Source organism: Gasterosteus aculeatus, chromosome 1, assembly GCF_964276395.1.
Source record: "Gasterosteus aculeatus chromosome 1, fGasAcu3.hap1.1, whole genome shotgun sequence".
Classification (NCBI taxonomy): domain Eukaryota; kingdom Metazoa; phylum Chordata; class Actinopteri; order Perciformes; family Gasterosteidae; genus Gasterosteus; species Gasterosteus aculeatus.
In genome coordinates this window covers 8,998,376-9,054,725 of record NC_135688.1, presented here as the reverse complement: position 1 = coordinate 9,054,725, position 56,350 = coordinate 8,998,376, and the positions used below count along the sequence as shown (strand labels likewise).

At 43.8% G+C, this 56,350-nt stretch overlaps 2 protein-coding genes across 6 annotated transcripts; one reads left to right on the top strand and one right to left on the bottom strand.

Annotated features, from left to right (window-relative positions):
* Positions 1–762: 762 nt before the first annotated feature.
* cbl (Cbl proto-oncogene, E3 ubiquitin protein ligase) lies at positions 763–28,259 on the top strand. Of its 2 annotated transcripts, XM_040170753.2 has the most exons (17): positions 781–1,282; positions 1,381–1,723; positions 5,089–5,336; positions 14,657–14,803; positions 15,534–15,690; positions 17,037–17,158; positions 18,465–18,602; positions 19,326–19,413; positions 20,010–20,141; positions 20,300–20,518; positions 21,107–21,238; positions 21,547–21,996; positions 22,213–22,301; positions 23,738–23,938; positions 24,037–24,125; positions 24,300–24,563; positions 25,413–28,259. In XM_040170753.2, exons 2-17 carry the CDS (start codon positions 1,574–1,576, stop codon positions 25,700–25,702), a joined length of 2,916 nt encoding a protein of 971 aa, XP_040026687.2. In that variant the 5' UTR covers positions 781–1,282; positions 1,381–1,573; the 3' UTR covers positions 25,703–28,259. The 2 variants fall into 2 exon arrangements, with proteins under 2 accessions (XP_040026680.2, XP_040026687.2); XM_040170746.2 differs by having other exon boundaries at positions 763–1,723.
* A 3,178-nt stretch (positions 28,260–31,437) lies between these two features.
* mcamb (melanoma cell adhesion molecule b) lies at positions 31,438–55,995 on the bottom strand. Of its 4 annotated transcripts, XM_040170767.2 has the most exons (17): positions 55,587–55,995; positions 37,592–37,716; positions 37,268–37,499; positions 36,599–36,669; positions 36,420–36,507; positions 36,153–36,332; positions 35,814–35,944; positions 35,556–35,691; positions 35,348–35,463; positions 34,876–35,008; positions 34,543–34,670; positions 34,163–34,304; positions 33,804–33,854; positions 33,016–33,045; positions 32,492–32,615; positions 31,830–31,941; positions 31,438–31,721 (listed from the first exon to the last, which is right to left on the bottom strand). In XM_040170767.2, the coding sequence occupies exons 1-17, from the start codon at positions 55,648–55,650 to the stop codon at positions 31,719–31,721; spliced, it is 1,866 nt and encodes a 621-aa protein (XP_040026701.2). In that variant the 5' UTR covers positions 55,651–55,995; the 3' UTR covers positions 31,438–31,718. The 4 variants fall into 4 exon arrangements, with proteins under 4 accessions (XP_040026701.2, XP_040026709.2, XP_040026717.2 ...); XM_040170775.2 differs by lacking the exon at positions 33,016–33,045 and having other exon boundaries at positions 55,587–55,984; XM_040170783.2 differs by lacking the exon at positions 33,804–33,854 and having other exon boundaries at positions 55,587–55,984.
* Positions 55,996–56,350: the final 355 nt, after the last annotated feature.

Sequence of the window (56,350 nt, the reverse complement as noted above, 5' to 3'; positions counted from 1 at the left end):
AGACATAAATTGCATTTCTATAAAAGTCACAGCTATTCCTTAAAAGCTTGAAAATGACATTGAGCGTTCTGACATCAAAACTAAATGAGGATATCGTCAATGGAGAAAATAGAGAGTATGGCCCGGAAGTCTTAAAACACTAATAGGGTTGTTGTTGTTATTTTTATACGAGACAGACAGAATTTTGCCAGATACGTGTGTAGTTTGACCCTAACAAAACCGACATAAGTGACTCAACATAACATTGCTGCTCACCAATCCAGAACACTGTGCCATTTTCAACTGCAACCAGGAAAAAATGTGTACACTTTCATTAGAAAGTTCTTTCCGGGATCTTCACCTCTCTCCTTTTGTTTTTTTTCTTTGTAAGGCATGTTAGCTTTCTGCAAGGCTGTGTGTTCAGACCATCCAGAACCCTCACCAACGACCTACGGGGATGATTCTTTGTTGCTGGGCCTTGGTTGCTGAGTGAGTTGCCATGGCACTCGCCGTCCAGCTTGATTGATAGTTGATCAACTTTAATAAAAGCCAATACTTGACTCGGGGCACTGTTGGGTTTTGAGCTCAAGTACACGAGCCGTGCAACTGGACCCTTACATTTCGTCAGACATGTCAAAGCGTCCTCCGTTGTCAGGGGCGACCAAGGCCCACACTAGCGGAATCCAGGGCTGCATTCAGCATTCCTTTAACACTTTATGAATGCTGTACAGGCAGAGGCGCGCACCAGACTACATTCATGCCTCGTGAACGCGCACGGGGGAAGGCGTGGAGTATGAGTGAGGGGGGGGGGGGCGCGCGCGCGCGACACGGGCGACACGAACGGAAGGGGACGTACAGGAAAGGAAAGGGCCGCGCATGCACGTCACTGGAGTAAACAGAAAAAGACTGGGACGTATTTAATTGCAACAGTTATTTATTCAACCCCGGTTCTCGTGTGTGTGTGTCAGCGAAGCGCTTGCGGTTTAAAGCGCAACTTCCTCTCCTCCCCGTCAACGGCTCTCTGTCGTCAGCGCGCACAGGGCTGACGCTGTCACACCGCCGCTGAACTTCCCGTCAAGACGCGGCGCGACACCTCTGGCGCGGTCAAAAAGAGGAACCAACATCGGGTGCTGTCGAGAGGAGAGGACACACTCACGTCCACACGGACCCCGGGTAAAGATACGGTGGTGGTGCTCGGCTAATTAGCCTGCGCGGGTCCCCGCAGAGAGAGCGAGGGAGAGGGAGAGCGACACAGAGACAGAGCAGCGCGGCTAGCTGCAGCACCGAGCCGCTCGCACAGAGTGTGAGTGACTGAGGTGCTTGTTTTTAGCCCCAATCGGGACATTTGTCTGACAAACAAACAAAATGCTAGGTTTACTGATGGGAGCATTTTTCCGATAGCCACCCCTTCCCCCACCCCGGTTGGACCCCAGCACGGATTCACCAATCGGGCGCTGTCCTCGTCGGGGGTGGGGGGGGGAGGTTCCGCCGGATCCCCATCGCCCGGTCCAGCCTAACTCCAGGCGCCGGTTCGGTCCCCCTGACCCCTGCCGCGGCTTGCGGTCGCTCTGGCCGACCCTAGCCGAGACCGAACATGGCAGGGAACCTGAAGAAAAGCGGGGGGCTCATCGGGAGGATGATGAAGGATGCCTTCCAGCCGCACCACCACCACCTCCACTCCCATCACCAGCCCGGGGTAGTGGACAAAAAGACCGTGGAGAAATGCTGGAAACTAATGGACAAGGTTCGTAACGTTAAGTTTGCCTCGCACGTTAATTAGCGGTTGACGTTCGCTCGCGCGTTTGTTGCCACGGGGATGCTAGCTGACCGCGGCTAACCAGTGGCAAGCTAGCTAGTGTTAGGCGTCGCTATCGTTAAAGAGGCTATCGTCCCCTGGTGAGTGTGAGTCGGGGGGGGGGGGGGACGTGGTTAGCTACCCGTTAGCTAATTTGGCAACAACCTAATATAACTGTATTGTTTGGGACCGTGGGCGTGCCAGGCTCCGTTGTACCACAGTAGAAGACATTCACATTAACGCTGACCCAGGGACACAGCGAGGGGTCTGTTTGCTCGTGCAGTGCCACTCTCTGGTGTTGTTAATTAGTTAACGTTAGTTGTTTAGTAAACGCGGGTATTGACACAGAAAGAAAGCGTGGGCTCAAAGACTTTTGCCTGTATGTGAATCATTCTAAGCAAACCGATTCCCCTGCTATCACAGGGGCTGCTAGCACAGCAACAGTTCTCTTGTACGATTGTTTGCTGAAAAAGCGGCCAGTCGAATGTCTGTCAGCAGCTGGGAACTAGCGAAGCGTATAAGACGGAAAGAAAGGTGTCCATTTAACTACACCAATTGTTCTCTTTCACAGGGGACACACATTTCACAGCTTCTCTTCTCAGGAAGAAAAAAAGAAGCGTGTAGCAGTTTGACCCCCAGTTTCCTGTGAGATTCACACAGCACTATTTGAGTGCATAGGAAGACAAGACACTCTTTTGTGTCTCCTCTTCCTCTTTGAGGCCTTAGCTTGGAGCTCTGATGTTAAGACACAAAATCCTTTTTGCGAAGCTATTATTAACAAACCGCATTCCAGTTTATTTTCCTCCTCTGTGGTAGATGGTCCTGCCGGACAGTTCTACACAGTTGAGGCTCTAACTTAATACTTAAAAACGTATAAACCGAAGTGATGTTGTAACTCCACTGAGTCTTATTTTGTTCCTCAGTCGATGTTCAACAGGTTAATAGACCGGTTTTATTTGTGTATGTTTTGTCAAAGATTCAGAGAAGAAGACTGGACAGTTGACATTCTACTTAAACTACCCTCCACAGCCGGGTTAATTTAATCATTTATCATACTTATGACTTCTGATTCAGCAGCTCCAACAATGTGGGGAGAAAAAACAGCAGCTTACCTTTTTTTGAAAAGACTTTATGAGCCGATGTATTTTTATTCCACAAGATTTAAGAAGTTTAAAATAGCAGCAGAGATATGGTTTGGCTTGGTCTAAAGGAAAACCACAGCCCAGAATATACTTTAGCACAACTCTCCAGAATGACGATGCACTTGCTCTTAGAAACCCCCCACTGCCCAGGACTTTGTTAAATTCTATCAAAAGCACAATAATCATTTTCTTTCAGGAGTTGCCCTCAGACATTAACCCAGTTCTTAAAGTCTGAAGCATAACAAACTGTACAAACCCGTAATGCTTAGTGTCTCCTCTGCCTCCCCAATTCCTTTAAGCTGGTTAATCTTTCTATGACTTAAACTTGAAATAAATACTGTAGTAATATTTATTATTCAGTTGAGGATCCAGCCAGAATGCACAGATATAAATGGGGAAGACTGATGAAGATGAGTGGATTGCAGTTCAGCTTGTAGGCAGTCAACATTTTACTTCAAACCAGTACCCTTGAATGTCATTGGGCGCACATTTGTTGTGGCCTTGTACGAGTGCATGTACGCATGTCTGTTTGGCTGAGTTATGGGTACAAGTTTGCATGGTCGATGATGATGTTAGTGTTATTACCTTGGCAACAGTCTTATCTGGTCCGAGACATTACAGACTAGACCTCATTCTTTTCGAGGCCTAGACAAGATTTAAAGGAATGAGGGCGCAGTGTTTGCAAAGATACTGAAAATCGCTTTCAATTCAGTTGCCCACAGAATCCAAAAATGTATAGGAATCTAGTCAGTTGAAGAAAATCATCAGTCGAGTGCAAAATGTAATATATGAATAATTCACATGACAAATTCTGATAAGAGCCTTGTGATCGATGCATTTCCTAGTGCTGAAAAAGCATTCTAACTTTCAGTGTCCTACTTAGCCTCAATCTGCCTGATGATCATCAATGTCCGTTGGATTTGTAATGTCGTCCGTAGCTGAGCTGAAGGGGAATGACAAGGCCCTTTCACCTGTGATCCATTTACACTATGAATCGAGAAGTGACCTTTTGATTTTCAGACACCAATGAACACCCACACATTAAAAGCATTTAGCATACTGTGAAATCGGTACTGCTTAAAGTCTGCGTTTTGATAACGTGGGAAATTTGGGCTGACGATTCAACACTTTTTGAGTCGGAATTTAACAAACTTTGACAAAGATGACAATTTTTCAGTAATGGAAAGGGATATTCCAGCCGACATGAGGCTATTCCTGCCGTACTCATTTCTTCGTCTTCCTTAGTCTGCTTTCTCAGTACGCAATAATCTGGCCTGCTTCTACAAAAGAAGGAGCCGTGTCCCGTTGACATGCAATTGTTTCGGTCACCAATAACAGACATGAGACCGTGGCTCTTTCAATAGAATGGCTGTTTGATCATGCTAATAAGTTGGACATAAATGCACTGACAGTTCTGATATTAACGATACAGAGCTTAATGTCAGAGCGGGTGAGGGAGGGGGGCTAGGCGGTCCGCCAGTGTCTCTTGTAATGGCCAACGAAGCGAGTCAGACAAAGTTTAGCAGTACAGTGAGATAAGTAAGGAAGCTTGAATATTACTGAGGATGTAACACGTAGTCCGGCATATAAGCACGTTGACTGACCATCAAACAGGAAGTTCTGAATTTCCAACGTTCCATTAAGCGGTCTGTTATTGCTCTGTCCACTCATTATAGGATTCGCCTTCTTTTGGTTCAATGATTGTTAGTTGAAAAAGTTTTAACTTTTTGTCCCTAAATAATAACTTCTCTAAAATCTAAGGAAATGGAAAATCACACATTGTGTCTTTATGATAAAGAGAAATACCTCACGATGCCATAAGTGACTAAATCCATGCTTTGTTCCAGCATATAATGAGCAAAGTGCCACGGTTGACTGGAACAGGGCTTTTAAGGGCCTTCCTCGCAGTATTTGACTTTTTGGCATCTTCATTCAGCATACACTGTGCTTTGGCTCCATAATGATATTCTGCCCTTAAGATAAGTGCACTAATATACAAAAAAGAGAGTGTCTTCCTGAGAATGAAACTGCTTGGTTGCATTAAGACCTCCTCTCCCACCCTTTTTCTAACACTTACTCTTACTTTCCTCTCATCTACCTTGCTTCCTGCCCCCACTCCTTGTCTCTAACTTTTTTCCTGTCTCCCCCCTGTCACATCCTCCCCCTTTGCAGGTGGTGCGCCTCTGCCAAAACCCCAAATTGGCTCTAAAGAACAGCCCCCCTTACATCCTGGACTTGCTGCCAGACACCTACCAGCACCTGCGCACCATCTTGTCTCGCTACGAGGGCAAAATGGAGATGCTGGGGGACAACGAGTACTTCCGGGTCTTCATGGAGAACCTCACCAAGAAGACCAAGCAGACCATCAGCTTGTTCAAGGAGGGCAAGGAACGCATGTACGAGGAGAACTCCCAACCCAGGTAAAGTATTGATGTTAATTCTCTGCTCTCTTCACAAACCGCGTTGCTGAGTGCATCTGAAATGGGGAACTTTGAGGTGTGAAGGTCGCGATAGCTGGTGTTTCATGGTGACGTCACTCCTCAAATTCATTTATTCATTCATTCGGTTTGAATATTTTCGACCGCTCGAGCATAGAGTGAACGATTGCACCCACACCCAGCTCGCACTGTAGCTCAAGATGTACCAAAACAAGAGGAGAGAGGTGTTGTGGTTTTATCATGTGAGCATCTGTGGTCAGAGTGACGCTTAATCTACAGCTGCCTGCCTGTCACTTCGTTTTGGGGCCTTGCCATCTCAACCACTTTCATGAACATTTTCTCTTGATGTAGTTTTCTTACAGAAATGCTCCTTTTATGAAATCGCACAGCGGCAACGTCTTTGTCTTTCTCCCACTTTGCAATACAACAAATCTGTCTCCTTCTTCCCGAAAGCAGACACGCAAGAGCACCAGATATACTGCATTAATGTGCCGAGGAACTTGTGTATGTGTAATCAATGAGACATGCATCTTGTTTCCCTTGTTTGGGAAAAAAAAGCATTGTTTTGGAGATAAAATGTGAAAATGAAGTGTGTTTTAAGCACAAAGTAGTTGTTGTGTTACTCTGGGTATCTGCTGCTAAGAGCTGTTCTTACCTGCTCGCTCGTATTGCTGCAGATGCCGTTTGGTTTACTGCATGCTTTGGATAAATGCTGCCGGGCATGATATTAACCAGCATTAGGGTTAGGGTAGGATAGCCCTCATTAAGTCATCTGTGACATTCATGCATATCGCAGGACAATATCAAACATTATCCCCGTAAGGTTTCTCTGGGCCGGCGACTTCCCGCAGGCTTGAGGAAAGGCAAAGCGAGCGGAGAGCTGTAGCTGACAATATTTGAACATTTATCAAAAACAGTTCATTTATATCCTAGACGGCATATCGTTTGAATAATTAATTTAGTGTTTTATTGCTAGATTACTCCCTGCATACGAGAAAATAGACCAGATGCCCCCAACAAGATTGGACTGTCGTCTGCGTCGCGTTGAGTGTGACAAAAGAGGCTGTGCAGAGGCCTGTAAAGCTGCTGGGGAATGAGGGAAACAGAAGTCTCTTGTTTGAGCGGTTTCTTGGTCGTTTTTTTTTTTCATGTGTTCATAGCTTTTAGTTAGTTTAAAGTTATACATCCTCTTCTTGTTTCTGAGTTCCTCAGTGAGATAGTTTGGTCGGCTGCTGTGACGGGGAAGCCGTTTTAACCATGACCTGGTGGTTGAGGTTTTTTTCCTTTGGCCATTTTTAACTTGACACTCATTGCACAAAGAGGCTGCCTTGAAAGAAATTCCTGGTTTAAGCAAAGGAAACACACTCACACACAGTAGCTATGCGTTACGCACAAAGACTGCTATTGTCTGTGTGCAGAGGTCAGCGGCAGCGACACTAACCAATAGGTATGAAGGCCATAGAATAAATCCAATGACGTGGAGCTTCTACACAAAGTATAAAATTGTTATGGTTTTTTTTTTTTTGCATCTGTTTAAAAAGAGCTGAGTAATCAAAACGGATGTGAAAGCGTCTCATTCTGATGTAGCAAATATTTATTTCACATGCATCAGCAGAATTAATACAAATTTTCCCAATTTCTAAATTCCTTGTACTCTGGTTAAACACCCGAGCCCACTTCTCCCGGTCTCGGGTTCAAAACCCGTTATGCTTCTGTTCTGTGAACCAACAGATTTTGTCAAGTCCGAGTGAGGGACACAAGAGTTTCATCAGGGCTCCGATGTCTGTGTGGGTGGATGTGGTGTGATAGCGTGCGGACGTTTCGATTATGGCTTCTCTAGAGGTCTAGAGCCTTTTCTTGTCTTGTTGTTTTTTTGTTTTTTAGAGTTAAGTAAATGCCTCGTTTCACTGTACATGTGAGTGAGGATGAAAGAGAGTCTGCTGTCAGAGAGACTTAAGTATTTACTGTGACGGCCCGTCTTCAGTCATAATCAATACATCCTTGTCATCACTTCCTCCTCGTTTGCTTCACTTCCGCTTTGTGTTTCACAATGCACAGTCAAGACATATTTGGGTCTCGGACATGAGTGGGTTTTATCTATATGTATTGGTAGTCGATGCCTTGACGGGACAGCGTGTAACATTTATGGTTTGTTGTTTATTTGCAGATAGTAAATTGTATATTTAAAAAAATGTCCAGTCAAGAAAAGAATCTTACTCCCCCAAGAGCCTTTTGCATTTTACGTGAACTTAAGATTCTAAGACGCGGTATTAAACAGACCCCGGTGGTAAATAGTTACAGATTGTAGTATTGATAAGCCCAGGTGCTTTTTATTAGTACTTTTTAATCTTTTGAATTGTCTCCCTGTAGCCGAAATTATCTCTGCTCTCGTTGTCAGGCTGAGCTTCACACACAAAGTCCAAGCTGGTAGGCTGATGTGGTAAAGTGAACCAGGTGAACTGAAGAATACTTGAGTTGACAGTATTTGAGAGTAAAAAGACAATACTTTTATCACCTCTTTGTTTACACTTAGATTAAGCCGCCAGGAGGACAGAAGAAAAGGGGAACACTGATACTGAACTGACGCTCCACTCAAATGTGGTTGTTTTTTGTTGCTTTTTCCATTTGTTTCCAGTGAGATACAAAGACCTTTTGTAGAGGGACTTTTGCCTTCGTAACAATGACTCTTGATTCTCTGAATCATATTTAGATATACCTTAATTATAAATAACTTGTGCTTCTGTTCTGTATTTGTTAGTCTTAAAAATGGTATACATCTTTTTATGTACTTTTAATACTTTGTCATGTAGAATATCAAAGTATCGCTAAGAGTACAAGAATCTTGTGAATAGTGGGGCTGAGCTGAGTTTTAATTAATTACTGCCACTAAAAGATACAATATAAGTTGGATAGGCCTACCTGTTAATTCTAATATTAGCTTTTTCCGATTGAACACCACATCAGAATGCCACTAGTGTTTAGCTGACTTCGTTCACATTTATTCATGTGTGTTTACAAATATATATATCTATAATCTATGCGTGAATGTGCGCCTGTGCTTTGAGTCCCGTGGTGCACAACGTCTTTAAGCTTTTCACCAAGTCCACGATTCAAATATACGTTTGTCATCATATGACAAAGACAAACTTTAGATCCTAATTTTTTTAAGCCTGCAACGAGGCCCTCCCTCACTTTGGTTGTAGAAAAAAAATACACCAAAAGGCTTAATTCATTTTCATTTTATTTTCGGAAGACACATTTCACTTCAAGACATTTATGAATTAACAATTTTGCTTCCCTACTGCACAAGCCACCGAGTAGGGTAGGTGTGAAAAGCGTGTTAGTCTAGTGCTGCCAGCTACTTCTGCACCACTGGACTTCTGCCTTTTTAGCAATGACTTTGAATAATTGTTTGAGTTGAGTAATTCACGTGTTCTGCAATTTTTACCACAGTTTTAACACAGCTCCTTGTCTACAGTCGACTTTGGCAACTTTATATATTTTTTTTTAGCAGACTAATTCCCTGGACGGGTCGATCAGTGTTCTAACCCTCCTCCGTTGGTTGAACCGGAGGCTGCTTTGACCTTTCCGTGAGGCTATCTGTCTTCCTGGGCCGAGCTGCAATGCGTCCAGTCGATCACGGGAAGTGGCGGCTTCGTAGGCTGCAGAAAGTGAGCAGTGGGCCGATAAAACCAGGCATTTAGATGCATCACTATTGACTGGAAATTGTGAGGAATATTTTAAAGGCTAAGACGTATGAATAATTACCAGTTAAATCCACACTTCTTTTAGCTCTGAACTGCCACCTCCGGTTTCTTTACTAACAAAGTCAAATACGTTCCTGCCACATTTTAGCAATATAATGACAGCAGTCGGTTGGAACACCGACCTCAATCGTCTACTCATCCTGCCTCCCATGCAGCTGAACTACGGCTTAGGCTGCAGTGGCCACGAAGAGCCTTTCACTCAACAATATATTAGATCCATTTGTCTTTCCTCATCACGGCAACATTCAGTGGCTTTATAAATCCTTAGTAAGTCACTGCTGTAAATATGCATACATGCAACAGTTAAGGGATTGTGTGCACAGTAGAAAATAAAAGATAAAGGCTGCCAAAGATCTCTTGAAACGTGCACTGCACACCTCGCACGAGTCCTTCCTTTCAGCCTGTCGGAACAGGTGCTTGCCATGTTGTGACTAATCATTCCAAACGCTTATGACTGTTTCCTTTTGGCACCTGGTTGTCTGTACATTTGTGTTTTGGATATAATTCCAAATGTTATTTTGTTGAACTAGCGCGGGACATGGGTTGCTAATGCTGTCAATCATAGATGAATCATACATGGAAATTCCTCACGCGGCTGTTTATGGGAAAGTGCTCCGGTTTCGTTAATGGTTTATGTAGTCAAGATTTTGTGAAAAGAGAAAAACACAACATTGCATGGTGCAGTACCTCTGGTATGTCATTTTCCGCCGTTCCTATTTTTGGTTCATCAAGAGAGCGCTGTCTTCAAATACGACTTCCTATTTTGTGCTCACGAACGTCCATGCGTAACTAAGGTCTACCTCTACGAGCACGGCACTACACTTTCACCATATAAACCCACTTTCTGACTGCAGCTATGATGCTGCGTTAAGGGTCTACGTTCCAACAGTTGCATTGTTCAAGTTGGTCCGTTGTGGATTTTGTCCTGAACCGTCATATTTCCCCACTAATTGGATCCCTCATATCAAACTGTCAAAGTAAAAATATGTTGTTTATTTGTGCTCTTTGCCAGTAATGCAATTTGGGAATCTTTGGCCCTATTTAACACAGGTTGACTTGAACACGGTTTGTAACTCCTACTCATCATTCCAAACTGAGCATTACGCTCATTCTCAAGTTGATTTACGGTAGTGTATAGCTGAGTTGACTTTTTTTGCCTGGCAGCCAAAAGGCCTCCGGTGCTGGCAAAGGAAAACACCTTTTTTCCTCAGAGGTTGCGGATGTTTCAGCTTCAATTAAATGTGCTTAGCTTGGGGCGTTTAAGTGTAGATATTCTCTCTCACACACACACACACACACACAAATAGCAGAGCCTCATGGTTATTTATGTCACAATGGTATCAGTGAGCAGCCAGCTCATGTAGTCCCCACAGTATTAGATTATGGTGATTAGCATGATGCAACCCACTAGCTTCTCTGTCCCTAAGCGTACAAGTACTTGCTGTTTATGCAGAGCGAGATAAGCAAAGATAAGAAGTGAGCAAAGATATGTACTAAGAAATGACTAGTTGACCCGTGTTAAGAAAGGTCTGTTTTCTGGTTTACAATCCTTATTTTTTTCTTTCACAATAAGCTGAGCTAATCAAATTGACGAGGGTCTTTGAAAGATCTCGGCACTGTCTTAAAGGCACGGTTGGTGATAATCTTCAAAAACGTTTGTCATATTTTTGTTGAAATTCTCATTACATCCTGACTGCAATCAATAATTCAAATACATAAGAAAATAACCTCGTAGCTGACGCAGGACCACCCAATAATGTTATTCGACCCAAATGTAATTATTAGACATGCCTGTCCTCCCCCACATTTTCACATGTGTTCACTTGTTGCTCGTCACTGGAGCCTTCAACAAGAGGCCAGCTGGACAGCTGTGCGTGTGTGCTGTCAAGGCTGCGTCTCGATGAAGATGTATGGCACTATGATATGGATATGATGATCCTGAGAGTTCAATTTATGATGACTGGAGCAAAATGTTAAAGACATAATTAATTCAGTGCGTTTTCTTGTAGAGCAATTGCCTTTATTTTTACTTTCTGTGTTTCTTTTATGTAACATTGTTGAATTCACACTTCGATAAGCGTAGCCCCATTTTAATGTAACCTATGATTGCATTTTACTCCAAGTGTAGTTGTCTTGGTTGGGAATCCTGATTTAGCTTAGTTAGCTCTATATATTGTTGAAAATCCCTCTTGGTAGCTTTGGTACGGCGCTCAGTTGATGTTTGATCTACATTTCCCTTTTTGCCTGGAGCGCAAAACATAATACAGCTGCATGATGATGTGACAGCTACTTGTGACTCTGCCAATCCAGACAGACTCTCATTCTGTGGGCTTGACCCTTGCTTGCTGGGCTGCGGCGCTTTAGCGCAGTGCGGGGCTGGCTGTGCTACTTTATCAGAGCCGGCAGGAAACAGGAAGGGAGCAGCCAGCTGCCAGGTCGGAGGTCAATCTATAGCATGAGGTGGGGGGGGGGGGGGGGGGGGATTCTGAAACAAACTGTTTGGCCTGTTGACGTGGTTGGGATTTAGAAATGAGTGAGAGACTGAAAAAAGAGAAAAAAAACGCCACGACTTCTGACGGTCCGAATACACGAGGAGGCCAGCGCCCCGTTCTATGTGGCTGTAGCCCGCTGACTCGGCTCTGTCCCTGTCCGTCCCACACCGGCGTAAAGAACAGAAGTAACAGTTGTAGGTGCGCTGGCTGCTGCCCAGTACACACATACAGAGTACAGAGCGAGTATTGTAGGATGGAGAGGGACACCGACTAGGGGAGACACAAGAGATGCTAAAACAGATATGGGCTTGTCCTGCTACATGGGAGATTAGATGCAGACCTGTATCTCACTTGGAATGTCAGATTAATATTCAGCCCGCCTTCTGTAAAGCTCTTTCCATCGAGCAGACAAAATGAAACGCAACAAAGCCCTTCATTCACTGCTCAAATCTTGTGCCAGAGACAGCTGTGCCACCCTGTAGCCATAATGCCAGTCAAACCAGGGTTCACTTCCAAATGCATTCTTTCTTACAACGGCAAACATCTATATATGGCATGTAAGACTTTGTGCCCAAAGAAACTGACCCCCCCCCTAGTGAGAATCTTCAAACGTATCATTGGTGTGTGTGTGGTTGATTTGTAAATATCATTTTAATGTATCAAGTTCAACGAGAGGAGTGAATGGTTGATTCAAAAGACGCCGAACCCCCCTAAATGTTGAAATGAGATTCCATGTAGACCCTCGATGGAGAGGATGCCCGTCCTCATCTGAGCAGGAGGCTTCATTGTAACCGAGAGAAAAGCGCAGGGTAGAGGGAGGTCGACAGGAGGATGAATGAGACTGCAGCTTTAAGGCTCAATAGGTCACAGGGGTTAGGAGGAAGAAGAAACCGAGGAAGACCTCCTGCTGAGATGATAGCTGTTGGAAAGAAGGAAAAAAACACACACACAGACGTGCAATGTCACAATCTGTGGTGACACTGGAAAGGGAAGTATGACGTCAACAGCTCCCGTTCCTCCGGGAACGAGCCAGGAGGAGTTAAAAGTCTTATTTTCCACCGTGGTGGAACGGTGTCACTGATGAGGGTTGCCCTGCCTTCAAAGACATTTGCTGTGGAGTGTTTGAAACCATAGATCTACAGCTGCAAGAACCTTCCCTGTTTCATCATTTACTGCTGAGAGGTCGTAAACGCGATTTGCTGTTTTTTTTTTTTTTTTTTTTTTTTTCCGGTTTGCAAGCATTGCATTTTCTCATTCAATCTGCTGCTCTGACGGTAAATTAGGTACATTTTGGCAGGTTATCAACCGACCGTAATCTTATTTATTCATCTTGTCTCCGTCGTCCTTCCTCATTGACTTTTCCGCTCCACTCATTGGGAGCACAGCGCGGCGGAGGGCAGCTGCAGCGTAGCCGCGCTTTCATCGCTGTCTCTCTCGTGCATGTCAATTCACCCTGCCCGACAGCCAAGCACAGTCCCTCTCTGTGCTGCCTCATAAATCATGTCATCCGCACCCACAACACTTCTAATGCTGTAAAGAGAGAGGGGAGGGGGGGGGGCATATTGGGCAGCTGTGTGGTCTCCTTTCCCTGGTCTCCTTTTTTCGTGCCCTGCCCTCTCGCCGATGTCTTTCTGAGTAATGCGCTTCTCATCTTCCTTATTATGTCATCCCCCCCCTCCTGGCCTTCGGTCCTTTACTGTCCTCTGTGCTTGTCGGCCAGTCCTTTGCAGCTGTACACTAGCATGTGCTGGCTGCTCTCCCTCAGTCCATCTGTGATGGCATTGCACGCCTGTAGACCCTGCTGTGTCCCTGGACGTCGGACTAATTTGGAAATGCGTAAGCAGCTACGGATAATTCACCATGCAGAGACCTAGCCTTGAGTTAATTTTTTATTTTTTTTATTGCATATTTTAGAAACTATATTTGAATAAAGTTGTTTAAGCATTCACATGTTCTCTCGTGTCTGGCACGAAACCCAACCACTACCACCTAAAAGATCACATCTTTCACACGCATCATTTTAACCAGCAACAGTAGATATTTACATGCAATTTTCTAAGGTGTTATATTTCCACCATATATCAGGAAACCGATTTGGTGTATGAATGTATTTTGTTGTCGGTGGTGGTCAATGGTTAACTATCATCAAGCCTGACAGTGTTGATGACTTTCAGTAGAGGGATATTATTAGAAATCAGTATGCGCAAACAGACATAAGGATTCCACTTCTTGACTCGCTGTTGTGTTCCTGCTGTGGAATATAATTTCCTTTTTTATCATCGCGCTGGTGTTTGTTTCCTGTCATCGGGAAAGCAGAGCAGGTTACTATTTATAGTTGGCTGAGGAAATCATGTAATTTTGCTAACGCCTCGATCTCTAATTCCAAAATAAGTAATTATCACTTAATTCCTTGTCAGTTTTGTGGATGGAGTTTTCGAGGATTCCCAATGAGTTTTTGTGGAGTCGGTAGTCAAAGACCAGTTTACCCTCACTAGACGTTGGTTTACCAAGTCTGTCCGACAGCCTCCCGCACCACCAGGTGGTGATCAATAGGCCGCTCTACCCCCCCTCTTTACCCGAGCGTCCAAGACATACGGTCGCAGATCTAATCAAACGACCACAAAGTCGACCACTGAGCTCTGCCCAGGGCCTTCTGGTGCCGTGTACACCCATGCACCGCCCTTTGCACGAACACAATTCTTTGTGGTCCATCCACGATTAGCACAGCTGTCCAACAACAAAGCACCACTTTGGTTCACATTGTGCAGCCCGGACCCGGTGATTCATTAGAGCCCATTGTTTTATCCTAATGCCAATCTTGGTAGTTAATGAGAAAACTACATTGTGAACCTCATCATCATTCATACAACCCATCAGTAATTCCGCATATGCTGTACCATCTGATCAAAACATGTCAGGCTAATAAAATACCAACATTGCTCTGCATTTCTCTCTCAAAGCTGTTATACTGGCTGATGACAATGTGAACCTCAATGCAATGATAGCAAGGTGTAATCTCACACCCTACTTTTGATTTCCACAGGCGGAACCTCACCAAGCTGTCGTTGATCTTCAGCCACATGCTGGCTGAGCTGAAGGCCATCTTCCCCAACGGTCTGTTTCAGGGCGACAACTTCCGCATCACCAAGGCAGACGCTGCAGAGTTCTGGAGACGCGCCTTCGGGGATAAGTAAGCCCCATTCTATATCACTTACACACTTGTGTGTGTGTATATATATATATATATATATATATATATATATATATATATATATATATTGCCACGGTGTTTCCAAACTGGCTTTCTGGAACCACTATGAATTGACCCTTACAGGTTGTTCCGAAGAAAAGAAGCCTAGCGACCGGTTGCTAGGCTAAGAGAGTACACATAACTGACCTGAGAGCAATAGTTCCCCTCTCCTTGCTCGTCTCATAGCCTCACATATTCTCTCTGCAACAGAGTTCTGGTAACTGACTAAAAAGCTCTGTTGAGATGTGTTTTTTTGGGGGGGCATCCTTGACATTTTAAACTGGGATACCCATGGTTTCTTCAACCGGACACATTTTAGTTCATTTCCAGCTTTAACTGATTTCTTTTTTTTTTTTTTTTTCTGTGAGTGCTGTTTTACAAAAATAAGTCCATTTACCATTGGTTTGGATATCTGCTGTCTTTTTAAAGATTGCATCAGGTTAGCATTCATGGCCAATGACCGTCAAAGCTCTATTTGGATATAGTAAAATATCACTTACACAAAATAGCTTTTCCTTTTTTGTCAATTCATTGCACGTAGACTATGCTGCGGGGCAAATGAAGGTAGTCTGCGTTTAACATTTAGTACATTTTTATTAATGATGTTTTGACATTCAATTTCACGTTTTTCAAGGGGATGTCGTCATGCATTTTGTTTTGTGCGTCACAGGACAATTGTGCCTTGGAAGGTGTTCCGTCAGTCTCTCCATGAGTTTCATCCCATCAGCTCAGGACTAGAGGCCATGGCCCTCAAGTCCACCATAGACCTCACCTGCAACGATTACATCTCTGTCTTTGAGTTTGACATCTTCACGAGGCTATTCCAGGTAGTGACACTCACTCACACACACTCTCTGCATCGCTTTACCAGTGTTATTGTTTGCATTGGGAGATAAATATAGGAGAGAAGTGCAAAGGATGAGGGTGCGTAGCAGCCTTCCATCCTTTGGGGAATACAACTCAAAATGAACCTGAAACAATCTGCTACCTTTTTTTTCCACTTCACTTTTATCAACTCGTTGGCAGGATGTCTGCTGCTTTATTCAGTCAGATGGGACTAAAGTAAAAAAAAAAATCCTCTACAGGTTTACAGCTGTATGGGGGAGGGGGGGGGGGTTGCGTACGAGGAAATGGAAATGTCGGTGTTGCATACGCACCCCCTCTGACATATGCAGGTATAAAAGAATCAGCAGAAGGAAGGAAGAAAGGATTTGGAAAAAAAAGTGTCTGAGGGGGGGCGCTGAGGGCGGGTTTATCAGGCTTATTCATAGTAGTCAGTGTAAGCATTTCATATAGACATTTTAATGGGGTCGTCGTGGCGCAGGGGGTAGAGAAGGTGTGCTGGGAAGCACGAGGTTGGTGGTTCAATTCCAGGCTGCCCCATGTTCCATGTCGAAGTGTCCCTGAGCAAGACACCTAACCCCTAATGATAAAAGCGTCTGCTAAATGACCTGTAATGTAATGTAATTAACACACGACGATATGAAAATCATAAATGTTTCATACCAAATAGTTTTTAAGCCGTACTCAGTGTGTCAATTGCGATTTTCTAAAACCTCTTGCATCAGAATACCGACAGGCTTAACGAACCCTAAGCAGACTTCAGACATTTCCTAAGACACTCCCTCACACAGAGGAAGAGGAAGTCTTCCTCTAAATGTCCTCAAATTTAGAATAGGAAGTGAGGGTGTGGCCTTTATATGCATTAGAGTACTAGCAACTTCAAATGTTTCACGCCGTATCTTTTAGGCTGAATAATGTTCAGACTCACGCACCAATAAACATGATTGTGTATTAAGTTCAGTTCAATCAAGTGAACCAAGCAGGTTTATTGATGTCCAAAAGCGATATTCAAAAATATACAAAAAAAAGTACAATTTTCTCTGGTGTGGGAACCAGTCTGCCTTTGTCTCTCTAACCTTCCCCTTTCTGTGGCTCCAGATTGCATCAAAAGAGTCGTGTTTTTGTGATTTCTGCTTTAAGGACCTTTTTACTCTGTTCCAGCCAGATTGAAGTCGTTGTATATCCCACTGAAGTTCAGCAAATGGTTGTTGTCAGTTTCCTCCCTGATGCGATATATTCCTGCTTTTCTTTGCTCATGCTGCTAGATTGCTGTGCCCGAGCACTCGCACATCCGATGAGTCACTCGTTCTGTTTGGTTTTGTATGTGTAGCCTTGGTCGTCCCTGCTGCGCAACTGGAACAGCTTGGCAGTGACTCACCCTGGCTACATGGCCTTCCTCACCTACGATGAGGTCAAAGCGCGGCTACAGAAGTTCATCCACAAGCCTGGCAGGTGAGAAACTTGTTTGCCTACACCTGCACACACCTTGTTATTCAGTCCAAATGAATATGCGGTGTGCTTTGATGCAACAGAACAACATGCTACTGGTACCTAGCATTACTGGCCTGATTGTACACTGGGGGCTGATGTCTTGCCTTGTGTACGACCTCACTGACATCCGAGGCTTGTCAGTTTAGTGCTTAGAGTGAGAATTGTGTAAGTGTAAATGACAGCCTGCTGTCAGTGGGGATCAGTTTCCAGTCACACCAGTGGTCTCCACCCTAAATACCACAGCTAGTGTTCTAAAGAAAGACAGGCTTCTTTGCACGAGTTCATTCAACACACTTGATTTTAATAAAGCAATTTCCTGATGAACTATTCTACGTTGAAACAAGAAGGGAGCCAATGTTTATTGGTGGGAAGAGAGGCTACATCTTTCTGAGAATGGTGCTTCCTCTTGTAGCTACAGTTGCAGTTCCACTTTAGATTACGTTGAAGCAAATCTATTTGTACCCATGAGGAACAAATAGACCTCACCTACAGCCTGGGAAAACACGGTCGTCCCATGTGTTGAGCGCATTTCCTCCCACAATTCAAAAGGTAAAGGTCATTCAAATCCAGCAGTTTTTACATCCATATTTACCTGCTAGCAGTTTTGATCGGGGAAACTTTGCATATCTGAATGTATTAATGCTTCCTGTTGATCAGTACAATAGTTGGAAACCAATTGTATGACCACGTACACATGTGCACCCTTTATGTGCAGGTAGCATTTTTGTTGTTGTTGATCATGCACAATAGATAAATAAAAAAATTAAAATTGTATTTTGTTATATTGCCACGGGGATGTGCACCTGCATATCTCAGCCTACGTATTTGCATATTGACTTTATTTCATGAATAGGTATATGCATACTTGACTAACCGGTCCACTAGTGTACATCATGTGGGACACAACCTCCTCCCTTTGATCACGTATCAGGAACATGTATTACCAAAATATGTTCGACATACAAGGAATTTGACTTTGCAGTTGGTGCATAACATCAGACCGTAAGACAATGGACAACGAGACACATATGATAGAGATAGTGAAAGAACAGCATAGTGCAAGAGGAATTTAAATTGAAAGAAAAAGTTAAAAATAAAGTGCACCAGCATACAAAGTGACATGTGTGTGTGTGTGTGTGTGTGTGTGTGTGTGTGTACATGTGGAGTGTGACGGCAGTGACCGGTGGAGAGATCACACATTGTCTGTGTGGAACAAAGTGTGACACAATTCCAGTTTGTCCCTAATTTCTCACATCTCTCTCCGCAGTTACATCTTCCGATTAAGCTGCACGCGGCTGGGCCAGTGGGCAATCGGCTACGTCACAGCAGACGGAAACATACTGCAGACTATTCCCCACAATAAGCCCCTCTTCCAGGCCCTCATAGATGGCTTCAGGGAAGGATTGTGAGTCTACTCGCATTTTGTTCGGCAGGCTCTTATCTGTCATTTTCTCAGGGACTTACATCTTGACCTCTGCGTCTGGGTGTTGGTCTTCATTTTTACAGAGTTTTAATAAATGATCAAGTCGAGCTTCCTTTCATATTTAGGGCTTTGCCTTTTCTGCCATTTCCCTTAATTGCTTTTCTTTTCTCTTCCCGCAAGTCATGCCTGTCTGTACTAACTGTGCAGCTCTGCTTTGCCTCCCTGAGTTGAATCTGCCCTTCAGCTCTAAACCAATCCAGCTATATCCTATTGCCTGTCCCCATCATTTCAGTGTTATCGTAACCAGGATAAAACTGCTGGTTTCTAATGTCCAGATCAGTTCATGGCTTAGCTGGCCTGCATGAAACTCATCTTTTTATGTTGATTGGTTGGTTTAATGAAAGCTATATTCGGCCTGCTCCAACATGTAACCAAATCCTGATTTTCAACCAAGGAAGCCAGTATATATCGCCTGTATCTACAAAATGATTATACGTTAGTAATTACACCAAGTCACTCATTTGGAAGTCACGTACTGTACATGAGTCATCTTGGTGATAATATCAAAACAAGTTTCCAGATTGAACAAATGCACTGCACAGATGTCTTTTATTACCTCAGTGCAGCCTGTTGGTTAGAACATGAGTATAATTAACTAATTATAATGAGAACTTTTCTTTTTGTCTTTTCTTTCTTTTTTGTCAGCTATTTATTTCCTGATGGACGAACCCAAAATCCAGATCTGACCGGACTGTGTGAGCCTTCGCCTCAAGACCACATCAAAGTCACACAGGTCAGAGCAGAAGCTCCTCATACTGCACCCTCGGTCTTTATCTGGTATATTCTTCAGCATTTTATTGTAAATGTCAAATGTTTTTTTTGTAGTCAGGTTCTCAGTTAAGAAAAAAAATTTGTATGCAACAGTTTTCTAGTGCGTTACCAAGAAAGCAGAAGTGGAAGATATGATGAAACACCACACAAGAACTGGGTTTGGAAAATGTTAAGTTGCTGTGAATATAAATATTAATATACTAAATATATTTCTTTACTAGGTGAAATAAACTGGATCAAAATGTTTTTTTTCTCTGTAATGAAAAATATGCAACCTGGGCTGCTGTAAATGTAGTGAAGGTGGCAGAAGCAGAAATGATTCATTGTAACCGTTTGTCTTTTTTTGTCCGGCATGCATAACTTTTGCCAAAGTGTTTACGAACATTCTCAATTTGCTTGAGCACAGGACTGAAACTAAAAATCCACCCCCGCGTTTTAACTTTGCTTCCGATCCTTCGGGGCTCTTTCCGAATGATCTCAGATGGTGTTCGTACCGTCTTATGTCTTACTGTTCTTTGGGCACTGAAAGCTCATATGTGTCTCTCTTCTGTGCCTCAGGAGCAATACGAGCTGTACTGTGAGATGGGCTCCACTTTCCAGCTGTGTAAGATCTGTGCCGAGAACGACAAAGATGTGAAGATTGAGCCCTGTGGTCATCTCATGTGCACCTCCTGTCTCACTGCCTGGCAGGTAAGCGCGTGGGTGGATGCAGTAGGTTTAGTTAAATCGCATGACTCATACCTGCAGAGAGGCGAACTCACCGCTCAAGTGTTCTCTCTGGGGACGTGGAGCACATGAGCTCATTTCATCTCGGTGTGGTGTCGTATCTGCCTCTCCTTCTGTTACAGGAATCAGAGGGTCAGGGAACGGGATGCCCTTTCTGTCGCTGTGAGATTAAGGGTACGGAGCCAATTGTGGTGGATCCCTTCGACCCCAAAGACAACAGCGGGGGCTCTTGCCGGGGCATGTTTGGGGCCGAGGGCGCTCCGTCACCCAGCTATGACGATGATGATGACGACAGACTTGAAGACCCCCACCTCATGATGACCAAACTTGCCTGCTCAAAGGTAAAATTGTGGTCAGACATTGACTTAATTGAGACAAAAGTTGGTCTTGAAGGTTTCTACTCATGACACTGAGCAAACCGGTTTTTTTCATAAACAAATGAGGCACTTGGCTTCGTTGGTTTGACCCCCTATGTGCCACTCGTCAAGTTCTTACTGTCCTCTTCTCCGCTTCCTCCTGAGAGACTCCGTCTCTGTATCTTTTGCATGTACTTAACATGCAAAAGGGTGTATTATATTGTCATAGTTTTAGATACTGCCTAAAACACATTTTACCATAAATATGGTCTAAAACCTGTTAAACTGTGCTCTGTAATGTTTTCAGTGACAGAAAACATGACATCCAGCTCATTAACTGAGCCAGTACTTCTAAACATCATTTTAAAGGAAAGAAATCATAATTTTATTCAATCTTAAAAATTTCCTGGTGATAGTTGAGTGACCATTTTAGGATTTCTCTTAATCGTTTCTGCTATGCCTATTTTAAATAAAAAAAATAAAAAATTACCTTGACAGTGGATCTCTTGTATGACGAAAAGGTGCCATTTGACAAATCTTGATTCCGGTGTGTATTATTTCCTGTTGATCCAGGTGGAGCGCCCCCCATCACCGATGTCCATGGCGCCTCAGTCCTCTCTTCCCCCTGTGCCGCCCAGACTGGACCTGCTACCGCACAGACCTCCAAACCCGCCTGCGGCCTGCAGCCCCGTGGCCAATAGTAAGGTAACTGAACACATAGTTAGGGCAAGAGGTAATGTATCAGAACAAATATGTTCAAGAGTTAACATTTCCCACAGTCACACGGCATCTTCCATATGTGTTCTGATTGTCCAGCTTGTTTCTGGAGCGCTGTGTGATGGCCGACCGGTCAACAGGATATGGTGCTGCTAGAAACAAAAAATGCATTCACAGTGGTCTTGTTGCTAGATGGATTATTTCCGTCTTGGAACATCACAACACGGAAGTGTTTTTTTCACGCCAGTGTTGTATGTAGTCTGAATGAGCTGCCTCCATCTGTTTCTCCGCTCCAGCTTGCATCTCACCACAAGGACAAGCCTCTTCCCCTCCTCCCGGCGCTGCGGGACCTCCCCCCTCCTCCTCCAGAACGTCCCCACACAGTCGGGGCGGCTCCCGATGGGCGGGTGCAGAGGCGGCCCTTACCTTGCACTCCCGGGGAGCCCCTTCGAGATAAGCTCCCCCCTACGCCCCCAAACCGGCCTCCGGCTGAGTGGAACTCTCGTCCCGTTCCCAAGGCGCCCATCTCTTCCTCCTCCTCGTCGTCGTCGTCCTCTTCTTCCTCTTCCTCCTCCTCTTTCTCAGCATCCTCATCCAACCAGGTCTCCGGTCTGGGAGTGGACCTTCGAGCAGGTGTCAGGGAACTCTCCAACCGACACTCCCTCCCCTTGGCGCTACCTTCCGCTCTGGACCCGCGGTCCGACTCGTCCAAGAACAACAGCTCCCTCAGTCTGGACCACCAGCTGGTCAGTCAGACCACAAAACGCCACAACTACCGTTTGGTTCAATGTATATTCATTATCTTCAATGACTAACGTGAACAATTTCACTGGGAACCGCTCTTAGTTTGACCACTATGTACACTGAAAAACGTGTATTTCCTTCAATGTCAGGCTATTGCGTATTTAAATATTCCTCCTTTTTAAAGTTTGTAAGATTTCAGTTTTCTGCTTCCTTAACAGAATTCCACGGCAGTCGCAGGTCACGATTATGACAAGGCCAAAGTGAAGCCCTCATCCTCAGCCAACGCCATCTACTCAATCGCCATCAGGTCCGTTGTCCTGGCACTGTAATGACTTCTGGGGCCTCATTTATAAACATTGCGTACGCACAAAAGAAGGCGTACGCCGCTCCCTGCAATAATTGGTATTTATAAAAAGCAAACTTGGCGGAATAATGTGCACTCGGACCCATGCGTACGCACAAAAAAATGGGTGAAATGAGAACCGTCGGCAAATGCAAGAAACACGCAAACGTGTGTGAAAGTGTGTAAAACTAGACTGTTGTAAAATAAACGCCAATACTGCCTCTCATAAATAACACAAACACCCGTTTGATCGATCTGCAGCGTAAAACAAACAGAAATACAAATTAACACTATTTCAAAAAGAAAAGTGAAATATGTTCTGCAATAATATGTTGTGCATGTTATGCATAACATATTATTATTATTATTATTATATAACATGTTATGCAATTTATCCTCAAAACACAGCTGTTGCTTTTCAGATGCAATCAAATGGACGGTAATAAAATGCCATGATGCCATCACAATGCGTAATGACGTGAAATGGCTGATCTTGCGCTCTTAGAAGACGTGGCACATGGAAGGATTCACGCTGTAGTGCAGCGCACCACCGGCCTGTTTAAGGGCAGATGGCGCTGCCTCGACTGCGCTGGATGGAGGTTATTGTCTACTCCTGAAAAGTTGTGCAAAATCGTGCTGGCATGTGCTGTGCTACATAATGTGGCACAGCTTGTTGGCCCATGTTGGCCCAGACCCTGTCCCCGATCCCCAATCATTGCCACCAGTCTCTCATCAAGAGGGGACAGCTCCGGTGTCCCCTCTCCCCTACCCGTGGCAGGAACACTTTGATGTCAGACCAATTTTTCTTTATTTCGGCCACGGTCCAAGGTTGTGAGGCTGCAGCGTTGCTCTGCAACCTTTTGCAACTTGTGTGCCTTTTTGGCATTAGTAATGTCCATACTCTGCCCTCCAAAAAGCATTTTACCTCGCCAATGATCATTTCCACTTCACACTGAGTGAAGTTACGTTTCTTCATTTTCCTCAGTGTTTGTCATCATTTCGCAATCGATGAATATTAATTTGTGGGCGTTCCACAGACTATATGTGGGCAACTATGGGCGTGACATGAAGCCGCAAAAGCTGCGCTGCATTTAGAAGTGATTGTGATTTATTAAGGGAAAACTGCGTAGGACGTGCGTGCGCACGGTTTTATAAGTCTGAATATTTCTGTGCGTACGCACGTCCTATGTTTCATCCGTACGCCACTTCTGGCGCAAACCCTACGCAAGGTTTTATAAATGAGGCCCCTGATCTTTGATTGTTTGCTCACTTCCACAAATCCCAAAGGCCATTCAATACACAATTCAGGGAGCTTGTTTTCAGTCCAAACATTTAGCATTTTTGTGCTTATACATTATACATCTATATTTAGAGTTTTGCTATTTGTCTTTTGTGCTCAGAACTTCTTCAACCCAGAGGCTGGTGACGGGAGAGGAGGCCCATGAAAGTGATGAGGAGTCGGAGTACATGATCCCGTCCTCCCGCCCCGTCCTGCCCCCCATCACGGCACCACCTGCAGGGGAGACCCCATCAGTCCTCAGACCTCCTCTGCCTCTAGCGGCGCTCCAGACACAGACCCAAGCTACTGCCCTCAACCTGCGGTATTCCAGACACTCAATGAATTCACTCCCCGCAGCATTTCTAAATTACTTCAAGAGACTCATGGATGTTGTGTTATTATTGTTGTTTGTTGTTGTAGGCTGACACTGGCTGAACGAGAGGATGGATCTCAGATGGTTGACGCCATGTACAATGTCCAGGCCAGGTCACAGCAAGCCAGAGATTCAGGTATTCGTCCGTCTTTTGATCGTGTGGACTGGGACAGCTTAAATGAATGGCATTCGTCACTTTTTTTTTAAACCTCAATGTGTCCATCGGGGAGACCTTTCGGTCTGCCACCCTGCAAACATCTCTGTCCATCAGAGGCTGCAGTGCTAATACGTTGTTTTCAATCCATCCCAGACTATTCAGAGTTGCCCCCTTTGGCGATGAGCAATGGCACAAGAGAAGCAGACGACGATGACGATGACGACGACGACGAGGAGGAGAAAGAGGAGGAGAACTGCTACGATTTCCCCAGACCCCGGCTGCCGATGCCCACGACCCGACGGACCCTTTCAGAACTGGGGGGGTCGTCTTCCTCCTCTCTATCTTCGTCGTCAAGCTCATCCTCCACAGCTGCTTTCAGCCACCTTTCTCTAGATTCGGATGCTGGAGCTGCAGCACGTGAGTAAACTTGTCGAGGCAGAGCTAGCTTTTATTATTTATAAAGAGCCATTTTAGCGAACAGCAATGTTTTTACTGTGAGGGACATTCTTCTCTGTGTTAAATAAAGGAGATCACCTGTGGCTTTCAGAAACATTTAGACCTGTAGATACCACGAGGAAAGGAGGAAATACCCTTTGCAACTTGTGTGAGCCAACAAATTGGCCTTTGACACTTAAAAGTCCCATTTTTAAATGAGTGATGGCATGTACAGTTAGCAGCAATAGAAAATGGTGTGTCTATTGTTTCATAATATTACTTAACATGTATAAATGTGTAATGGCATTAGCAGCCTCTTTGTTCAGCTCTTTACTGTCCAGCTAAACCTTTTTGGAGGTTTGACTGCAACTGATGCCGCATTTAGTGACTCTGTCTTAAACTGTAGAAAAGGGTGGGAAAGGATTTATTTCTCTCCTTGTCACTGTGAGCTGACATTTAGCACCTGAACCGTTTGAATGCCGACAGTCTGAGAGTTACACTTTTATATCTGAGGACCAATTAAATGGCTCTTAGATAAGCTGCCAATCTCCCAGATCATAATTGGGACTCTTCATAAGTGCTTTGGGAAAGGTTGCTGCGGTGGAAATGTCAACCAGTTCCTCCATACATACAGTGATATACAAACACATTACAGACGAATAATCAGTGTGCGGTTTGCCCCAGGTGCTCAGGATGCTTGTTTTTTAATGAGATTAAATTCTAAATTATTTCTAGCAAATTGAATCTCCATTCACACTGATCTATACTGACTTGTTGACCTAAGCCGTCCAGAACTTTTTTAATAAATGCGTATATGTGCCTTCTCTTCAGCCTTTTCGGAGCCGCCGGAAGCACCAGAGAGACCTCCGAAGCCGCTGCCCAGACGGATCAACTCTGAGCGCAGACACAGCCCCGTCCCGCCCGTCCCTGCTCCACCCGCAGCAGCAGGAGGAGAAACCAACCCCCAAATCAGTTGGGAAATCGAGCACCTGCTGAGTGAGGGCTACTCGTACCAGGACATCCAGAAAGCACTGCTGATTGCACAGAACAACATTGAAATGGCTAAAAACATCCTCCGCGAGTTCGTCTCCATCCCCACCGCCGCGCACGTCCTCACATAGCACCCTGCCCCGCGCGCTGCTCTCGTGTTCGCTCTCTCGCGCTTGCTAAGCCCGGCCTGGTTGGGCCGAGGTCGGCACAGCCCCGGCCCCCAAGCCCATTAAGCCTGCAGCTCTACCTCCAGTGCCGGCTGACGCCCGACGTCCCTGCGGACTTTTCTAACTGGCTGTTACACCTGTGAGCTTGTGGCGGTTGTTGCACTCCGTGTGCTTTCAACAGTGTCTGGCCTTCTTTTAACTGCTGCAGCAGGCCTCTTCCTTTCATGGACATCTCTACGGGGGGGTTCCCGAGCGTGTGCGGAACCATGACTGGACGCCGAATGGCACCAGACCTTCGTAGGACTCTGGGGGAACGCTGACAGGTTGTCATTTCCCTCGTCAGAAAATGTAAACAACACCTCACAAAAAAACTAAAAGTGTATGTCTATATGAAAATTTAATATATAAGTAAATATATATTAAATGTGTGTAATATATACAGTACGTGCATATACAGTAGGTAAACGTAACTTCAGCTTTGAGGGTCGCTGTTGGTACGAGCGACATCGGTAGCCGGGGACCGTTTTTAAAAGGGGCTTCGGGGGCCGTGAGAGAGAAAGAAACGGGAGGAAGAGAAAGAGTCTGACGTCTTCCTCTCCGGGATGAGGCGACATCCGTTTATAAGACGCGCTGCGGAGCTTTTTCAGGATGGATCAGTCTGTTATGGCCTTCGATAAACGATGTTGCTTTGGTACTTTTTTTTTTTTTTTAGAAAAGATGCTTGTTTCGTTGTGTCGTATTTTTCAAAGTAGCATGGCGATGATTTCGGGTCCATTGGACTGTTGTCTTGGCAGTGTGTGTTTTATATGTGTGAGTTTTGTGTACGTGAGCATGCATGTGTGCGTGTCTGCCAGACACTTCTCCTCATGACCTCTTAGACAAACCCCCGTGTTCCTGAACAACATGAATGTGGAATTACAGTCGGCATACTCTGCACACGCACTACCGCTCTAACTGGGTGGGCGGGGCCTCGTGTAGCTGCACCGCCTGGCAGGGGGGGTTATTAGAGGACGTAATAATGTTGACAACCCCGCAGTGCCAGACAAGCTTGTGTTGTGTGATCCGTGGTGGCTGAAATGTTTTCATCGTGTCTTTTGTCTCACCTCATTGGCTGGCTGATTTAAAAGAATGTTCTGTCTCCAGCCCGGTCCAGTGTTATGAAACAAACAAAAAAAGGTGACAATTGATTTATTTAGGTAATGTTTTATTGTAATGTGATCATACATATTGTTGTTATAATTAATTCAGAAGTGCTTCACTGCTGCTACTATTGTTAGTGCTAAACAATTAAGCCTTAAATGTACATTTGTGTGAATATCGTGTTTACCAGTCCTCCGGTCTCTTTAAAGTGACAGTATCATCCATGTCTCTGGTCCGTAATGTAGCATACTTGAAAGTACAAACGGCTCGGGAGCCTGCAGCCCTCTCAAGCCCCCCCCCACCACCACCCACACACACACACACACACACACACACACACACACACAGACCAGAGGTGACTGCAGAGGCTTTTGAAAAAGTCTGCTACTAGAAGAGCCAACTCAGGAATGATATTTATCTGGAGGAGAGCTCCGCCCGCTGTCTCCTCGTCCAGCTGACATGTAGCTGTATCCACTCAATGATCCACCCAATGAAGTCACACAAGTAGCCGATCGCTTAGAGCTCGCTCGTGTTCATTTTCTCTGTTTGCGGGACTCAAAACAGCAGCTTAATTTCCAGGTACAATGAATGAATCCGATGAATTAGTGCACGGAGCTTTGAGGTACACAGACTTGAACCTCTCCCAACATATGAAGAAGAATGTTATTTTTGAGGGAGGGTTTGAATCATGTTGAAAGCCAGTCACCACTGGCTTTTTCTAGGGTAGCTCTCTCCGGCCGTCCTCTAGTGTTTCCTCCCTGTACCTAGTTGCCTTGAGAAACAATTTACCAAAGCGTGCTTTGATACTGTCACTCTAAAGAAAAGGTATATTGTACAAAGTTAGTAATAAGAACAGAGAAACGTGGTTATTTCAGTTTGCATTCCTGTACAAGTATTTTGTTCCAAAGGTTTTGTTTACTCATGTGAATAATTCTGTGAGCAGTGCCATATGTTGAGAGATCCTCACCGTGTTTAAAGGAAAGGCCATGATGTTGAGGAGAAGTTGTTTTTGTTCTGTATCCGGTGATCTCGGCAGTGTTGCTTGTATTAATCTGTCCTCCTCCGCCTTGTCAGTCACATCAAGCCTCATTTTGCAGCACAAGCGCTGATCTGGGATAAGTTCCCGTCACTTTGTTTTTCTTACCTGAACGACGAACCAGGTCCCAGACCAGCACGCAGCCTCAGCTAAGCTAAATGGTGCCAGCCGGTTGCCCTCCGACCTGGTGTGAGGGTTCTTCCCCTCTCTGCCAGAAGAGGGAGCTGTGGATCCACGTGGTGTGTCATCAGTACAAGTCATTCAATAACTTTTGATGGTTTTTAAAACTCATATCACTTTGGAAGTATGCACAGTGCTGTTAATAAAATATGTAAAATCTACAAACATGCATTTCCTCTCTACATGGATATTGTTGTAGTAGTAGTGGTGCTAGACTTACTGAACAGTGAATGTATTTATTGATCAGAGTCTTAACAGATTTAATGTGCAGATATTGAACAAGAGGTGTTTTGAAACAGAAAACAAATTCTAACCTCCAAATTAAACTGCCATCAAAATTGCTAACTGTATGAGATTACATTAAATGTGAGCTCTGAAGATGTTGACTTTATTTAACGTACTATACAATGGCTTTGCATGAATGTTGTATCATTCAGCATATTTAAAGTTTAGTGAACTTGGTCTAATAACTGCTTAGGAACGTTTACCCAACTTGTGGAGCGTTTTCTCTTTATAATATTTACGCTTTATACAAAAAAACAAATAGTAACTTCTAGTGGTGTTTTTTGTATAGTTCATATTTTGACTTTGACTTTTTTCAACGTATAATATGATTTTCTATAACTTTTTGTTTTTTAGATTTTCCTATGACTACATTAATGGCTTAGGACCAGTTAAGTCACTCATTAGGTTATTGCAACAAAGTTTTCATTACTTTTTGTTCATACATTTTTATGAACATATATAAATTCCATTTATGACATTCCATATATACAATTTGTATGACTTTTTTTAAACATACTATTCCACATTTTTTTGGATATCCTATAATTGTATTAGTACGTATGGTATATCTTCTACCTTTTCATCACTCTGTTTAACATGGAATTCAATTCATTGTTTTTGACAAACTAAACTATCACTCTTAATGTTGAACCATCTATGATTTTTCATGGGTTTTCACACATAAATTACAATGATTACCAGGATTTTTTTGACATACTAACATATTTGTTGCACAATGCCATTCATGCCTTTTCACTAACACTATAATTTTGGGACTTTTTGGCCAAAAACAGTCTGACCTTTTTGTGACTGACTTATTTAAACTACAAATAATTCCGTGACTTAATCCAAAGTAAATATGCCTTCGCTATATTTTTCAAATTGCTTGCATGAAGGCCCCCCCGCCAATGTTCAGCTGAACATTCACAAAAGATTCAAGTTGAAGCTCAGGGATTTATCTTAATTCAGTGGTACAAGTTCACCAACTTAACACAGTTCTTTTCATTTAACAGTCAAATCTTTATTTGGTATAATTTTCAAAAACTACAAATAATGAAAACAATTGTTGAAGAAATGGTTTGAATAATTGTACATTTCACAACTCCATGGCATTTTACAGACTTCACACACACTTCCAAGATCATGTAACAGTGGTAGTTTGTCAAAGCAGCAGAACGAAACAGACGAACGGCGTAGGAAGGGTGAGTGTGGAGGACACCTGCACATTACTGACCAGTGATGCACCGTAACTGATTGTCTACTAATTTCATTTGCATATGCAAGTCACAGTCATCCCCCCCCCTCAGTAGATTGTAGTCATCATGTCTGGGGGGGAATTGGATTTCTCTCTGGAATCCAACTGATTTTTTTTTAAGATTCAGTTTAAACATGAATTAATTGTACAGAATTCGGTCTTTTTCTTTTTCAGGAAGGCAACGTAATACCGTGAACCATGTTAAACACGGACAAACGGTCGGTTCTATCCTCCTTCCTCTTACAAAAATAATTAAAATAACTACTGAAATCATTTGTATTCACATACAGTCACACTAAGCAAACAACAGCATGAAGAACAACCACAAACAAATCAGTGCACTGAACATTAAATAAAAACAACTAGCAATAGAAATAATATTTCTACAGGCTTTGATTACATTTCTAAGGCACCTGTAACTTTTTGATATGGCTGTCGGCGACGCTTCCACTCAAACACACACATCAAAAACAATTTTGAAAACTAGACCGTGAAGGAAAGCAAAGTTAAAGGAACCCTCAAATAATGTTAACCATTCTATGTGAAATGCTGAAAATATTTTTCACCCATCTTGCAATAAAGACAAACTGTGAAGTGTAAAGCCGAGCGTGTTAGCCGCAGAGAAGAACTACTACGAATATGGATCATGTGCGATTAAATTACCTAAAACTTTTGTTTTTTAGAGTTAAAGGAAAACTTTGGTGTGTCTGCAGGGGGCTGCGTCCCCAAAGGCTTCAGTGTGCAGGCTAAACAGGAAGCATAGAGACAGGGAGATATTACAAGTAAAGACATCTACTCAAGCACGTCTTGCTCTCCAAAAAGAGCACCAAAACTAAATATAACACTATCTGGTTGTTTATTTTTGGTGGTCTTTTTTTTCTATTCTGTTATTTTAAATAAAGAAATATATACATAGATTATAATATGTACACTAAGCAAAGAGCTGTTTCAGGCGGCTCTTCAGTGATTACGTATAAAAACTGTCCCTGGTCAATGTGCTCAAATGATTGTTTCTACCGACAGTCAGCAGTATGCAAGGCTTTTGGTAGTAGGAACAGGACAAAGGACAAAGGACAGTCCTCGTTTCCATGGGGGTGGGGTATGGCGTTATATTTGTGCCACAATCCTGAGCGCGTAATTGTAAGTTTTGAGCACAGAGAACTATGTTGTAGCAAAGAAAAACATCCCGTGCGCGCAGTTTACTGAGGTGCCCTCGCCACAAACTGGTTTTCTGCGCGCAGGCAGCCGTTGCTGCGCTCGCTCCACCTCTTCACGCTGCGCTCGCTCGACTTGCAGCAGCGTTACATTTGTGCCACAAAACCAACCAATCAGAGAATTAAAGAAGGTCCATTTTGATTGGCTGTTGGTCTCCAATCACAACGCTTCCTAAAGAAGACGAAAACGAGTGATATTAGAAGTCCGACCAGCCACCATCAGACATGACCGAAGCAAATGATGAGAACACCAAATGTTTTAATCCAGGCCATTAGCATTTAGCACAAATGCTGCAAACTTCAACAACTCGCTGAGCTTCCGCGATGCTGTAGGTAGTTCCTTCTTTAATTCTCTGATTGGTTGGTTTTGTGGCACAAATGTAACGCTGCTGCAAGTCGAGCGAGCGCAGCGTGAAGAGGTGGAGAGAGAGAGCGCAGCAACGGCTGCCTGCGCGCAGAAAACCAGTTTGTGGCGAGGGCACCTCAGTAAACTGCGCGCACGGGATGTTTTTCTTTGCTACAACATAGTTCTCTGTGCTCAAAACTTAAAATTACGCGCTCAGGATTGTGGCACAAATATAACGCCATAGTGGGGGGAGTATTCGGGGAGTTACGTCAGGGCACAAATCTCATTAAAGCTCATTCCAACAGAACGCTTTGCTGGATGCAACAGGCGGTAAGCAAAAGCTGCAGCACAGAAGCACCCGAGACCCAGACGGATAATAACGGACCGGCGACTTCTCCCCGTGACATAACTGTGGGTCACGGGGGCTGGGGGCCGAAGCTGGAAGGGTCGGGCCGGTCTGAGCCTGAGAGGGAGGTACGGGAGCAGCCTTCTTCACATCTGTACATCCAGGTAGGCAGCGTCCTTCACTGCAGAGGGAAAGCACACAAGTTAAAACGCAATAAAAAACAGAGCGGTGCCATAAATCACACATCATTTCAGGCCGCGACCCCTTCATTCCAACAGCAAGTATCTACCTGGTTGCGGGGCGTTTGCTTTTCCCCGTTGACCCCAAGGAGCACAGCTTCCTCGGTGTTGTCGTTCTTCATCTCCACCACGATGTTGTCTTTGCCCGACTTCTCTTTAGTGCTGCAAAACCAAAGAAAGTCCTTAATGCAGGAACCATACGCACTACATACTTCCACCATGCCGCCGAAACAATGACAATCCATTGGTTGTTTAAATTGACCTTTTGGACACAGCGGGGGGAAAAAAAGATTAGTTATAACATGTAGCATGTATTTAAATTGTATTTATATAGAGCTGAATTATAGCTAATAATAATAATAATAGATGACAGTTGCGATTTCTTTGAGGCGACATAAATGTTGTCCTTGCCTGCGACCCAATATGATATTCATACTAGTTCAAAGGTGTAAACAATGCATGTTGGCAAATGACCACTGACCAATTCGAAATCTCCTCCGTACGAAAATATCAAGGAATATCATTTGATATTAACTTGTTATCTTAAATTTCATTTTGTAAAGAAAAGTTTTCAGATTGAATTGACTCCACCAACTTTCTAAACTGCCATCTCCAGATGTGACGAAGCTGATAATGCATCTGGTATTTAAACACATTACATCTTCCCCCCCCCGCCCTGCCTCCAAAACGAAGGTGTTCAGGTCGTACTTACAGGCTCTGCTTCCCGGACCGCCCACAGATCTTTCCCTTCTTGTAGAGGAAGTAGAGCACACTCCCCAAGACGGCCAGCAGCAGGATGCAGATAATGACGACTGCAATGACGACACCGGTGCCCTCTGGTGGGGGAGAAGCACAACGACGACAGGGGTTAGTCACTGAAGACGGATTACGCAAGAGGTGACAGCATGAGGCGGGACAGTGGGATACGGGACGGCATCGTGCAGCATTCCACAGTACGTAGGAACAGTAAAGGCATTTCAGCGGTGTGTCTAAAGAGAGAGCAGCGCCAGCATCGTTCAGGTGACCGTCATTCAGGAGTGAAAGGAGGAGAGCTGTGCGTGTATACTTATGACAACATGCACAGGGAGAGGTGAAGATGGACAAATCAATGATGGTGTGACATGTTTGTTCATCAGAAGAAAGGCGAGGTCAGATGAATGCTGGGCAGAGAGAGAGAGCTGTGGAGAAGTGAAAGGAAGCTTCATTTAGGGAGTCTTCAACAGTTAACATACAAACCTTTCCTGATTTTCTTTGCTGGGATTTTTGCTTTGAGAAAAACCACATGGGAACATTTATTAGTGCTCATAAGTTTAATAAGTTACACACACACACACAAACACACACACACACACACAAGCAGTTTAGACATTCAGCAAAAGACTGAACAAGACAGAGAGGATGAATGTTTTCGAGAGGATCCTGATTGTGAAGCTAAAAAGCTCTGCATCTAATGCGCTGCTGCAGTCATTCCCCGCGGCGTCAGGCATAATTCAACCAGCGCTTCGCCAGACGCGACGAGCTGGAAATATTCTGGCGTGAAAAGGAGGAGAGAGAAAACAACACACCTAATGGGAGTCACCAGACTCGCTCTGAGTGCTTTTAAGCATCAGCTGCCTGCTCGAGTCACACTGACGCGTGTGTGTTCGTGTTTGTGTACCCGGGACGGATCTTCACGCCGTTGTTCTGCAGAATGCAGAAGGCCAATTGTGTCTTTTAAATTGGGTTTAATGGATTTATCTTCTTCGAAAGAAACCGAATTGGCAGATTATTCGTAAAACTCATTCAAAATAATCGTGTTCTAAAATAATAAAAGGAGAACTGAAATGAGTCACTGACAGCAATGACAGTAACATGAAAATCTATCGATAACACTGCGACAATCGCTGCCGCTTCAGGTGCTTTGGACTTTTTCTTTCTTGCTCGCATTGCTTCTGTCTAAGCACATAATGCCCTTTCCTGCGTCTCCCCCTCTCGGGTCCGTTTGCCGTTGGCTGGAGTGATGCGAGGGACGAGAGCGATCTTACCTGTGCCAGTGGTAGTTGTAGTGGTGGTTGGTACGGTGGTGGTGTGTACGACTGAATTCAGGTAAAGAAGCAGACGGAAGGAAGAGGCTTGTTAACACATGGGGTGAGTAGGGGAGGGGACGGGGGGGAGCACATATAACAGCCGCACGACTTTGCAGCGTCCCGTCGCACACGGTCGAGCTCGATGGACTCGATCAAAGACTAAATAAACAAAAGTGACACTGACAAGAATGGCAGGAACAGGGAAAAACGTGGGAGGGGGGGGGGGGGGGGGGGGTTAAGAGAGAAGGACAACAGACAAACACGAAAACACAACACAAAGGGTGGTGTCGGAAAGCGAATCCGGCAAAGGAACGTACTGGCTTTAATGTTGAAGGTCAACGAGTCTGTGCCGAGGGCGTTGGAGGCCTTGCAGGAAGCCGTGATGTCAGAGGTGACATCGATGCGGACCACGCTCATGACTTCACCCTCACGCTCCACTTCAGACTCTGCTTTGAGGATCTGGTACGAACACGATTCAATTCAATTTATTGTGTGTAGCACCAAATCCCACCAATACGAAAACCTTTTTGCCTGTAACATCCACAGAATTGTAAACCACTTTGTTGTGGTAAAACTCACCAGTTGGGGTCATTTGGGTTTAAAGAGTATTAGATCTAATCAAATTAGGACACATCTGAAAAGAAGTGCCTTTCTGCTGCAGCGTAAGCTAATAAAAATGCTCTTCCCTGTGCTTTACCGTTCCATCAGCGGTGATCCAGATGACACTTGGAGTAGGGAAACCTCTGACATTACAGCTCAGATTTACTGTGGTCTCAGAGCTCTCCTCCATCTCTGTGTGGTCCGACTTCATGATCTGTGGTGGTCCTGCAAAGAGACGCAAAACTCTGTGATTGACCATAACTACCATAGTAACAGTTGCTGACCCACAGAGACCTTCCATTAAAAACTGCCACATTGACCAGAAGAATACAACTGAAACTAAAAACAAGAAGGAAACAGTATACATTATATTATTAGGATATTTCTTGAGGAATGAAGCCAATTAAATATGTGTGATGATGATATTTACCTTGGACTTTGACATTAAGTGTCCCGTTGGTCTCCATTCCCTCAACAGTCACCAGACACAGGTATGTCCCCGCTGAGTCAAATGTGACGTTCTTAAGGATCAAACTGTGGCCCCTTGAAACCTCCTCTCCGAACTGCGCACACACACACATACACACACACACACACAACGGGGCACAAAATGCACGTTTAATACAAATGCATAGATATGACGCAGTACATTATCATTAATAATTCAATTATCAAATTAAAATTCCTATTTTAACTGAAAAAGTATTATTCTTTGACCAATGTTCACTACACACAGCTTAAAATAATAAGACATTTTCTTGTAGTCTTTTCCAACACAAATATTTTACTATAGTTCCTGTTTGGCCACCTGTTACACTGAAGCTACACAAATGTTTCACTGCAAATTACAAAATGTTGCTGCCGTTTGTGTCTTTGTTCTGTGCTGCATGGGTGTCGGAGACCTTCATCCAGACTGTCTCTGTCTGGAGAGAAGAGAGGGCGTTGCAGGTGGCCGTCAGCTCCCCTCCAAGGTCCAGCAAAACGGTGTCTTCAGGCACCACGACGGCTGCATCGAGATCTACAGGCACACGCGCAGAGAGAGAAGGGATATCAAACCGGGCAGTCGCACGGCTGGTACGTTGTATTCATCGTGGTCACGTGTCTCCTTACAGTTGACGAACACAACGGTTTTTCCTTTGATCTCCTCGTAGGTGTCCGTGTCCATAGAGATGCATTCATATACTCCATTACTTAGACGGGTGACATTATGAAAGACCATCACATTGTTTTCTGGAGTGTAGTCCTCCTGCAAGAAGCCAAAATGATCTGATCAACATGATCTGAAATTTAGTTGAAACTATGAAAACCAGGAAGTAGCAACCGTGCGGGTGCATAAATAATTAGCAAAAAAGGGCTTGATTCTCTTACCCCATTGTGATGGAACGTTAAGATTGAGGACGGCATATTCCCGTTGCCACGGCAGTGAAGCTCAATGGAGTCCCCTTCCTTGATGATGCCCTTTGGTGACTCCACCCAAACATCTACAGCTGTAGAGGGGTCTGAAACCGAGAGAGGAATTCAAGCCGGACCACAAACTTGAAGTTGTAGAAGATGATTCTGATTCCCACATCCAAACAAGGCAAATCATCGCAACCAGTCTTGTAAAAATCCATTGTCCAATTGTAATTGTTTGTCATCCATGAGAAACATGCTATTTGGTCTGATAGTAGACCAGGATAGTTATTTGATGTCATTTATGACACTCACAGTATACAGTGATGTTAATAGCGCTGGTCTCAGTCATCCCCCATCCTGCAGGGACAAAGAAGTTGATCTCGCAGTAGAACAGATCATCTTTGTCCTCCTTCTTCACCACCATGTTCAGCTCACTCTTGACAGTGAAAAGACCATTGGATCCCAATATAGAGCTGGGCACCACCTCCAACACTGGAAAACAAGGAAGAACAGGCAAGGAAATGGAGAAAAGGCCGGTGTAGAGTGCAGAACGTTTTTGGAGATGTAAAGCCATCTCACCACCCGGAGCCGGGCGCACCGGTGTCTTGTTTCTGTACCAAGTGATGTTCGGCTTGGGGAAGCCATTTTTGACCTCGCAGGTCCCAATCTGGGAGAGATGATGAGAGGAGTCCAAATTCAAGGAATGTTTTCTAGCCTAATATTTAAATCATTATGTTTTGGTTTGAAAGCTTGTTTACCTTGGAAAGGCTGTGTTCATTAATTGAGAAACCCGTCTTCACACCCTCGATGGTGGGAAGGTCTGGCTTTGCTGCAAAGAAAATAAACACCGAATTAAGATCTAAGGGAGAGAACATTTTGTAATTGATGCTTGGGCAGCTAAATGTTGGTAGTTGCAAACAGTTTTAGTGTCTTAACAAGTTGAATATGTAAGATGAAGTGTCATTGGACACACTGGAAGGGACTGAAGGGTAATTCCTGTAATGAGCTGAAGTTTAGGATGAAGTGAAAATGTTGAAAAATATTGAGCGGTAAACGGATCGCTGAAAATGTGACTCTTTGAAACGTCAAATAAAGGTGACAGTGACCAAGAGTATATCAGTTTGTGAACATTGTGGCACGTCTATTATGTGTGACAAGTGGAACTTTTAGTTAAGTTAAGAGTTAAGAGTATTTCTTAGGTCGAGTTGAACCTGAAGATTAAAGGTCAAATGAGCATTTAATTATCATTAATTTGGAAACTATTTTAAAGTCTAAATTAGGTTTGTAGCTGGCATTGTGAATTAGTTTATAAAGACTAAGGGAATTGAAAAAAAGTTATATTTGGGCACACATATATCTGAAGCTGGCTCAATAACTATGACACTTATTCAAACCATTAAAACAAAGCATCTCAGCTTGAATCTTACCAAACACCTTCAGCGTTGTGCGTCCATTTGCAGTCCCTTCTACAAGATCTCTGATGGAACAGATAAATTCCACTCCGTCGTCCACCTGCACATCGCTGATGGTCATCACGATCACTCCGCTGGCAACGGTACCATTCACACTCATCCGGTCCGTGAATTGTGTGCCTTTGGTTACCACCTTCATGCTTGGGTCCTGGTAATAGAGGCTCTGCTTCTCACCCCTCTTTGTCACCTAAAGGTTTCGAGTACAAACACATAAAACGTCACACATGCATAGACACACCATCCTCTGTTTACGCGTGCATCAGGATTGCTACAACTCACGTAGAACCACTCTATGATCACGTCGCTGACGCCTTCGGGTAACGTGAACATGCAGGTGATCGGGGTCGTCTCTCCCTTGAACACCTCCACTCTGTCCTCCATGCTCACCTCCACTTTAGCCGCCACTGAAAGAGACAGACGATGTATAACTGTTCAACGTTTTCTGTTTTATCACCATCAACTTTATGTTTGCTCCAAAACACAACGTATGTGTGCGCTTCTTTCTTGACAAAAAGAGTGCCAGTCAAAGCTCAAACGAATTACTGTAATAGGATATGGAAAGGGTGATGGGATTGTCCCATTTGTGAGTGCTTCATGGTCTCTGGTTTAAAAATATGTAATGGAAATATTGGGTTAGGTGGTGTGGGGGGGTTAACTCAAATAAATGCCAATACCAATGTAGTGACAGATTTTCTTGAGCCACTCTGTAGGGTGCGGGAGAAAATCCGGTTCCTCACCCGCTCACACAGAGATTACAAGTCTTTTTGTTTTCTTTGGGTTGAAGTTCCTGTTTATTTAATTATATATTTTATGAAACACAACTCCATCTATATTCCGTTCTTGCTCTCTCTGTGCATCCTGGTAGCGGTAAAAACCTTGCAATCTCCCCGTCACCCATGCATCATTACCCGCACTAATTGCACCTGTGCCCCCATATGTAGACCGTCACACTGCCACCCGTGGCCAACCGGGGATTGGCTCCCAACACCAAGTGGTACACAACATCCTGAATGGCTCCTACAACCAATATATCTGCTTTAAGCCAATATTGGCCAATACACTATATGAGCCATTGAAAAACATAGAGCCAATTAACCTTCATTGCAGTGATCAGGTTGTAACACGACTGAACCTCATAGTTAATAATTTGAAGTTTTGAAGTTAGTTTTATGGTGATAGATAGTATTCCTGGCATACACACCCCAGTTGACGCAAACTCAAAAGGAGGCATTGAAACAAACAAGAAAAGAGGAGAAGCTCATGAAGGGTCAAAGGGAAGAGCGTGACGCTATGACAGGAATGAGAAGCCCACCCATGTCCACATTAACGCTCTGCATTCCACCGTGTCACCCTCTCCCAGGAAGAAAGGCTCAATTTACAGGCAGCACAGTAGCCCCACTGTTCCCCCACGCTGCGTCTCTACTGACCGAGGTGGTTTTCCCCCTTCCAGGGTCTCGAGCCATCCTACTAGTCTATAGGAGGGAGCCCCAATCGCACTTTACATCGCAGTGTGTCATTAGATGTACGAGATGCCGTGCAGAGATGTGGCCTGAAGGTTACCAGGCCGCCAGGTTTGATTTAGGATTTCCTGACTGTTCGTTGTGCTGCTGAATGTAGCTGTTCTACTAGTTTATGTCAAGGGCTGCTGGGAGTAACGTAGATGTGGTTTGTCTGTGTCCTGCATCGACCTTCTTTTAATCCTTCAATTGAATCCCAACGATGACAGACGATACACAATAAAGGCTCATCTCAGGCGAACACACACCAGACACAAGGTTCTTTTCTTTGACAACGCATATTACATTATATGTTTGGAAATTCCAGGAATATAGCTTCCACGGTGTCTCATGGTCTTCCTCCGCAAATCAACCTTGCTTATTTTTCACAGAGACAGTTGCCATCACAAGACACAAATATGGTGCTTGGATAGTTATGATGTTCCACACTTGGGCTAATCTCCAGAACATGACTATTGGGTTTGGTAAATAGAAAAGAAAAACCAGAGAGTTAGAGCGAGACTTTCAAAGAAGGAAGAGCTCTTTCTGTCCTTTTGACAATTGCTCGTTTGACCAGATGCTCGAGTCGGTTAATGTTGGCACATCGTAGGTGCATCTGGTCGCAGCGCTGGGAAGCTAGCTGGGAAGCTAGCTAAGCGCAGGCCGCCAGCTCTTGATTCAGCTATGCTAAGCTGCCTGCTGTTTTTACTTTTTATCAAAATACAACAAAGTTGACAAATATGAAATCTGGAGCCTAGCGTTTCTGTAAAAGGTTGATTGTTTCACATTTTAATTTGCAAAAAAAACAGTTTGTCTTTCAGACCAAATAGGATTCTATTATTATATGCATAGCCTTGTAATACCATAAGAGCCGGGATGCCTGCTGATGGTCTTATTAGCAGCAGACACTCCTTTCCTCCTGGCATCTCACTCCATCATCATCTGCACGGGCAACAAACATTCACAGCATTTGCCGCCAAACTAAACCTGATTGCTTCTTAATCTGCATCGACAATAAACATGCCTTCGCCTTCTTTCCCGGCTCTCCCTTCCTCTGTTTACATCTCAACCCCCCCTTTGCTCTCCCACCTGCCTCCCCCTCTGTTGTGTGCTGCTGTTTACCGCCAGCTAATGTAGCTGGACGGATGCTTTGCTGTTAAAGGAATCCAATTAGTGTCTTCAACCTAGACATTTCCTGGCCATTAGCGTTGGATGGACAACGCTGACTCACTCGCAGCATCCAATCCCCCCCAGCCGAGGACCCCCACCCCCACCCCTAGGATGAGCATCGGGATTCAGAGGGGAAAATCCAGATCTACCATTTAGATCGAACCAAATGTTTCACAAACTCTTCCTTTATCCTGTCTGTCAGCTGGAGTCTGTTTACTCAGAGGAATCTCAATCAAATCTCATTAGTAATTTGACCAGCATTCATCTCCGCAGTGCATCAATCAGAGCTGCTGGCACTCCAAGGCCTCAGATCGATCCCCTCTGAGGATGGGGGAGCAGATGTTGGAGTCCATGAACATTTGATAAAAGTTCTGAATCAGTATGAAAGAATAAAGCCAAACATTCCTTCCTGAGAACAGCCCGCTATGGAAAGGGGCGTCCTCGCTATTTTTATCATCCCCTTTAGCTAACAGTATTCTTACACCTGAAGAGTGTGTGTTTGACCCGGGGAAAACTATTTGCAGAGTCTGGGATTTCTATGAAGAGAGTACAATGTGCTCTGTGCTCCATAGTAAATATTTACAGCTGACCCTGAGCGGGGGACATTGTGGCAAGTTGTGTGGCACGATGTAAAAGTTACAATTATTACATGTGCATCACGAGTAAATTAGAGGGAGGGGGATTTGGCTACACTAAAAAGTCACTGCCCCATGAAGAGATGCTCCAGCACACATATGGTCCCACGTATGCTCCTTGAAAATGTTCTGGCAAATATATAATATACAGTGCATGTGATATTGTCATATAATGTGTAAGAGAAACCTAAAAAATTGTGTGACATAGAAAACACTTTTTCAACACAGTTTATTTGATCACAAATACGCAAATAAAGATAAAATGTACCATTCATTGCAGTTAAAAGGAATATCTAGCTTTGATTTATGACGCTTACTGAGTCTGGCTCACACACATACACAGAAATGCACATATTCTTCCATCTTATTTAGTATGTCCGCACCGATAATCAAGCCTCTGAGTTAAAGGTGATCCCTCTACAGAAATAACCCTAAACCCCAACCTCCCTGAGCGCTGATCCTAAAGGGTGGATTGTATAGAAAGGCACTGCAAACCTATGGGCACTTCAAGATAACACAGAATAACGCTGCTGTAAAAGGAGAACAGAGCCAGGATAAGATAATCTCTTGGGGGGTGGGGGGGGGAGTCAAAGACATTGTTGCATCTAAGTCAAAGCCTTTTGTCAGAATACACAATAGGTTTCTGTCTTTGCAGAGCGAAGATAACAGAACTTCCTGCCAGACTCGCAGCTATGTAATCTCTTCATTCAGTCCTCTCAGTACAAGAACAAAGAAGAAAACCTCCCAAAAAACAAAGAAAACCATTGTCAGGTGATCAGCAGAAATCAGGATAATTTATGCCCAAACATTCATGACTACGTATTTTGAACAGACGATCAGGTTAATTGGGGACTTTAAATTGCCCGTAGGTGTGTGAATGTGAGTGTGAATGGTTGTATGTCTCTGTGTAGCCCTGTGATTGGGTGGCGACCAATCCAGGATGAACCCCGTCTATCACCCGAAGTTGGCTGGGATGGACTCCAGCCCGCCCGCGACACTGTGTGCAGGATAAGCGGTTTGACAATGGATGGATGCATGGATGGCTCTGCCGTGTGCAGTAGACGGACGAGGTGAAGCATGTGCTTGTTCAAAGGCCCGAATCTGTTTTGACTCTGTGAAGGCTTGAAGCCATGAAGGCTTTAGTTGACAGGCTGCAGTCGACCTGCTCTCTCTGTCTGTGTCTCTGTCTGCCTGCTCTGGCAGGCGGCCCAGACCACAGATGGTCATTTGTGAGGGAGAGGAGAGGCGGACGTCCACCCTCAGCACGTTAACAGGCATCCAACCCAGATTATCGTCCTTTAATCTAACCGGCTGGCAGAAAGGCGGCGCAGGTGCACAACATGGTCTCACAATGACTTGTGGAAACTTATGATGCAACAAAAGCAAACTCCTCTGAAGGGATTGTTGTTTCCGTTCAACGGCAATTAAAGCAATGACCTTCCGTCTTTCCTTTACAATAAACGGTTCTCTGTGCGATATGTGGGACACTGATGTAGCGTTACATGGTAGCAAATTATTTGCTATTAAAAAAACAAAACAGTGGCGTAATATCTACCTAAGCAGAGTACTTCTCCCTTGGTGTGTGTTGTTGTGTGTTGTTGTTGTTGCTCTGTTGCTGTTGCTAAGCTCTATTTACTAAAAAAAAGAGCAGATAAGGTGTCATATAAACAGCATTACATACTTCAAAAGGTTTTGATTAATACAGAAATGTTATCTCTAATAGACGGGGCTGCAATACAGATGAAAACACCAGTGAGATGTTTAATACAGCACACAAAGTTTAAAGGCTCAACAAGCGACTTGGTGATAAAACGGAAACAGGTAATTAGTTGATCAATGATCATGGGAATGCTCAGAAAATGTCATCGTAGTGACCTGATGACATTTTATTTTCTGGGGACCACAAATATACTGAGCAAACAGGCCCGAGGTCCTCGAGGTAGACTTTGCACACTAAAGTACACGGGGACGATGTTGGTGATGTCATAGTCTTCAACGAATCAGATCTTTGGTTTGAAATGTTGGGCCCGTAGTACCGTCCGTTTATGTATCTGCAGTCAGCATGTTTATAGGTGTTGATAAGTTAGATTTTATTTAACTTTAAATGTTACACATGTGAATATGTGGTGTTTACACTAAACAAACAATAACCTGCAACTGTGCCGTCATAATGAGGTTATTTAGTTATTCCACTGTAGTAAGACAGAGAAAGCCCAAGTAAATATCACGGCAACCTTTTGAATAAGAGTCGATTCCTACTCAACAGGAAAATGTTGCCTTACAAGGAAAAAATATCTGATTAAAGCAGAGTCGCTGTGATGTGGGAGTGATGCTCTGTTATCAGAAACACACACCGAGGAGCCTGAGCTGTGTCTAACCGACCGAACCACAGCACTGGAGTACACATCACTACATTGAAACGTTTCGGAGCACATGACATATACCCAACAGCTGTATTTCATTCACTATTTTCCGACCACTTACTTCAGTGAAGCAGCGTTTTTTTTTGGTTCGCTCTAAAAGGAAATATCCAAAAGTCCTTCAATTGAAAGAGCGAGCGTGCCGTTTTGTTTGCCTCACATAGTCCACAGAACCAGTTTCCTCTAGAAACAAATGTTACGGTTTTGTATTAATATTTACATACTGGTGATCTCCCTGCTTAGACTCCAATTCATGTTTAATTCACTTGTGACATTTCCTCTAAAGATAACGCCGAGGCTTTACTAAACTAAGGCACGAAAGGACCAGCAGGTTTATTAAAAGGAAGTAATGATAGAGGGACAGCAGAGCTTCCTCTCTGTGTGTGTGTCTCTATTTGGACATGAACCCAGTTTTAGATGCCAGACCGCCCACTGGCTCAACGTGTCAGGTGGTAACACAGCTGAGAAAAAATAACAATCACATTCAAACATGATGTTAGGACTTCCTAATGTTGTGGTCCTGACGGAGCACAGTGTGTATGACTTTTAAACAAACATTTCCCCCCCAGACATGATCAGAATGAAGCGACAGCTCAGGGACATGTTTCCAACCCCGTCACTTCTAACGATAACAATGGCCTATCAAGCTTGTTTGCTTACATGATACAGCAGAATTAAAGTGCGCCGACCCGACTGGCACCAGAAATAGCAACGCTGCTTGAGGACAGGGTGAGACACAGAGGGGAATCATGGGAAAACAAGCGCCTCAGTCGGGCTTCTCTCTGCGTGGATGTACTTAAGAGAGTGAAGACTGAAAGTTGTTTTGAGCGAGCAAGAGAGGATGTAGAAAGAAAAGGCCGAGGTGGGAGGAATCAAGCAGGGTGAAGAGCGAGAGCGTTTGGTTCTCTGACATTTAGCACACTAATCCCTCAACGGCATTATTACAGCATCTTGCAGGGAGGAGGGCGAGAAGAGAAATACAGTTGGACAAACTACTGCTTCTTGACCTTCCACTCACGTTCCTCCTGCAGGATGTGAATTATGTGCCTTTTCTTTTCACATAAAGGCACCTTTTACTTTAAAAGGCAAGAATTTATTCAGCAGTTCTTGGATTGATGCCAGGTATGCACAACTGGTATTAAAATCTGGTAAAAAAAAGAGAGGCATTATAAATCTGACTGGCAGGGGAGCGGTTATGGCCTTTGCAAATGTTAAATTGTTATTTTTTAAATAACAATCTAGTAGATAAAAAGACCACAAACAAGACTCTGTGTAAGAGATACAAATTAATAATGCATGAAACATTTACAAAATAAGCAAGTGTTTAAAACACCGCAATTTCCAATCAATAAAAAGTAAAGTCTGAAGATTCAACGCATTTAGTAGAGTTTATGCTTCAAACTATGATAGTTTATGAGGCACAAATTTCACAGAATTAGTTTACTCGTTATTGGCCCAAACTACTCAGCCCGTGAGAACAACCGGAGAACCATCTAAAGCCTGCGGGAATGATGATGCTTACGAATTATTATCTTATGAGACGCCTGTGTTGCAAGATTTGCATTGAGCCAAATCCAATTTAACCCTTACTTTTGATGCTTTTTTTGTATTCAATTTTGTCTTTTGCAAGTTCCTAAACTTTATGGTGGTTCATTACTGGCCCTTTATCCGACTCTGTAGGCACATATTATGAAAAGTATGTAATATTGCTATCAAGTATAAGAAATGTTGTCTTTCTTTCAAAACTTCAAGCTAGTTTAAGGGCAAGAAATGCTAAAATGTCTTGTTTGTGGTAGACATGTTTGAGGGATGGGTGGGCGCAGCAGCATTCTTATCCTCCCCGCAGAGACACAATGCCAGAACAGAAGCTCCTCTTAGTTTGGGTCAACTCTGCTTGGCTGAACGGTCTAAAGTAATGTTATGAGGAACTCCTAATAAACACCATGTACACTAAAGGCCTTGTCACATTTTCATCAATCAAATTAGTCCTGTGACGCATCGTAAGGCCATTTTCACACACACACACACACACACACACACACACACACACACACACACACACACACACACACACAGGGCTTTTGGCTTTAATCTGCCACTCAAAACAAAAATGATTCTCAGTGACTCATGAATCCCCCAAACATCTCCGTGCACAGCAGCCACATGCATCCATACACTCAACATGAAGCAGGGTTTATAAAGCCACGAATGAACCACTGAATGAATAACTAAATAAGCGTGATATTGTACAGCTATTATCTTTCAATACAATAAGTACATATGCAATACATATTGTGTTTTGCTATTTTAAAGAATAAGCCAACAATCCTGTGTGGATGGGTTCTTTAGATCATTTATACCCTCTTTGCTCCACAGTGCATAATGGCTCCCAGACCAGGCTCTTCGACCCCAGTGTGTTTTATTCTCCTTCATGAATATGCATGCTTACTTATGCTGTTTACTTGCATTAGCATTCACCAGTGGCCGTTTACTAACGAGGAGTCTGGTGACCGTACGAACATTGCGTCCTGTAGCTCGGACCTTGTGCGGGGTGGATAGCTCTGTTTCTGCTACGTTGGCTGCACACAGTAACTTCTGAAGGTGGGAGGACCGGCCAAAAGCTCCAAATAGAAATAGCTGTTGTAAACTTGACTCTGGGGAATTACAGGAGTTTCAAGTGTGAATGGATCGCGTTCACATGTGTGCAGATTAGTAAACCAGATGTAGTGTCAAATTACATGTTTTCATGGTAATTGAATGTGAACATTCACAACTTCCATGCATAGCTAAAATTAGAAATAAATCATTTATGGAAGAAAAATCAACCTTTTTTTATATACATTTCAAGTCCATTATTAAACAAAACGACAAATACACTTTTTCAAAATAAAAGGTTTTCAAGAAAAACTGAAAGCTCCATAGTAAAATAAATAATTGGATGCAACCCCCATAAGATTGTACACAGTGCTGCTCTGCATGAGGCCCGTGAGGAGTCTAGGTGATGCTAAGTACTTTGTTCAGGGACAATGAGATGGACAGTGGCAGCTGCAGCAACCAAAATGCACATTCCCACGATGCCTGCGAGAGAACCAGGTCAACTAGTCACAGCGACCCGCCAGACACTTTCCCTAACACACACTATCTGATCCCCAGGGTGCTGGAGCCAAATGTCGGCAGTGTCCACTCAACATGCCATCAGAATTAACGATTTCCAAAAGACACAGGGGACGAAGCCTCCGAAGAATGTAAATACAGAAGAGAGGATCAGAGTGGACCACACAGCAGGAGAGAGGGGGAGGACGACACATTGGTCTCTGATTTATCCTGGTGATCTGACGCTATTCCATTTCAACAGGCCACCTGTTGTGCAGATCAGACGTAGCCCGGTTCCCAGCACGCCGGACTCCAGCCCATGTTTCAGGGGGCCGTGCTTAAGTACTAGTGTTAAGACATGGCAGCCAAGGTGTGGATGTGGACCTTTGCATGATGAAATTCCCTCTAACTGGACCTCGCTGGATATTAATTCAATACCCCTTGTCCAAAGTTTCAATCAGCTTGAGTTTACCTCCTTCCCAACCAAACAGAAGTGCTATTTTCTGTTTCTTTCATCCACAGAACACAGCCCTGAAGATCCAGTCAGAGGAGCCGCACAGGTTCACTGACCTGAGGCTGATCCATCTTTGTTGAGCAGCCTTTTGGTCTTCACCTCAACAGTTACACTCCAGAAAGAGTTCACCCTGTTCTCCAGCCTTTGATATACTACACTTGACAAAGAAACCTACTCTTCTCAAGTTTCTCTGTCCCCACGCCTCCTTTACACGAGTACATGAGGTGAATACATGACTCACGACTTCACGGTCATCTTCCCATGTCCAAAGCAAAGACACCCATCATATTAAAAGAACAACATTGGTCAATTACTCTCACAAATCTATGCCTGCTTGCATTTATTTTCCTGAGTGTTTGAGTGAATCTCAGAGGGCCATTTCCTCCTGCCTGCTCCCATAGTGGTACAAACGCCCCCTCCATCCTCTTTCCCACGTTCCATATGACAGAATGGACTCCATATCAGCTACTGAGCAGGCCGGAGTAAAACAACATGCTTTGGAAGTATGGGAAAGGCCAACCAGGAAGCTGTTTTTTTCCTTTTTTTCACAATGCTAATTGTGATGGTACAGAAACCCAGAGAGACAGAGAGAGAAGGATCCCATGACATGGCTGCACAAGTATGAGATGTACGATGCTTGCTGCTAGCATATTATGGCTAAAGATAGATGGCAGATAAACACACCGAAAGCTTCTTCCCCCATTGACTCACGGGATGACGGCAGCAGGTAATTTCTTTTTTGGTGGACACTGCAAGTGGCAATAATGAATTGACAAATCTTTTAATGCAATTTTATTTTTCATTTGCCACCCTTGTGTATGTGCACACATACATTTTTGAAGAAAAAGCGAAAATGTGTGTTTGTTTGATACAGGATTACCATAGTTGAATATCATATACAAACTTGCATTTTGAAATAAAAACTGCGCATGCCGTATATCATGCATGTCACATATGTAAGATCTCGTAAAAATGGTTGGTCAACGTCATGGAATTTAGTTTTCCTTTTCCTGAGAAAGGAAGTGGTGACCTAATACTGCATTCATGCCCTTTACAGAAGGATGGATGGTAGAGATGAGAATGACTCCCGTGTTTACAACTTAGCATGACGGTTGTGTGGATCACATTTGGTCGAGTCAGACTTCCATGACATCGAAAAAAATAACCCATTATATAAATAAAGTAAGGATTACAAATTCATAAAAAAAGGTGAAGACAGCTTCTAAAATCCTCACATGTCTGGATGTGAACAACAAAAATGTACCAGCATTAATGTAAACTCATTTCTAGCTCCAATGTTTCACTTGCCAAAAGCTTTATCTAAAATATGTCACATGTTGTCACCTGAGGTCCCGGTTGTGAGCAGCATGAAGAGGTAAGATATAAAGCGATGGAAACAATGTCCCTCCTTTTGACCCGTTTGATCAGCTGTCTCTGCTTGGAGTAGGCTGATGAAAATGAAATAACTGAAAACGGATCAAACCAAAGAAGTTAACTCCAAACAGCGCAAGTAGTGTGACTAAACTCTGAGCAGCCACAGCAAACACACCAGTCTGCTCTGTGGAGTCAGCAGCACGGTGTCATGGCTGAGGACTGACAGGTTGCATTAGGTTTAAAAGGATCCTGATGTGCATTAGATCAGCATGGAGCATTATTTGAGGAAAACAACATCCATTATTAAGCAGGGTGTTGAACTATCAGAGAAAGGACAGAGATCCTGACAGGCCTCCAGTCTCCACCTAGACCTGTGAAGCTCCCAGAGGACAACTTCAGAGCAAAAGGATCCTCTCAAGCTTTGTAGCTAAAAACTCAGATAGCTCTCTTCTCTTAAGATCAAGCTATAGTATAGCAATGGGAGCTCAACACAATTCAACTTAAAAAAGCCCATGTGTATGGACAAACACGCCAGGCCAGACTCACATTGTAGACCAGTCACGGGAAAGTGCACATAAAACGCCACAGCAGAAAGGTTGAACAGAAATGAACCTGCAGCACTTAAGGAGGAGATGTTTGTAGATGTTTATTCACATCAACAAACTAACATTTCATTGGGATTCATACATTATAAAATACTTTCTTATAGTAACATTCAACATCAGTCAAAATCAGTCAGAATGTAGAAAAAAATAAAATACCGGTAAGCTGATCTTCAGTTTCACGTAACAAATTCAAAGCACAAGTCTGGGTTTTTTTTCCATCTCAATGCTGTAAACTGTGCACATCAACACAACTGAGTGTGTATCACTTTGGGAAAAATCAATCACACAGCGACGTTCTCACAACTCCACGTGCTCAGCATGCCACTCTCTCCCACAGCCAAGTCTGCAGGAAAAAGCCCATCAGGCCATATCTGGTTACCTTCTTATCAGTGCCAGATAACAAGTACGGATGATCTACATTAATATCTTATTATTACTTTCAAGGATGCAAGAAAGAGGGAAATCTCCAAATCTTAAAATAAATGACGGACCAACATTCACCATGTCGGGAGTAAATATACTTTCAGGGTTTATAGTTAGGTCTCCCTGTGCCGTCGGTAGGTATTTATTTGTGTGTACGTGTTCGTCTGTGTGCTTATTAAATATATCATCTCATCCAAATTGAATTTGGCACACATAATGTTATCATATTTCGTTACTAAAATAGTGTGCGGCAAAGAGTGTCATTACTCATCTCATACAGATCTGAAGAGGAGGACAACAAACACTACTCAAAAAAGCATACAAGCAGCCGCTTACAAAACGCACAACGTCAAACTATTTACCTTCAACCTACACAAACATAGTTGCAAAATAAGAACAATTAACACTTGAGATACAATGAACGTTAGAAAGAAAAAACAACAGTGTGGTTATTGTTTTTTAGGTGATAGTTTTGTAGTTTTGATGGATTTAAGTTACTGGATTTCCTTACAAATTGAGCAAAGAGATATTGGTGTTAGCTACGGAAGTGAACTTTTGCCCAGATTTCACACATGAGGCCCACACATCACACATCCCTTACCCCATCTTACAGTGTGAATGGTGTTGATTTCTACGTTTAAAGCCTAAGAATGATCACTATTTCTTTAGGCTTAACCACCACGTAGAAGCCCCCGAGTCACTGTGACGGACAGAAAGGAACAGCTGGCTCCTCAAGGGGCCACAAAACAACTGCTGGAACAAAGTGAGAAAAAAAAAAGATTTTGGAGACAATAATCCCAGATCTCAAAGTGATGTCTGTAAATAGAATACTCTTAATGGAAAAGAATAATGGAAAAAAGCTATATTTTTTATATGCCTGTCATCTTATGACCCACTCTACCTACTGGGATATGGAAGGTTAAACTTAAAAACAACACAACTACACACATTTAAAATTGAAGTGAATCGGTTTCAAATTGTATGATTATATTATTGTGATACAAAGGTAAAAAAGAAGGAAGGAAGTTTCCTCCTGTGGGCTCTCCCATTAACACCAGTAACATAGCAGCTGTCTGGCCCCTAATTAACAACACATTACTGGAGCTTCATGACTGATGGTAAAGAAGAGAATAGAACAATCACAGCTCTTCCTCTGTTATCAAAACTTCAGATTAAGAAAAACGCTAATTAGTTAGATGGCACAAAAACCCAAATTACAATTTTGAATTGTGTATCAAAGTGAGCCAGAACGACATGAGCCTATTTTTCTTAACTTTGCACTGCTTTAAAAGACTATTGTAATAAGTATTTAAGGGTGTAAATGGTTGGGGGGGGGGGGTTTGCATCACTTGACCGACAACCAGCGGCCACGTTCCTCCTGCTCCTCTCCAACACTTTTTACACGACCACGGGGGTCCGCTCAGTGATCCCCCGAGTGATGTTGATGTTTTTGGCTGATGAGAATTTGTCTAAAGAAAAAAGAAGCCACTGGCGGTCGAGAGTTTATCTCAGTACTGATAAAACATTGTAGAGCTCGATTTGGTTTGTTGTTGCAACCGTGACCCGAGTTTAACTACCAAGAGTGGAGTGATTATTATCACTGCATTAAACTCAATGCGCTCAGTGTGCAGAAGTCTAGCAGATCATCTGAAGGAATAGAGGAACAACTATTCATATTAAATTTACAATTACATAGGAAGTCATAGTTAAGTAATACGCCTGTGTGACCTAAACAATAATGGTCACTTCATCCACATCTGCTCTTCATTTCATATTCATGTGAAGGATGAATAGGGTTGAACCAACAGAGTCAAACGGGAGCTGAAAGTTTAATTGGATCAGCATATGAGCTTTCTTTCTCCAAGAAAAACCAAGTCTCCATGACCTGCAAGTAACCTTTAAATTCCTGTGATACTGGTGCAGTGAATTGTGCTGTGAATACAATACGTCAGTGAGAGAACACCTAGATCCTGCTTTACTTCAGAGTTTACAAGGTTCCCACCTTCAGAACACTGAAGAGAGGAACCGTAGACCTAACAAAACCCTTCATCCTGTTGGTTTTTCACTTCATTCTAACTGTTGGGGCTTTGAAAGTGCCACATTCACCCGTAGAACTCCTCAGAAAAGTTAAAAAGAAAAGTTCTACGGTACGACCAAAGAATATTCCTTTTCTTAAGTAGGACAAGAAAAGAAAGGCTTTTAAAATAATTTATGTCCCGATTGCCGAATGTTTTCTGGTGAGCTCGACCCCTTTTGGCTCAATCTCTGGTTGATGAAAGGATCAGCTTTTCTCATTGCTGAGGCTCTTGCGCTTTGTCCTCATTACCCTGTTTTCTCCGGGACTCACTAAGTAAGTCCTAAGAATTACAACATTGTTGAGAAAATTGTTGTGTATATAAATAAATCTGCCGTGACTGTGGCTGAGGCCACGTAAAACACAGACATAAATAGAGCAAGACAATTGATTAATTGCTGTCTGAATGGCCACAGGTTGTGCATTAAAGATAACACACCGCAGAGGCTTAATCAGCGATCTGCACCAAACAACATTTGGCTGTATCTTTGGCTATTAGTCCAGCTATTAGTCACCCCCTTCAGTCACTCTGTTTTCTGTCTAATAGAAGCAATATGCCGGAAGACGGGACTTTAAATTCTTGTGGTTTTTCCGAGATGTATTTTTGGTTTGATGACTGAAACATCTTCATTTTCAGCCAAAATTCAGTATACGAAAGTAGTAAGTTATGTAAGTATGCAAAACAACTTTTACCACAGCTAAGATTCTGTGGTGCTGGGTGGATGTTGGGGTTAATTAGCTTAATAAATACATTATTTCAAAATTGTACAGATAACCCTACTTTTCACCAAAATAACGCATGATGAAAACAGACCTCTGTGTGTGCGTGTTTGTGTGTTGTGTGTCTTTACTTGGTGTTCGCAGCTGTAGGTGGGAACAGGTGAGAGCCGGCTCTTAAGATGCTGTGCTTGCTAAAGGTGATGTGTAAATTGTCTGATATGGACCTATTCAGCTTGCCGTTAATTCAACAGCAATACATCAGAGTACACTGTCCAATGTGCGCTGAGGCCGCTCCAATATGACTTACAGATAAAATGCCTCATTGCACATCTGCAGACGAGGCGACTAAGGTGGTACTGCTTTCAGTTGAGCACCACTGGTGATGCATTTCCCATTAAACCAAAGTAAGTGTAGTAAGATTCTTAAAATTGGACAAAAACCTCAACAATATTTATTTCTGAAAGCGGTTTCCAGTTCCAGGATCATTACAGATGTTGGCCCGTTATCAAAAGTTTGAAATATTTAAAAACTGTTCCTCTGTTCTGATAACAGAAAACTAAATAAGGCTGAATTTGAACTTCCTTCCTTCCGTTTACACAGTGAGATTGTTGGGACCAAACGCTCTGCCAACAAAAAGGTGTTGATATTACGATACTATTCTATTGGTTCTTTTCCGGAGCTACGTTACACAAACACTCTGCGAACGCACACAAAACGGCCCTGATGACAACAGCACCATGTCCTGGGAGCTTTGAACCGCCCCCCCCTCCCTCTCCATCACGTGTTTGCTATATTGACCCAGGTAATGGTGATAATGGATGTTATTCTCATCAAAAGGAAGATCAAACAGTGAAGGGAAACTCTTTGCATCTACAAAGTATGCTGCCAAGTGCAACGCCCCGAGCCATTAGGATCCATCCCACCGGCCAGGGGACGTCAAACGCTTCTCCACAAAAAGAAGATAGCAAATAAATATAGCTTTTCTTCTGCTGAGGCGTGGGATACTGCAGGGAAGATATCATTTTCAGATGATCTCCAAACTTCAACTTCATCTCCATACTTGCTGCGGTCTAATTCTATAGAAAGATACTGAACACCTCTGCTTTCAAGAACAACTGTCAGATTATACACATCGCATACAACGTTGTTATTATTAAGTAACTCACTGGGCTTTTTTATGGTACAAGATTAACACTCCGTAGCCTTTGTACCGTTTCCTCTCCAGGTTTAACTGGGGACCTGGATTATGTTCCACTAATCCTAACAACCGCAAATTCACCAAAACAATTGGGACTGGGAAGTCTGTTGCACGGGAACACGTGAAGAGAGCGTCTGAACCGCTGGAGGCTTTATTTCAGAACAGAGATAAGGCACCGTATGCCTGTGACGGACTTTCTCAGCACGAGGACCCGGTCTGGGGTCGGGGGGATTAGGTTATGAATTGATCATTCGGTGACTCATTGGAGAATATTTAATACTGTACCTAATACATAAATGTATCTTGCAACAGAATATGTTTGTATTACTTTTCATTTCAATAAATGCAGTCACAGACGTCCTTTTTCTGCTCCTTCCTGCACGGCAGTGAGCAGTCCTTGCTGTGGATATGAGCTGGAAAAACGGGTCTGAATTTTGGGGACGTCCCTTTGAAACGCGCTCTACTCTGCTGATATTCTGCCAGATTACTGAGTCTCGACTTTCAGTGCCGTGGTGGAAAACACAACGAGGGCATTCATCGCCTGTGACCGGATCCCTTCTTCTATCGGGCACACGGAAACGAGGCACGGCCCCCTCAGCCGCGGCGCGAATGGATGACCTTTAGACGAGCGAGGTCTTGGGCGGCTGCTCTTTGGCCCGCCTTGATTAGCTGATGTCACAGGAAGTGAATAGTATCCATGATGACGGTCACTACTGCACCACGTTTTGTCTTTCCTGTGACATCATCGGGGAGGGGGGGGTTGGGGAGGCGCGGGAGACGAAGATCTGGCACGATCTCTCGTTTGTGCAGCGTGTGCACATACATGTGCATGTAAGCCTTTGCAGATCCGGCAGGCCTGAGTGGTTTTCAGCCAATATCATAAAACGTTTGAGTCAATAAATACTTTTAGATTTTCAGTGACAGAAAAACAAAGTCATTACAACAGCAGAAGACCACGCTGAAAGTATGCCTCATTGTTTCCAGGTGCTATACGTGATATTTGGAGCATCTCTTTTAGCAAAGGCCCTGTGAGATTTAAATCTCTAGTGAACCAGATGGGCGTAAGTGGTAAAAAAAAAACAACTAAGTAAGTAACACAATGAATGTCTGGGTAGATTTGTATTGGTTGTGAAGGGCAGCAGCACAAGACCGGCAGAAGTCCAGAAGAGGAGAACAGGAAGTGAACTTGATGAGAGCAGATGGTCAGGCTGAACTTAAACAGGAGATCGGCACAATACAAGGGCGAAGTGGGGAAAGGTTCACGTGGTGAAGAACAAAGAGGCGTAAGGAAAGGTAAAGATGTGGGCAGAGTGGTGATGTCAAGAGAGCAGAGGAGGGAAGTCTGCCTCACAAAGGGGGCCTGAGGAAGAGGAAGTGGTGGAGGATGGGGAGCTGGTAGGGGGGCGGGGGGGGGGACACATTGATCAGTCTTTTTGAAACAAACACGTAAATGCACAGTGACGCAGAGGAAACTGGTGGCATGTGACTCTCACCCACATACCTCATACCCTCTCTTCTAAAAATAAACATCAATCTCCACGTTTACCAAGTTACCATCCAACTTGTTTCTCACGCAGCGGATTTAAAGAAGTACTCTGATGACCAATCAAAAGGGGTTGATAAAGCGCACAGGTTAAACTTTCCTTTGGGCTTCTCACTCTGAACCTGTGCGGTGAGCAGCCGAGTCCCACTCTGGGAATGTGTTTGCCTGCGTGTCTCCATGTGTGATAGAAACACAGCTCGGTGCCCGGACAACGCCGAGCCACTTGATCACTGCTGGCAGCAGACGAGAGCAGACAGAAAGCAGAGGCAGAGCTCCCTGACTACAACCGGACCTCTGTGGACCGTCGCTGGCTAAAAATACACGCGTGCAGCGAGCTGGCCATACCCAGCTTCATATGTCATGGACATCAGCAAAGTATGACATTGTACGTGAACGTGTGTTATGTTTGTTCACATTGGAACGTTTTACATTGTAATAAATCAGTTCCTAAAGTCCTGACAAGTTTATTCAGAACATCCCGAGTTTGCATCCCTCCATTGTTATTAATGACACATCCTGCAAACAACCACACGCATTCACAGCAAGGCGTTAGGAAACTGGCACATCCACTTCATAACATCATTTCTAATAAAAATCGGTTGACGTTGCTGATTTCTTTTATTAATACAAATATCTTTCCTCTGCACTTTCAGAGAGAAGTCTTTTGAGCACATCCACCCGGGATACAACCAGCTGCAGGCTTCTACTGAGAGCGCAACAAGCACGAGGGGACTGCACAGTATCACATCTATTCCGTGTAAACACCTCTGGGACCGTGAGCCCGCTGCAGGGAGCAACACTTGCAGAAGCCAGTTCCGCTCACAGCCCGAGGCTTCTCCTCCTCTGGCTCAGTCGCGAGTCATCAGCTGATTGTTCTCGTGCATGATTAAAAAAAGCATCACACTCATCGCAGTTGTATAATTCCTACTTCCATGACAAACTTCTCCTCACTCAGCACCCGCCCTGGTTGCTTTACAAACATTTTGCAAACATTTCTCGGGACACTCACCTCCCCAGGTGGATAAAAGGGCCAGGAGTCCGACGAGCAGAGAGACGGTGTTCCGTGCAGCCATGGTCCGTACTGGAGAGGGTGTGTGCGGTGTGTGTGCGTGTGCGTGTGTGTGCGTGGAGGCAGTCTGACATGGAGCGGACCTCCTAGAGATCTGCGTGAGAGGAGAAGCGGTGCAGCGCGGGGAGGCAGATGATGCGGGCAGGAGGTCCTGCCGCTGCAAAAAATGTCGGTGTGTGCGACTCCCACACAATCAGAGTAAAGGCTGAAAAGACCTTTTCTCTCCACACAGGATTTGGTTGACTGAGTTAAACAACTTGGTTTCTATTCATTTTTTTTATGTGGATTTTTTTTAGATGAGAGGAAACAACGAGTTCATTGTCCGAGTTCTGAGGTCTGTGTGACTGAGGTTGATATTTTGTGCAGCGTGCAAAAAAAGGAGGAACTAAGAGCAGCAGGAGGGCGGAGGTCTGCAGCGAGATCTATTATGAGTTTATCAGTTATAGAGGGCAATGGGGCGTGGCCCCACCCTGAGCCACAAAAAAAAAACGATAATTTTTTTATTATTATATTAAAAATACATTTTACAAATAGTAAATATGTTTCTATTTGCGTTTTTGAAGCATTGAATATACCCAGTATTATTTGTAAATTAAGATATCTTTAACAAGTGCCCGTGTGTGTGCTTGGTGACCTCTGTCTACTGATGATGATATCAGGACTGCTGTTTACTTTGGTGTGTTGGGCAGGATCAACATGAGACA

Excerpts from the sequence above, each read along its gene's own strand:
- cbl (XM_040170746.2), top strand. The coding sequence starts at position 1,574 with ATGGCAGGGAACCTGAAGAAAAGCGGGGGGCTCATCGGGAGGATGATG. Across the intron at positions 15,691-17,036 it reads TCTTCACGAGGCTATTCCAG|CCTTGGTCGTCCCTGCTGCG; the intron begins GTAGTGACACTC and ends TTGTATGTGTAG. Across the intron at positions 24,126-24,299 it reads ACAGCAAGCCAGAGATTCAG|ACTATTCAGAGTTGCCCCCT; the intron begins GTATTCGTCCGT and ends AATCCATCCCAG.
- mcamb (XM_040170767.2), bottom strand. The coding sequence starts at position 55,650 with ATGGCTGCACGGAACACCGTCTCTCTGCTCGTCGGACTCCTGGCCCTT. Across the intron at positions 35,945-36,152 it reads TATTAACATCACTGTATACT|ACCCCTCTACAGCTGTAGAT; the intron begins GTGAGTGTCATA and ends TCTCGGTTTCAG. Across the intron at positions 33,046-33,803 it reads TACAACTACCACTGGCACAG|CAAAAATCCCAGCAAAGAAA; the intron begins GTAAGATCGCTC and ends TTTTTCTCAAAG.